The sequence below is a fragment of the Erithacus rubecula genome (assembly GCF_903797595.1).
Source record: "Erithacus rubecula genome assembly, chromosome: 3".
Taxonomy (NCBI): domain Eukaryota; kingdom Metazoa; phylum Chordata; class Aves; order Passeriformes; family Muscicapidae; genus Erithacus; species Erithacus rubecula.
In genome coordinates this window covers 44,096,592-44,157,539 of record NC_136689.1, presented here as the reverse complement: position 1 = coordinate 44,157,539, position 60,948 = coordinate 44,096,592, and the positions used below count along the sequence as shown (strand labels likewise).

Genomic DNA, 60,948 nt, shown 5'->3' with positions numbered 1-60,948 from the left:
CCAGCCAGGTGGTGGCCCCACAGCCACCGAGTGAGCAGTGGTGGCCGCTGTGGCACTGGTGCTATTTTATATCTCTCCTCATGCGGGGCACCAGGAAGGAGAAGCTGCCGCTGCCGGCCCTGCCCTTCTGCTGACAGGACATTGCCAGGAAGGCAAGGCTCGCCGCGGTGCGGTGCATCGCCGTGCGCTGTGCCAGGATAGCCCTGGTGGCAGCGCCTGACATCCCTGGAAAAAACTGCCTGTGTGCTGTTTTGATTTTGTTCTTAAATATGTCATCACAGAGGTGTTACCAACCCCTCTAATTGGGCCAGAAGCATCTTTGGAGCTATCAGATTGGCTCTGTCAGACATGGTGGAAGCTTCTAGGAGCTTCTCACAGAAGCCACTTCTGGCCCTCCCCATGACCAAAAAAACAGGCTGTGCCTAATAAACACAGCCCAAATAAAGCCAGCCTGAGGCAACCCCCTGAAATGTGATTTGCACTGCATGATTAATACCTGGGCAAGGCCACAAAGGCTGGAAGCAGTAGCTTCACGTGGAGAATGTCAAGCAAACTCAGCCCTTACTCTGGCTCTGAACATGACACTTGCAGTGGAGCACTCTGTCACAGAATGGGCATAGTTGGAATGGACCACAGTGGGTCATCTTGTCCCTCCTCCCTGCTCAAGCAGGGCTATCCTAGAGCACATGGCACAGGACTGTGTCCAGACAGTTCTTGAGTATGTCTAGCGAGGCAGACTCTACAACCTCTCTGGACAATCTCTTCCAGTGCACAGTCACCCACACAGTAAAGAAGCTCTTCCTCATGTTCAGGTGGAACTTCCTGTGCATCAGTTTCTGCTCACTGCCTCGCATCCTAGTGCTTGGCACCACTGAGAGGAACCCAGCTCCATCTCTTTGGCACACCCACACCCCCCTCCTTTTATACATTTATACACATTAATGATGTCCCCTCTCAGCAGTCTCTTCTGGAGACTGAACAGGCCCAACTCCCTCAGTCTTTCCTCCTAAGAATGATACTGTCCCCAAAACATCCTCGCTACTCTGCACTGTACGGCTCCTCCTTGTGTGCCAACAGATTTTGGTCACCTGCAAACCAAAACCACCCTGAACCTGCCTGGGGCGCTGAGGTGCCCGCTGAGGCAGAACCATCTGTGCCCGTGTCAAAACAAAAAAGTGTGGTGCTTTTCCTCAGGAAACCCGCATTGCCCCCCAGGCACCCGCACGCCCGGGCCGTTAACGCGCAGTCGGCACAGGCGGTCCGCAGCCGCACGGGCCCGGCGCGGCTGCCCGTCCGTGGGCCGGGGAGCCCTTGGCGGGGCGGGGAAGGGCAGGGCCGGGGACGCGCTGCCTCCCGCCGCCGCCGTTCACTTCCTGGTTCCTCCCGGCGGCCGCTCCACCTCCGCGCAAGGGGCGGGCGGGCGGCCGGCGGAAGGAGGGGTGCCGTGCCGTGCCGTGCCGTGCCGCTGCCGGCGCGGGGGCGGCGGGGCGCGCCGGACCCGCGGCGGCGGCGGCGGCCACTGGGGTAGGTGGGTGCGACTGACAGCGGGGGGCGGGGGGTGCTGGGGGCGGGCAGGTGTGTGCGCTGGCGGAGCGGGGCGGGAGCGGGAACTGGGAGCGAGCAGAGAGCTGGTCGGCAGCAGCGGGCCGCTGGTGGATGCCATCCCGCCTCCACCAGCTGCCCCCGGCTCCGCCGCTGTCCCGGGTGTCCCCGGCCCGCGTGGCCCCTCGGCCGTATGGGAGCCCGGGGATGGCGCGGCCGCCCAAGGGCCGCGCGGTGCTCCGCGTCCCTCGGCGGGGCCCCCGGGCCAGGGCCGGCCGGTGGGTCGTGTTTCCGCAGCGGCGTCCCCAGGAGCTGTGGGCATCGGTCGTGAAACGGGAGGAGGGCTTCCGCTCTCCCCTCGCCGCCTTCCAGCGCTGGGCTTCACATACTGGGAGGCTGAACGCGTTAAATGATATCGGGCTAAATACGTGGTTTAGATCTGCTCCGTGGCCTTTCGGAGCAGTGTCGAGTCCCCTCGGCAGGCAGTTTAAAGTCGGAGCTTCCAGCGGTTTCGTCGAGGTCCTGTTACCTGTCAGTGGATTGCAGTGGTCCTCTAAGTTGCTGGTGCGTTGCAGCGATGGGACGTGGCCACCAGCGAGCAGCTGGGCAGCGAGTGGAGCTGGCCCTGTCGCTTCCGAAGGGGCCCTGGTCACCAGGCGTGTGGCTGCGGCTGTCCGATAGCACCGTCGGCCGAGTGCGCCCTCGGCATCGGGAGCAACCCGTGGCGAAACCATGGCGCTGTACTGTGGCGGGTTTAGTTGAAATGGATGGTGAATTTTTCGTGGCAGTAGGAAGCAATCCGGACTGGTTTGGAACGGCTGCTTCTAAGTCTTACTGGAGTAGTTCTGTAAGATAGATTTTTAAGAAGAAGGTAGAGTTCACAATGGATCATTAGAAAATAGTCTTCAAGGAAACAGTTAAGAAAACAAGGGCTTGGAGAGGAAGGGGCAGCAGTCTGCTCCCTGACGGGCTTTCCACTCCCTGTGTACCATTGAGGGATGTGGGATGGGCAGCAAAGTTCGTTAGATCTCTTTCCTTTGATCCTAATTCAGAAAAGATAAACTGTGTTTTTCAGCATGAGAGAGAGTGACAGTGTGCCAGACTCCTGGCACAGCCAATATGTGTGTGGAATGTCAGATCTGTAGGAAAGGAGCCCAAATTTGGGTGGTCTGATCTGGTGGAATTACTGAGAGTGGAAAGACTGGTGAGTTATGGTGAGTGACTGCATTGGGTGTCTTGTGGTGTACACAGCAAGGCATTAGTGTTGACCGTGTTTTTCTTTGCTTATTGAAAGCAGCAAGTAAGTCTTTTGTGTAGCATTGCAGGCATTTTGGCGATACGAGTCATAATGTGCAATGTAAAGATCTGCTCCTTCAAAGACTGTGCCTCTGTCAGTGTAGCTCTTGGTGTTGCCTCACTGATGCAATAGTGTTTGTCACACCAGAGGGACCTGCTGCTGGTAGTAAGTTGTGTCTGACTGAATGTTCATTGAGATTTAGCAGGTGTGACTCAGAAACTCTTTGTGTTTATAGTTTTATGAAAGGGCAAATATCAGGTCTGCCTAAAACCCAAAATGTAGCAATAACATCTATTGGGTATTCTCATGTATGTCTCTGCTTCCTTTTAATTTTCAAGCGATGGAGTTACAGACAAGGGTGTCTATTTCAGCTGTTTTGTTGTAGACAAAAGTACACAAATGTAATTTAATCAAAATAATGGAAACAGGTTAGAAGAAGATGAATGCTTAATTCCTCAGCAGATACAGGTCTGCTGTGCCCAAGTAGTTGTGTTTTTTTTTCTGGGCAGTCTCCTTTGTGCCAGCAAAGGGGAGCAGCTCACAGTCTTCAGCAGTATATGTATATCCTGGGCAAATGGTAGCTCAGCTTTGGTGAATCTCTTTTTCTTACCTAGTATGAATTTACTTTTCTCAATGGGTGGATTGCCGTGTACCTCCAGGAGAGCAGGAGTCAGCAGTGTTGCACAGTCCATGCAGTTTAAACCTGTGTGCTGCATTGTTTCAGGAAGACTTGCTCGTGGATCCAGTTTTACTGTGCAGACATTTCCCATACATCAGCCAGTCTCTGCAGATGTTAGTTGGTTGAGCTTATGCTTTTCTCTGATTCCTCTGCAGTGTAGACATGACCTTTTTTTTAGGGCAGTATTCAGGAATACAGTTTTTCTGCCTTCCTGGCAGGAGATAATGTAAAATATCACAGAACAGAATAGCTTGTTGTCGGTTTTTATTTCCCCCATCCTGTGCTTATCTGGTTGAAGCAAACTAAATGTGACCAGTTGTACCTGCAACATCATATTTAACCTGTGTATGTAACTGATCTGAAGCTTTGGGTTGTGTTCAAAAAAATTAGAAATTAAAGCTTTCCTAATCGAAGCTGTGTGTTTCCTGGGTTGTGCAGGCAGTAAGGGAAGAAGATAGCCCATTCCTGGAGCTGCAGTGCAGCTAGTCTGCCAATAACACTTCACACGTTGTCCTTTTCAGAGGGAGTCCAAAAGAGTGAGCCAGCTTATCTGTAGGGTGTGGGTGCCAAAGACCTCCCTATACGGCAGCAGTTCCCTGCTAGTCAAGTGCAGGGTGTTAGAGGCAGGGTGCAGCTAGGTGCTGGCTCACTGCATGGGAGCACTGGTGTGTTAACTCCTGTTGCCTGCTTCTTGCTGTGCCCCCAGCTTGAGGGCTGCTTGTGGCTGTTTCTGGAGACTGGAGTGAGAGATTCGTCTAGGCTTATAGCCCAAATCTCTCTGCACCACCAGGTTACAGGGTGACCATACAGAATCACTGCTGTTACAAGAGGTAGGAATACCAGGGTAGGGGGGAAGAAAGAGAGGATAGGCATGGGAAGCTAAGGAAATGAGAGGAATGGGTACAGCAGCAGAGTTCAACTAGAAAAATGTTGGGAAATGCTATTCCAGGAGCAAGTAAAACAGCAAGTAAAAAAAGGATACAGAAGACTCACTGTTAAGATCTTTTGACAACGGAGGAATGTTGAATGAGAGGAAATGCAAGGCCCTTGTTGATGTTTCTACTCCTGGGCTGGTGGTGGATGGTGTGTTTGTCATGTTCAGCTGTGAGTTTTGCAATAATGCAGAACTGACAGGGATGACCAGGGATGACCACATTTAAATGTGGTGCAGGATGCAGAAGTTAAAACAAATGGGCTGAAGCTGAAACTGTGAGTGAGTAAAGGTAGTGTAAAGTACTCTGCTATTGAAAAAAAAAAAAAGGTTAAAAAAAAACATATACAGGCTTAGTGGGAAGGCAATAGTATCATACCATAGATACAGAGATGTCTAGCAGGTGATAAAGGTAGTAATGTGACAGGCATCTTTGTTCTTTGGAGTGGCCATTTGGAAACTGATGTCCAATATAGCACAGAATAGATAAGGAAGATATATATGGTAGCTGGTCTTTTCTTGAGCTCTCTGTATTTCAAAAGACAGGAAAATTAAGGTTTACACACAGAAACTGTATTTTTTATGGCAGCTAGGATCCCTTCTGCTTGCCAGTGCTAAAGTGAGCAAAACAAGAAATGGTTATTTTGCCAACTCAGATGTTCTTTGCTATGTTTCAAAAGCTTTAACCTACAGCAACTTTGAACCTGCAGGTTTTTCCAGTTCTCTGAAGTAGCAGCATACGTTGCTTCTAGTTGTGAATTTTACTTTGCAGGATAAAGGTGATAATTTTTTGGTTCCTATGTTGTTAATGTGCTATTTTAATGTATGCCCTGTGTACTTCCTGTAGTTGGCTTAGGGATCTGCTTAGGTGTAGCATGTAGATTTGCCTTACAGCGTTCATACCTACACCTTTACTTACCCCTATGTGGTAAGGCAGAGTGATAAACTACAGGCAGGGGAATAAAACCAGAGGGTGAGTGACTTGTTTGTGCTTCTAAAGGGGGAGCTGTAACAAAAGCAGGTGAGAACCAAATCCTGTGATAGACCATGTTGAGTGGAAACGTATGTCTTATAGTTACAGTGCTCTTTCTGCCTTGAAAGATAGTGTTCAGAATGTTTTTTAGACTAGAGTTCTGCCAGCTTCTTGTTATGATTAAAACTGTAAAACTGCAACTGCAAAACATATTATGCCATGAAAATTAGTGGTTTTTAAAATTCAAACTAAAAATAATACCAGTTTTATAGATAAACCTTCCCCCTTAATTTTTCTTTCTTTATAAAAGAAAACAAAAAAAAACTTGATAAAGGACAAACTGAGAATTTACATTCTCCTAATCCAGTGGCTTGCTATTTTAAGTCTTGAGTCAGCATGTAAATTGCAAAGCTGTCTACAAGACCAGGACATTTTCTCCTGTTTTGTCTCTCGTAAGGTTGTGCATTCAGGATAACTGCAATGCTGTAGGAAAGCATGACATCCCCATCTGTTGTTTTCTGTTTGCTGGTACAGTCTCTCCTGAAAGATTGCTCTTTCCTTCCAATGCTTTATTTTAGATAGATGGCAATGTAACAAAGATGGTATGTTCAGGATTAATATTTCTCTTTTGACATAGGTTAAGTAGCTTGTGTGTTTTTGCTCTATTGGGAAACTATGACAGAAGTCTGAAGAAGAAGGAAGAAGACAGAAGACTGAAGTGGGAGAATTTCTGTTTCCCTTGCAGCTCTGACAGTTAAAAACTTATCAGTTATTTTATAATGTTTCATTACTTAATGATAGCTTTATAAAGCACCTTCTATATTTGATGAAATACTTATTAAGAACTTTGATCAGACCAAGTCAGATCCAAGTCTGACCCATCTTGGTGCCCTTGTGATTTGTGCCCTGTTTCTACACGTTGCCCCAATTTTGTCACTCATCCATAGTGGTCCAGTGTTTTTGTACCTTGGACAGTAACTACATTGTCTTTGCTTTCCTTTGCTCAGGCTAGCAGCTGACAAGCCTTTTGGCGGGGATGCAGTCACCAGATAACTCAGCCTCTTAGGTCAGTCTTTATTGCATTATAATTTATTTATACAATACGTGTCCATTAGTTAAACAGAAATGATACAGACATTCACCAGGAAGCTGTTACCATCTGCCCTAAGAGACTGCATACAACAAGCATCAGGATAGGGAAACCCCTGTATTTGTAATTCAGAAAACATGGCCTTATTTTCCTTTCAGTTCTACTAATGGAATTCCTCTGGCACTGTTGAAGTTGCTTCTTGTCTGTGCTGATGTAAATTAGAGGAGGACTGAGGGGTTTTGCATTATGTGGCTGCATCTCTTTTGAGGCTGTCATTCTCAGCCTGATCCAAGCCCTCAGGATGGAGTTTCTAGATAAGACAGATGTCTTTGAGGTAATTTCCTCCTCCCCTTTCTCTCCTTAGGGAGAAGTTCACTCTGTGTATTTGCACTCCTATTCAAATGTATTCTTCAGGGAGGCATGACTTCAATTAAATCTTCCCCTCTAATAAGATGCTTCTAATAAAAATAACAAAAGTATGATTTTAGCATGAGCCATTTTTGCAAAGGTCTTGTTCATGTGTGACCTCTTTGAAGTAAGAAATAAAAATAGAAAATAATATCAATATAGTTGATGTTATAAGCAATTTTGTAAACAATTACTATAAAGCATTGTAGTGCAGCCACTTACTCCCTTCATATAGGGAGAAATGTTATAAGTTGGTTCCTGTCTATTCCCCGTTTCAAGGGAGGTGATTCAAGCCTGTGCATTTACCCTCAGGAAACACAAATTTGTTTTAAGCCTTGTAATTTTTAAAATATTTCTTTATGCCATTTTTCTTTTTGTGGGAACTGCAAATTGAAATTGCCTGACTTCAGGAGCCAAAGGATTCAGGAGAATTTTGAGCTGTTTGTGAGCGTTTTGCTAAAAGCAGATTCATAGTTGGTAGTGTAGTATTTAGGCAGTAACTATACTCCTTAATGTAGCTTGAATTTCCAAGAGAAAAATGAAAAAGTGTCTGTGCTAGGCACAGTCCTGTTCCCTGCTCCTGGGGTGGCTGGAGGAGGGCTGGCAGTGCCGACTTTGCCCTGTGATAATTTGATCTGAGTCATTGGGTGTCCTGTAAGCACAGCGTTCACTTCCGTGCCCGCTTCTTCCCTATTGCCTTTGCCATTGTAACCCAGGATTAGGTTTTTACCTGTTTGGGTTTTTTAGCCCGAATTGGGTTGGGGTTTGTTTGTTGTTTGGTTTTTTTAACTATTTGTGGAGTCCTGAAAGTATTTCAGTGGAAATACAGCTCTCTGTAGCAAATTTGAGCCTGCTAATAATAGGTTTGCTTTTTTTAGCTGCCTTTCACAGGCCTGTTAGAAATGTCCCATTGACCCCCCAGGGTTTTGCAAACCAGGGGTTGGGAACTGCCATGCCGATGGATATCTGAATGAGTCTGCAGGAAACTGCCAAAAATTCTCAGCGTAACTGGCCTGTTTTGTTGCAGATCAGATAAAGCTTTTTAAGACTTGCAGGAGCCATTAGGAAAATACATATAAATACTTATTATCTCTGCTTTTGCAAGTTTTCACTTGCTTGTTAGATTTTGGCTGCATGGAAGTATGTCAGGAGAAGCATAGGTAGAAACCCTTTTAGTTAGGAAACTCACCTTCCCTTGTATCTCTTGCAAAGGAAGATTAAATATGCAGTGTTTTAACCTATGCAATTTTATGTAAAGAAAAATGAAATAAACTTGAAAATTAATTCTCATGCAGTTTCATTTTATCTGTCTGGAGCTGGTTGATTTTGTATAAAAGTCATCTGTCCTGTGGGTCTAGATTGCCTACTTCACCTGTCGTGAATATAGTATGCTTCCTTTTGATTATAGAAATTTAACTTTTGTGTTGTTTGTCAGCTCTCAGGGAACTCTGTGTGTCATAAAAGCTATTCAGAAGTATTTCTTTAAAGGAAATAAAAAACAAAATGAAAACCTAAAAAAAGGCCCGTGACCTGCCTCGATCTGTCATCATTCTTTCCCCCCCAGTATTGTTTTCATGTAATTTGCAGAACTTGAAATTCACTTTATTCATATGACAGAATGAAAATGTAACCTCTTCCCAAAGTTCAGCGTTAATGGACTTGTAATAGAGGAAATGGTTGCAATGTACATAGTAATGCTGTAGCTCTGCAATGTGCTTGACTTCACTAACATGAATAATTACATGAAAATCAGTGGATTTGCAATGATAGTGGTTTTAAGCTTGCTCCAAGTTTTACATCAGAACCTCAGGTGACTTTCAGGTACTTATTGGGTGAAGGCCCACATCATTTGTTTGTACATTCTTAGCACATTCTTTGGCCGTCACAGACCATTAAAAAACATATTTTTTTACATGGCTTATGGCAGGTAAAAAGACAGTTTATATAAGGGTGTAATAGCATATTTTAAGTGTTCATTGTAGCAGGAAGTGGATTTTCATTTGCTTTGTTTACATTTCTAACTTATGCATTGCATGTTTTTTGATTGTTCCCATATTGCCAAATGCCTTCCAGATAAAAAAAGTATTTTCTCTGTCACATCATTAAGCTGAATTGATGAGTGTGTTGTCATTGTATCTCACACTTACCTACTGGCTTCTCTTGTAGCCTGACACCAAGATTAAGTCCTTAAGCCCTTTGCCTACATTGTTTACATACTGTTTGGTCCAGAGCAGGAGGAGCTGACATATTCCATCTCTATTATAAATTGACTTCATATGCAGCATGATTGAAGGGCAAACCAGTTAGGGCAAATTACTGCTTCCACCCTACTACAGTTTTTTTATTTTATTTTATTATCATTTATCTGAAAATACCAAACTGGGCTACATAAACTAAAACAGATGTTTGTGTATGTAAGAACTAGGAATTTAAAAAACCCCACTAACCGGGTCATGTAGGAGAGAAGGTGAGACTCTAAGCCCTTACAGCTTGACTCTTAAGATAATGAAAACTGTAACACCTATGTATTTCTCAAACAATGTATGGTGTTTATGTACTGATTTATTTTGTTGCCTAATGAGGCCTCTAAAGGAAGCATTAAATGGCAGAGTACATTAAATAACAAAATTGTTCGCCAGACCTAATCCAGGGGCCTGTGCTCTGTCCTCTTAACTCACTGCAAGAATGAGTTTCCAGACTTTCAGATTGAGGGGGCCTCAGGGCTCCTTCCAATTTCTCCTTAGGCAGTTACATAGCAATACTTGAGCTTAATCACTTGTGTATTTGTTCAGCTTTCAGTTAGTCTTTGTTAACACTGACCTTAAGGTGACTTGTCAACTGGTTCCTTTGTTAAATACGAGTTTGCTTTTCCTGTGGCTGTTTGATTCCTTTGCTTTGGGATACAAAACTTTAGGGGGGAAAAAAGGCTCAGAGTCTAGGCAAAAAGTCCTGAGAGTCTGTGTTCAAAACTCGCCCAGCTTCTTACTGCACCTCATGTGTCACATCTAAACTTTCAATTGAAAATTGAACACCTGAATTACAGTATTCTTTCTTTCTTTTTAATGCAATGTGATGTTCTTGTCAACTAAACACTGTTGTCAGGTGTGAGTCTTTAATTATGTCAGTTTTATTTTGGGCTGGCAAACAAGCATAGCAATTTTAATAAGATGTTAAGCAACGCAGTGAAGGTTAACCTGTTTCCTTGAGGGAGTGGAAGAATTAAGTGTTAGAAATACTCACTAAGTCTGTGTGAATGTATGAATAAATAATTATCTTTACAGAAATTGTGAAAAACAGGAGAAAAGGTATGTATGTACTAGTAGATATAGATTTATCTGAACTTAGACTGCCAGATTGTTTGGGTAATCACTGTTTATGAAAATTGCACAGCTTGTTTTCCTAAATATCAGGAATTATGAGCCTAAATTATAGCTGTGGTTAAAATACAGAGTAATTACAATGTGTTATGTGAATTTTGTGAATGAGGAGTGGGTTTTTTGTTGTGGGCTTTTTTCTTGCCAAAGTAAATGTCATCCTCACAAAGACATTTTCATCTTGATATTTCTCTTTTGTGTGATGTGCATATAAATACAAGACTTGTATACTTTAACATTAATCCATGTGACTTTCTTCAGATTCATAAACAGTCTTGAACTCGCTTGGCAGCATGCTAAATGTTCGAAGTGGAAAGATAAGAAAATACCTAATTCTCCTAGTTTATTTATGCAGGTTGTGCTAGAAAGCAAATATTGTAAATAGTCTAGTTCATCTGCTTCTGTGCACCCAGGAAGTTTGTACTCCTGGCTTTTGCTTCTCACTGTAGCTGCAGCAGTTCCAGCACCTCTCTTATTGTCACTCGCACTCAGGTGCACAAAGCTTAGCACTTCTGTGCTTGGATGCAGTTAATCATCCTGCTCATTAATAACATTTAGCCATGAAAGAATAATTGTACTTTTATGAATTTGGTCTTCTTTAAATAACAACTGTAAAGTAAACTGTCCTCTCCTTCCCTATTGACATAGGGGCAGCAATGTCTCCATTTAGGTTGGTGTTAGGTGGAGTAGAGCTTTCTTCTTGTGCTCTGCAGAACTTAGCCATAAAATTTGGAGGAAAGTTTGAAGTCCTAGGGATTTCTGCAATTCTTTCACTGTGTTTTCTGTAAAATATATAATTTATTAAACAACTGAAGACAAAAATAGCTTTAGTGTGAACTTTTTTGGCTGAAAACATAATTAGTAGTAAACTTTTTCTCTGAATTTTTATGGCATAATAAACGCTCTTTTTTGCAAAGTTATGAGAATAAGCCTTAGATTTTGAAATAGCAGGAGGCTGATGCCTTCCATTCAGGGATATGCAATTCAGTGTGTTTGGTAGTAGAATTACTGTAGTCATTTTTGTAGAAGGTGGGTCATTAGAGGGTGTAGTGTTATGAAGCATTTAGAGCACTGAGCAAATACTCTGAGTGGAAGTGTCTTTGGAAGAGGTTGTGTAAAGAGCTGCTTTCAAAGCATAGCATTCCAAGGTGTGCTCCAACATTGAGTGGTAGATGAATTGAGTGCAAATGGATTGATCCCTTGCCAAAGACTTAGGAGCACCTTCTCTGTTTTCTCAAATGCCTACATTTGGTGGGAGTTACATTGAAACTACACAAGCATGGTACACACCTGGAGTATTACTGTTCCTGGTTCCTGTTCTTACCCTCTGGGTAGACAAGGTGTCTGCAGAGCTGAAGAGGAGAGGACTCTCCAGCAATGTCAGGACAATGTCAGTGTTAGTGCTCTTGCTACAGTAGAGTGGATTTGGCTGGAAATCCTAAAGGGGAGATAAAACATCTGCCATTGAGGGATGGAGCAGAAATGGAGGGAGAGGCATGGCAAAGTAGAAAACTTCCAAGGGGTGTAAGGCCAGAGGAGGAGATGAGAGTGGGAGACTGTTGTTGTTGGGAAGCTGTATCCTCCAGCCGAGACCAGAAGTTCCTGTCAAGATATTTTCTGTGTTGTGCAATTCTAACTGTACAGCTGTTTGTTTTTGCACTTTTACACCAAAGCTGGGAATTAATGGGTAAGGAAAAAGGAAACCTCTTCCACTTGCTAAGTTTCACAGTATGTGTAGGAAAGACCCTTCTCTTCCCCAAATCCAAAGCAGCAAAAAGGGACCTTGGAGTCGTGCCAGGACTTTCTCTTCTCCCCTCCCATGACAGTGCTGAGTTGTGGGAGCTCCTGTTGGCTTCTACCTGATGACTTTTTCTTCATTGAAAAGCTTGTTGCCTTTCCACTTAGGAAGGTATAGGTGGCACACAGGTAGACCTAGTGTGTAATTAAGCACTTCTTAAAAGCACTTAGAGCCTTCTGAGTAAGGAGTGTTCCGATAAGTGCAAGAGTGTGGTTTCCCAATCCATTATTTCTTGTTTGATTTATTTACTTTTTTTGCTTTTTCATTTCAATTTCTGCAGTTTTCCCGCGTGATGACCATGCCATTGCGGAACAGAGGTCTGGATGTCTGGCAGAACAGTGAGCACTGTTTCTGACTCTCTTTCAGATGGAAGTATGGACATAATAGCCTATGATGATTACTCCACTTCACCGCTTCAGAGATATTGAAAGGACACCTGAATACCTCCAGCCGGAAAAGTGTGTTCCACCTCCTAGCCGCGCTTCCCTGGGAACAATGTGGTTTATTCGAGATGGCTGTGGTATTGCATGTGCTGTGGTTACCTGGATGCTGGTGTTCTATGCCGACTTTGTAGTCCTTCTTGTCATGCTAGTTCCATCGAGAGATTATGTTTATAGTGTCATCAATGGCACACTGTTCAACACCTTGGCTTTCCTCGCTTTGGCTTCACATTGTCGTGCTATGCTGACAGATCCAGTAAGTATACACCTCTCTCTGTGTGTCTCGGAAAGAAACAGGCGGTGTTTTTCTTGTCTGCTAGATGTTGGGTAACTCAGTTGCTGAGTGAGTGGCAGATTTAAATAACTTTTGTGTGTAAGCCTGCTGAGTGAGACTGCTGATGTGTTATGCTAATTTTTCGTCCCACTCAAGTTGGATGCAAAGTCAGGGACCCAGCATTAGATTCCTGGTGTGTGAGCAGCTCCTCTTTCTGCATTGGGAAGGAGAGTGTTTCTCTCTACTGCTATTTTCTCCCCAATGGCAGATCTCATGTTTGTGGCTTGTTGTGTCTTGACAAACAGGAAAGCTGGAAAAGCTGGTTTTGGTTGTCTGCCTTGGCAAGTACTGCTTCAGCAGAACAGAGCAGAACATATGTTGTTTTGAAAAGCTGTGTTACCATCTCTCATTCTACTGATTTTGTTGAATGTATTGGACAATGCTGAAACAAGTATGGTCTGAGCATGCTAAGAGCTGGCAGTTCTTAGGCAAGTTGGGAATCATCAGGTTTGTGAGATCCCCTTGTATGTATCCTTAGGACATTGTTTTGAGAGATCAGATCTTCTTCTTTCTCATCTTTCAGTTTGTGACAAGATAAAGTTTAGCACCATGCTAATTCTGAATGGCCTGTGATTTTATTTTGCTTAATAACCTCTGGACAGTAGCCCCAGTTCAAAACCCCATCTCCACTAGTCAGTGGAAGGAAAGACAAGCTTAAATTTCTCCTGTCTCCTTCCTCACAAGTGTTCTTGTTGCTGTTGGGAGTGGTGGTGTGCCTCTGCTATTCTGTCTCTTCCAAATGTTATTTCCCCCTTGAAACCCTTGTTAGGTGCCGTTAAGACTTCAGTATAATCTTTGTTTCTTAGATTCTAGCTCTTCCAGAAGCCACAGCACTGCAGAAATAGCTTGATTTGGGGTAATCTCACAATTTATGGTAAAGACTGTTGAATTGCATGCTACTGCTGCTGGGCAGAAGTGTAAGCAGTAGTTCAGCCTCTGAAACTTCTGATCACTGGACTTGGGAATAGAGGGTTGCAGCAGTTTGTTAGATAGTTTGTATCCTAAGGGTGGTTGTTAATTATTGTATGTTGTGTGATAGGGACCTTCAGGTCACTGGAATTATTTTGCAGAGTTAGCAGCAGCTCTTGTGAAACAAAATCTGTATTTGGAAATGGGCTAGGCAGGCAGTGTTGGAGAAGCAGATATAATCTCTGTTGAGATTAATTGGGAAAAGATATGTTAATTCCTAGTGTGATATTGGATTTATGTATGTGGATGGAGAGCCAGTGGGGTTTTATTCCAGTTTTTTAATGAGGAATATAGCTAAATAAAATGCAGGAGGGAAGATACAGAGAAGGGATGCACTAATAACTGGCAGACAGTGAGTCTGGGATTAAGGAAGCTTCCAGGATGTGGGGAACCAGGGGCATATGTAGGATCAGAATGAAACAGAAAGCACTGCTGAGGCAAACAAGCAGAATTCTTATTATAAATAGATTTAACAACTCATTTCTTCACAATTGATAGCGTGTATGCTGCATTTCAGGAAATACTTCCAATGGGTCCTTACTAAAAACATTCCTAAAGTTTTGAGCTTTGCTGAGTACTGAAGAATGAGAACATGAGTTGTAGCATGTTGTGGAAATTGGTTTTGGTAATTTTTAAATTAGTCAGGCCTGTTTGCCTGTTTTTGTGGGAAACCCCCCCCCCAAAGACTGCTTTAAAAAGTTTTATACTACTGCTTTGATGTGCAGTCCTCTCACTCGTGTATCATTCCTGTTTCTTGCTGTTAGGAGATTGTATAGATGTATTAAAAGGAGATTGTTCCATTAGAAATCTATTGAAATACTGCATCTCTGTGGTTATTTCAATTTTAAAAAGCCTTAAATTCACAGAAGTAAATTGTGCCTATGTACCAGCAGTGATTTCCTACACCAAGTTTCATGCCTTTTTTTTTTTTTTCTGAGCAGAGGGAGTTTCTTTGGTTGCTGTTTTTATTTTGTTTGTTTGTTTTTTGGGGTTTTTTTTAGCAAATTTTAGTCCATATAAAGACTGGAAACTCATGAACTTGGGCTCCTGTAGCAGCAATATGTTACCTATTTAAAGATATAATTTAAAGTGGAAATTGCACAGCTAAGAATGTTTTACCTGGTCTTATTCAGGTGTGACAATTCTTAGTGTTCACTGTTTGAATGTTAAACCCTAATTTAAATAAGAAATACACAATGGAGGCATAACTATAAGTACACGAGTTGTTTACCTACCAGCAACTCCTAGTGTACACAATGATACTTCAGAAGAAGCTGCTTCTACTGGCATAAAACATCTGTAGTTTTCAGTTTGTGACAGGAAACACTGACTTGATAAATTTGTTGATGTGAAAAAAGGGATGAGGATCCTTAATATTTTAAGGTTACTGTAGGACTACAAAAGACTAATTGCCTAAGTGGAGGTTTACTGATGTTTTAAAATAAAGAACAAAAGCCTCACCAAAATTATGTATAAGTATGTGGTTGCATATTTTAAGACCACATTTAAATTTATTTTCTGAATCTTCTTGGTCTTCTTGAAACTGTTGATCTTAAGGAAGTTTTTATTTCTCTTTTTTCCTTCCCCTCCCATAGTTTGAAGTCATCCTGCTGTTCTTAGCAGCCATAATGTCCACAAGTTAATCTCCTGGTTTGGTTTTGTTTTTTTTCCTGCAGGGTGCTGTACCCAAAGGTAATGCCACAAAAGAGTTCATCGAGAGTTTACAGCTAAAGCCAGGACAGGTGGTTTACAAGTGCCCAAAGTGTTGTAGCATCAAACCTGACAGAGCACATCACTGCAGGTAAAGTCTTTTCTGAGGATGGCTGTTTCATCAAAACCTCAAGAATTATTCACCAGTGTGCCTCGTTATTGGAATCTGAGACTGGAGTGGGTCAGTTATGGGATTGGCATACAAAATCTGTTGCCAATAGTACCAGATACATTTTGCCTTCTCAGAAAAAATCTCATGTATTTTCTGAAAATTTTTCATATATTGGAGGCTGGGGCTACTTTGTGCAAAGTGAGAAACACTTAAAATTTTTGAGTGCTGCCTTGGTTCCAGACTTGTAATTGACATTCCATAAATTTTCATGTAAATGTGACTTGAAAAGAAACATTCTATACTAAAATACATAGAGATCCATAAAACATCTCCCAAAGGGTCAGTGTCTTTTCCACTTTTATTTTTATTTACAAACCCATTTGTGTAACTGTGTATTCTATTTAGAAGTGATGTTTAAGTTAAAACTGAAGTGCAGGTAACTATATATATTTTTTAAGAGTTCAGACTTCCACATTTTCATTGAGTACTGTGACTTTGTTTTGTGCTATGTGATAGATCAGTATGCCTACTGATCTGTCATGTCCTTTCTTTTTCTGGTAGGATAAACTTCCCGGAAGAGAGTAACTGGTAGTGAGCTTTTTAGTACTAAAGGCAGTGAGCAAAAAAATAACTACTTCCTAAAATTCTCTTCTGCTTTTAAAGCAAGTGAACCTGCTTTCCAGTAAGTAGTTAATAAGTTTGCACTGGTGTCACTTCCTTATCTACTCAAAAACTAATACCTGCAGAGAGAGCTCATGCCTGGGGTAGTGCTGATTCATGCAGGGGTCTTGTGGGGAGGGAAATACATGGTAATGAGCTGAGCAAACTTGTCCTGCAGTTTGCTTTTTTTTACATATTTGTTTTCAGTGCTTCAGTTTGCAAATGTTTTACTTTTTTGTTGTTTTTTTGTTGTTTTTTGTTGTTTTTTGTTGTTTTTTGTTGTTTTTTGTTGTTTTTTTAATTTTAATGAAAATCAGGAGTTGGTTATTCAGCAGGAGCAATGTGATCATGCCTATCACTTATTAATGCTACTGTAGAATCCCCTCTGACAGCTTTTCAATTATGAATGAAACTTCACATCTAAAATGCTGCCTTGGTAGTGACTTGCAGTGTAGGTAATGAAAAAGACTGGCTAAACACAAAAGCTTGTCAGCATGGTCCTTTTTTCTGTCCTTTTAGATAAGTTTTCAGACATTAAGATCTGGGAAGATGATCACTGAGCATGGGCGCTCTTGAGAATCTTCAGTCAAACTTTTTTTTTTTGTGGCCTATGGAGATTTATTAGACTTTAACACACCAAGATTGAGCGTGTGCATCAGCAGGAGATACTGCTGCATGCCAGAGGGATCAGGGTGTTTTTGATGAATGTGCTATTTAGTGAGTCCCCTTTGCCCAGTAAACTAGTCCTGCCAACATTTGGAAGCTGGGTGGTTGAAGGGGGAAAGGTGTCTGAGTGTGGGCAATCCCTGCTCCCTGTAGTGTTTAGTTGTGGTTTCTGTGTTTCCTTTTCCACCAGCTACCTTCCTGTTCTGCCTGTCTTCCAACTGGTTTTGGTACATGTACATGGAATAAAACTCCCCTTCCAGCTTCCTATCCTGTGGCTTGGCTGCTTCAAGTTGTCCCTCTGGGGAAGTAGGAGCAGTTGGAGGGTTGCTTGGGTATTCACCTCTCCTGGAGCCCAAGGGAAGTGTGTGCACACCTGCACACAGGAAGGCATCTTCCTCCTTCACCACCTTCCTCACCTTACCCCGTCTGTTTTTTCAATCACAATGAGAGATACTTGTCCTACAGAGAACATTACCTGGTGGCTAAATTGCTTTTACTGTGCATGCTGATTTTAGACCTCATGTAGCTCCAAATAATTTTAAGCTGCTTGTTCTGCCAAAATGAGGCTTTTCTAGTTTCCCACTGCACGTGGAGCTGTCAGGTAGTAGGACCTGAGGAGAAGGTGCTCCTGATCTGGCCCCATGCTGGGAGGCCTGCCCCCTAGACTTTCATTTAGGATGAGGCCTATAGCAATTAGTTTGTTTTTCAGGCATAGCACATATCCTTGGGGATTATCCCCTCCCACCAATTAAAATGAGTGAAAGGCTGTTCTGTCAGAGAGATTTTCTGTTTATTCATACATGCTGATAGGAACATACTTGTGTTTTCATTTGAGTTTTCCTTAAGTGTTTGGGTGTTGAAGTGTATTATTTATATTAAGGTCAAAATGCTTTTTGTTATAAGAAGAAAAATAAAATTAGCAGAACACTTAGTCCTTTCTGTTTCATTGCTGCCAGAATTGTTCTGGAATGGCTGTTTCCTTTCTAGGTCTATTGTTTGTTTGCTTTGGGGTTTTGTGTTTTTTCATATTTGATTTCTGTGCTTGTCTGTACAATGTGGTATCAGGAGACTGACTGCCTTTCGTCTCCTATCATATGAGAAGGCATCAGAGAAAAATACTTCCTTTATTATGTTAGTTGAAGCAGTTACTAAGCAAGAGAATGATGTTCAGACAAAGTAATAATGTTTTAATTTTTTTATTTTCAGCCACAATTTGCACGCTGGCAAGAATTTGAATTTTGATTTTATTAATCTGGTTTTGTGAAGTGGTTTAATATCTAATTTCACCTTGAATGTATATTGTGGTACCATCTTCCTGACTGACTGCCACAGCTATTTTCTGCTAGTATGTGGCTTACCTTGACATCAAGAATCTTTTCTAATGCCTTATTTAATTTTCTTCAAGTTCCTTCTGCCAGCAAATGTTGGCAAATAAACCTTAGTCTGTTGATAGCAACTCTGAAAAGTTTATTTATTCATTAATACCTTTTATATCTTTGTGATTTCTTTTTGGTTTTAATTTATTAATATTTTTACAGGCCAAATAGACTAAAACTAAACAAAATCACAGATTTTTTCCATCTGCCCAAATGTATTGTTCAAGCCATATTTTGGAAAGTACCAGTGATGTGTGATATTAATTTTTGCAGTGGTGGTTTGTTATTGTACGGTTCATTTTGAACAGGCATAGTCAAATAAGCAAATCACAAATATAAATATGGTGGCAAGTAAATTCTTTTATGTTCAGATTTCACTTCTGATTCTTTTCCTGAATTTCTTTGTCCCCCAAACCCCTCTAAAATCTTGTGTTCCTGGAATGAAAAGTGCTGTTAATAAAGACCTGTGTTTTTTCAGTGTTTGCAAGAGGTGCATTCGGAAAATGGACCATCACTGCCCATGGGTCAATAACTGTGTAGGAGAGAATAACCAGAAGTACTTTGTACTGTTTACAGTAAGTATTTTGTAGGTAATGCTTGAGGTTGTCCAGTGGGGAGTGCTGAAATGCAGTGCATAGTCTGTGAAGCAGTTCCCACGGCTGGTGTTCTCCTCCTTCAGAACTTTAAGGGGACCTGCTGCAGGCTTCTGTTTCATTAATTAGGGAACTCACCCCCAATCCATGCACAGCAATGGGAAAATGGGAAAAGACATCACAGGAAGCATTTGTCAGGGGTTTTTGAGGTTTGTATTTTTAATTGTTTGGCATCTATTTTGTAATGCCTGTAGTGTGTGGTGCTGAGCTCTGAGGGAGGGGCCATCCTTTTACATCAAACAGCGGCTGGTGGATCCCAGGCCATATGTAGGGTTCCTTATCATTATAGTTGTCCAAGTATCTGTGTGGGATCATGTAATAAGAGCTGTTGCCACATCTCAGAGAAGGAGTGGGAAGTCTGCATCCCCTTGGATAAGAATTATCCACTTTTTAATTGCAAGTGGTTTATTTTTGTACTTGAAAACCGAGGAGGTGCTTGACTTTTTGTTCTATATCTGTAGCACCATGAATAAGAAAACAGGAGTACAAATTTGAACAGTGGATATTTCTGGAAGGTTTGAAATGTGTTTCGTCAAATTGAACTGCAAATATCCCGTGGGAGTAGTGTGAACATCACAAGGCTGAGTTTCAGTGATGCTCTGTTTTATTAATAAATCTTTTGAGACATTTGTAGGTTTGAGAAAGTATGTTCTCATGTTACCAAGCAGAAAGGAGTAGATTTTCAGTTAAATGACAGGCTTAGTGTTCTATGGTGTGGTTTGCAAGGATGTGGATTACAGAACAAAATTAATCTAATTTCTTTCCTATGAGCAAGGAGTGTGTTTTTTGATTTTTTTTTACCTTGAGAAGAGAGCTAGGTGTTCTTAGTTATCTCAAAAGGATTTAATTTTCTATTAAAACTTGACATCCACTTTCAAGCAGACTGTATTTGAGACTTAATTTGGTTGAGAGAAACAAAATAAGGCTTGCTGGTTTTGTTCTTGGATATTCTTTTTGATACAAGAGGAAATGAAAGAACAGCAGCATGCTCAACTTGCAAGGAAAACCAGAATGCTCCTCTATTGCCTTTTACTGCTTCCAGAGGTTTCTTGTTATAAAATCTTTCTCACTTCCACTGTCTACCTATCTTCCTCAAGAGTTTGTAGGTTCAGAAGAGTAACTTTCTTAGCCCTGTCTTAGTAATCTATGTGTAACATTGCACATAGCTTTTGTTCTAACTTTTGGTTACATACCGTTTTTATTACAAAGCTAAGACCTCGTTTAAACCAAGAATGATTAAGTATGAAATATTAAAGCCTGAGAGAAACTTTCCATGCCAGAGTCTGCCTTAGGAGAAAGTATTTCTTAAAAAGAAATAATTTTTCTGAATCTCATACTGCAAAACAGATAAAATGTGTTTTCTGGTTAAAACAAACTAACTGTTGTTTATCTGGGAAGCTGTAGTGCTGTCAAGAACAAGGATGTGAACTTTGACAACAGGATACCTCGATCAGTGTTAGTGTTCTCTGAAAGTCGTGTGGTGCTCAGCTGAGATAAGGACAGTAAGCTGTGTGGAATGCCACTCTGGGACACAGGAGGCTGGGTTTTGGATCCAGCTGGCATTGAATTCAGCAGTCTGCCTTGTGTTCATTCAGAGCTGTTAGTAAGGAGAGAATGAGTCTGTGTAGTTGTTGCATTTGCCAGCCTCACAGTGCTTTTTCAGGGGAGAGGGAGGGCTTGATGGGTTTTGGAGTTGTTTTGTGGTTTGGTTTTATTTTGAAATCTTAGCACTAAGCTTTTAAATAAGTGTTGGGAAGATTTAGCATTTTGGTCTTTGAACTCACTTGGTATCTGTTTTTTCATTTATTACTTTTCAGATGTATATAGCACTGATTTCCCTGCATGCTCTAATCATGGTGGGATTTCACTTCTTGTACTGCTTTGAAGAAGACTGGACAAGTGAGTATAAACAAAATACCTTATTAAAAGAACAGATTATTCTTTGAATAAGAACTTAAAATGCAGTTTGCTTGTTTCAGAAGAATGCATTCAAGGTTTTGCTATGCTATCTCCCAATTTTTTTTTTTTTTTGGTCTTTTTACCAATCAGTCCTGTAACTTCATAATTCTTTTTGACCTGCTGGAATCTCTGTCCTGAAAAGTCTTGTTTAACTTATATCTGGTAGTGCCTAGGTAAAAGCAGATATGTAAAGACTGAGGAGTATGTGTGCAATAACCTAATGTTGACATGAATACAATACTAATTTCCTGAATGCCAGCAAAAGATAAAATGAATGCTTATGCTTTTTTTTAAAAGGGTGATGTGAATCATTCTTGCAAGACTGCCAGGAAAACTTGCTAGCTCAGATCCAAAAATCCAGCCTCATGAGAACAAACAATTCCTTTCCTCAGGAAAAAAACCCCAACAAACCAAAAACAGAGCCCAAGCAGCTCAAAAAAGTGAAACCAAAAACCCCAGCATTCACTCTGAAGTAGTCAGTGAGTACATTTGCACAAAGTCAGTTATATTCCTAAAACCACAAATGGATATAGAAAATCCTCAATGTAATGCTGAGTTGAACAGCAAGGTGGTCAAAGAATGTGTGCGCACATGTATGTACTGCTTGCGAGTTTTTTTGGAAAAGGAGGAGGGTTTTTTCCTTGGAATTTCAGTAGTGTTATTCAATATAATGACTGGTTTTAGTTCACAGTACTGCAGAGGATACACATATGAATTGAATTTGACAAGGTTGTTCTGCACTTCAGAACTTTGTTAAACAGCTTTCAGCTGTCACTGAGAACATCTGACTGCAGTGGCCATGGCCATAAGGGAAGGATACATCCCTTATCTTCTTTCTCAGATCCTGTTCTGTGGGGAAAGTACTTTCCTGTCCCAGGTTTAGGGGGCAAAACAGAGCTGTTAGGAGATATGGATATGTTGTTCCAGCTGCCTTGTGTTTGTGCAGATTGTGCTAGTCCCTGATTATGGTGTATCTGTTTAAGCCTAAGGTCTCATTAGAAAAATTAGACAAATAGGCTTTTGGTGAGAGTCTTAGATTCTGGAAAAATCTGGAGACATTCTGGCATTTACTGTAACTTTGTCAACTTTGCAGCACTCAACTCTGACTTCAGCCCTATAACATTACTGCTGTAACATTCTGCTCCTCCTTTCTAATTACCTTCTTGGGTTGGTTTTTTTTTTTTCAGCTCTTGCTTGAGTTTGCACTATTGAGTATGAGGAAAAGTAGGTTTAATCTGACTTTCTTTAAGTTAGAGCTTAGAACAGTTATGAAAGGAAGCACACCCTGCTTTTATGTTGGTTCTTCATGTGGTCATGTCCTGATAGGCAGCTTGAGATTTGTAATGGACTTGTCACTTTGGAAAATCTATGACGTCTAAGACTGAAGAGAAAACCTCCAGTTGAAATGGAGGAGAATCCTAGTCAGTGTGCTGGGGAAAACACTGAAGTGAAACAGAAAGTTGCAGTCTTGAAGTGTTGCAGGGGTTTTGGTGGGTTTTTTCACTTTTTTTGAAATTTGAGAGAGTGATCATTTTATGGTTGAATGTCAGAGCTTCCCTGTGTATCTTTTTGGGAATAATTTTAATATAATTTATTTGAGAGTTTGGTTATGGGAAACTCGTGGCTTAGCAGGGGTTTTGCAGTTGGTGCATTATTTTATGTCTACCCTTCCAACTCCATTGTTTTGTCTTCACAGAATGTAGTTCCTTCTCTCCACCAACTACAGTGATTCTACTCATCCTCTTGTGTTTTGAGGCTCTCCTATTTCTCATCTTCACCTCAGTTATGTTTGGGACCCAAGTACACTCCATCTGCACTGATGAAACGGTGGGTGTCTCACACTTTCTCCTTAACCCTGTCTCACCATTTCCAGAAACAGTGTACCCTTAGAGGAGAGATCCAGTGTAATAAAGCACAGTGCTGGATGGTGCTGTCTGAGGGTTCCTGTGGAAAGTAGGGTACCCTATGTATTGGCTGGTGTTCACAGTACCTCCCATAAGGTCAGCATAGGTAGCTGGGGTTACTCTGTGGAGAGTATTTGTCCCTGTGGATTGGAGAACCTTTTCCCTTTAATGAAGTGCTTTTACATTGGTGTGTCTGAAATTCAGCTGTTTCCTCCTGGTTGTCACATTCACAGGTCTATGTGCTGGAAAGCCAAGATGAGTAGTTGAGGGAGGAATACACAAACACACAATTCTTTCAGCCTAGAAGATTTTCCAGCTTTAGCTACCTGTTCAACAGTTCAAAAACTCGTGCCAGAGGGAAAAAGGGAACAGAGTAGGCTCATGAAAGTCTGCTGGATACAATCTGCTGCAAATCCACTAAGCCATCCCTAATTTGAAGACTACATAGTAGATATTATGTAGTAGTATTACAGTTCTAAATCCATGTATTTGCCCACTTCTGTAAATACGGAGCTGGTGACTCCTGGGTGTGTTCCCACACTTGTGAATTCTTCCACTCTTCACCAAGCACGCTCAGGTAATTGAATTAACCAGGGTGGCTGGAGAGAAGTGATAGTCCTAAAAGAGTTCTTACTCTTAACTCTTCTTTCCTCCCCTCCTCCTTTAGGTTTCTTTCCCCTTGTTTGCCCGTGGCCAGTTGAAGTTAGAGTAGGTGTTTGTGCTGCTGTCAGAGAGCTTTGACTGGCATTGTATGCCATAGGGGCCCATTGTGAGCCTTTTTTTGCAGTGCTTTCTTTAATGCTTGGCTTCTGCAAGAGGCTGATGTTCCACCTGTCTGTGTTGAGAGGAAGACTTCCTTGTGCTTTCTGATGGGGAGCACCCCAGGAAGAAGTACAGTGTGGTACAGATCTGCTGAGCTTGTATTCGTCAGTAAGTGTGTAAATTAGCAAAGCTGCTTGTGAAATCATAATTTGAATTTCTCTAGCTTTGGAGCCTGTCAAGAATTTTTTGAAACTGCTTCCTACAGCTGGGCACCCAAATAAGTCTGCAGATTTTCCCTTCCTAATTCTGGGGACTCATAGATGTTAAAGGAACAATGCCACATTCTAAAATAAAGGAGTGAAATATGGTCTCCCTCTGTTGGGTTGTGGGTTTTTATTTTTGGATGTTTTTTTAATATGTATCAGTAAGGATTCTGCTCTGTCTCGTTGGTTGGCTAGCACTGAGCTAGGTGTATGCAAGCAATCTGTTCTGAGCAGAGAAGTATTTCCAGGTGAAGTGCTTCTTGGTGTGCTCTCTTGCAGTGTTCTAACTCACATTTTAGGAACAGGGCTGTGTGTTGCCCTTTTTTTTGCCTTTCTATTCCAGTCCCTGGGAGACTTCATTCCTCGAGTATACCGTCCTGCTGAGATGGTTCCTTTCTGCCTGAAGGGACCCAGATCCCTGGTATTTTGTTGTTGTCTCTGGAGGTGACATTCACCAGGGATCAGCACAACTCCTGCAACTGGCCCATGTTGTGTTCATCAGAGCTTCCAGCATCAGTAATTTGAGGCACACAGATGTATTGCAATGCACTACTGTGTAGGTCAGGAGAAACCTACCCTGCAATAGATGTAGAGTCAAAGAACTGGGTGATCTGCCAGCTGCTGCTGCCCCTGGGAGAGTGATGCTCTCCAGTGACTGCTCTTACTCATTGTTCTTCTGTGGCAGCCAGGCATAAATGGCATTTCTGAAAGACCAAATTCACTTCCTGGGCTTCAATATGGATTTTTATTTTCTTTTTAATGTTTAACTAGTGAATGTTTCAGCTGATTGCTTGATGGCTTATTTTTATTCTGCCTCTAACCTTTACTAAACAATGCCAATGATTTCTTCAAATTGGTCTTACTTAATGCTCTCTCCCTGCTGTCAGGCCATGCATGTTTTAGTAATGGTTCTAATGACATATGAAGAGGCACCAGATAGACTCAGCTACACTGTACACTGAGCCATGGGCACTTTCCTGAACTTGCTTGGTGAATCTGGGAGCATCATTACAGAGATTACCTTTGGGTTTGTGGGGTTTTTTTGTTGTTTTTGTTTTGTTTTGGTTTTTTTTTTTTTTTTTGGTCTGCAAGCTTGTAATGGTTTCTTGTAAAACTTCCATCTGGTTAGCACATAATGCATTCAGCCATTAAAACACATATTTTTTGTTTGGTTTTCCATAGTGGGTTTTTTTTAGTTGACATCAGAGGCAATTGGATGGCAGGTATTAAAACGGTCCTGAAGTTTGTAGGTCTAAAGGAAATGAAATTAATTTTATTTCCAAGGGATAATCTCTAGCTTTAGTATTTTTTAATATAAAACAGTGAGAAGAAAAGGAAAGGCAGTACAGATGCATTTGTATTTTCTTACTCTGCCCTTTGGATAAGGGTTATCTGAGAGTAGACCTTTCCCCGAATCCAGAACTACAAAACCTGAGTATTTGACTGAAAATGTGATATTTCTGTTTTCAGGGAATAGAACAGTTGAAAAAGGAAGAGAGAAGATGGGCTAAAAAAACAAAATGGATGAACATGAAAGCAGTATTTGGCCATCCGTTCTCTATAGCATGGCTTAGCCCATTCGCAACACCAGACCAAGGAAAAGCAGACCCATACCAATATGTGGTCTGAGGAATTCCTGACCAGCATTTCCACTAAAATAGAAACATATTATAGCACTACTGTTACAAATTTTCCATGAATGTTTAAAACAAGAAGCAAAATGAACTTTTTTATGTCTATTAAATGGCTGATAATTGCAGAGGAAAAAAAAAGCCCTGTATGCCACCATTTTAGATAATTCTATATCTCTGGCTGAAACTGCTACTGCTTTTTTTTCCCGTTCCTTTCATTTTTATCACATTAACTTTACTGGCATTTGTTTCTCTCTGCTTTCTGTATGGCATAACTAATGTGAAGGGGATCCTCTCTTCTCTGTTATGACCCACCTCTTCTGAGAAAATTCTCATGCTGTCTCCTGACTGTGATGAGCTCTGTGGATGCCATGTGAGTGCCAACAGCCCTACACAGACACTTTTGGACTTCCTGAAGGAGCACATTGCTCTTTCATAAGTGAACTTGAACAGGGAAGCAGATACTTCACATACCGAAAGGTTCAAGACCAGAAGGCAGCACAGCAAGTGAGCCAGTTGACCTGGTGATCACAAACATTTGAAGTACTTAAACGTTGCCAACACCAATTCCTACTCCACCCTCCTTTTTCCTTCCAGCCACAGAACTGATTCCATCTTTCTGGCATTATTTTATCTGTTCCCTCCCTTGTGTGCAGGAAATTGTTGCCCCCTTAGGATAACTGTGGCAGATTTAGAAGACTCTTTGGATTATTACATGCCTTACACTTCCAGGAAAGAAAGAAAGCTAATTTTCAAGTGTTTAGAATAGCAGAATCATGTTTTTTGGTGTGTGTTTGTCTTGGTAAATGACTTGTTAGAGCAATGCCTGCTAAACAGTGTTAATGTGAAAAACTGACATGAATGCCCAGATTACTGTAAAGACTAATATTGATGGGATGTGTAAGTGTTCCAGGGTGATCGATTCTATATTGTTAGCATTGCCCTGGTTTAGAGCTTTGTAAATCTTTTATCCTGTTTATGCACATATGTGTATGTGTGTAAGCACACACACATATATGTGTCAGGGTTTGAAATTGGGAGATATTTATGGTAAGGAGCATGCATGCTGTTATGAACTGTGTGGTGATGAGAAGTGGGAGGGACAGAAGGCATTCCTAAAACGGGTAGAGCTAAACCATTCATAATTCCAACTGTTGATTACAACATCTTGTGTTCAGGCAGGAATTTTTTATTTTTGATTCACAACTCCCATGGGCTCATCAAATGAATCACAAACAAAGGAAATACACAAATCAGCTGCATCTGTGGCTTCCAAGGAATCTTTTCTTTCCTTGGTTTTTGGAAACTGACGTATTTAGACTGCTTCAGAGCCACGGGGGAAGGGAGGGAAATCAGGGAAGGAGAAATTTAATGGATGTCTCATTTTGGACGTAATGTGAATGCTGCATCTTTTCAATCTGTCAATGCTTCCATATGGAAAACCAATGCAATAAAACTTTTCCAAAAATTTGTTTGCTGTTCTTTCTTTCTTTGCTCCAAATCTTGGTAACTTAAGTGTTCAACTTGTAAGTTGAAAAGTGAGTTAATTGGTAATATATTCATCTGTTAATTAGTGGTTTCATTCAGCAGCTGGGAGAGGCTGTAACTCTGGTTTGACTATGCGATGGTGTTTCTCAGAAAATGCTCCCAGCTTAATAGTTAAGCTGGATCTTGGGCCATGGTCAGTTCAGCCAGTGAGACACAGCAGGTGATAATTTGAACTGGCAGAGAATCTGGCCCAAAAGCTGGCTTGATGCAAAATCAGATATACTGAGGGGAGAGGCTTTAGTCACCTAGGCAATTAACTAATGAATGCATCTCTCTGTAGTTCACTGCTTCAAAAATTGTTTGGTTACAAATTCTACATTTCAGTTTGGGTTTATTTTAATTACCTTTTTAAACTATGTGTTCTGGAGAAAGATTAATTACATTGTTCTGGCCTTTTGACCATTGTGGAAGAATGTGTAGGTACTGAGTTTTTCTTGTTTCAAATAATGCAAATTGTTAAACAGCATTCTGTAGTACTGATATTTTCAGTGAAACTGTGTGTTTCATTTTTTAAATGAGGCACTATCATAGAAATGCCACTGGTACCTGTCTGTGTGGTGATAACCAGGGCCTTCAAATTTTCTTGTGCAGTAAGACTTTGTTTGATGCAATTTGAATGGTAATAAAAGTAAGTCAGTATTAATATGAGAAAGACAGACTTACTGGTTTGCTGATGGGAAGTATTTTCTTGATCAGGACTACCTGGTTGCAAGTGCTGGTTCTGTTTTAGTGTGGCCAAGAGAAATTGAAGGACAACTCAATCAGAGCATTTCTGTTTTAGAAAACTAAGTGGTGCTCCATGCAGAAATGTGTGCAAGGAACTGCTGTAAGAGAAGTTCTGCCTTAGTCATGATTTCCAATGGCAGTGCTTCCTGTGCCTGCTCCTTAACCATCAGCTTGTCTCAATGCTTGTCTTTTTTGTTTGCTCTTTCCTTTTATGTCTTAAAAGTTCATTGAAAGAAATTAATGCATTTTTTCTAACATTCAAGAGCTGTCCTGCAGATTGCTTCTGGGTCAGACCATGCAGCCCACCATCCTCCTCTGGCACTGGGCAGGAGCAGATACCAAGGGCAGCAGTTGAAGAAACAGGGTATTATCCTACAGCATCATAGTGGTCACCTTGTCTAACTCTCCCCATGTTTGCAATGTTGGGCCTCTTACTTAAAGAGGAATGTCCAGTATTTTGTGGTTTTCAGTATATGTATTTTCAGTATTGTTTCAAAATTATGTAGTTAGGAGTAGGAAAAGATGATGTTTTCTAAGCATTTTTTTTTTATTAAATGGGGTTTTTTTTAATTAAGTGCATGATGGGAAAGAGAAACAGGTGTTGGTTTAATTCAGCACACAAAACTCTCACTTTCCTAAATAATGGTGAGAGATTTATGTAAGTACATTTATTTTTAAAAAGTTTCATTAAACAGTAATGAAACGTCTTCAACAGCTGTGCATTCCTTCTATCACCCTTAGATTCTTTTTAATACATAACCTCATGCCCTACTGACTGTGTGGCCGTGGCCGAAATTAGATCAAAATGCAATTACAGAACTTCTGTTTATTTTGAATACATTCTGTGAAGGGATTAGTGAGGTCAGGTTGGGAGAGAGAAAAGTATGCCTCTGGCTGTTCTGATGAACTGCTCCCTAATTGGCATTAGCACTACCTCAGCCTGACCTTGCTCATTGCCTTGGTTAGCAGATGCTGATAGGAGCAGGTGGGCAGTGTTTTTTGGGGGGAGGGAATGAGGGGTTGATGCCTGGAAATGTTCCATATTTGTATTCCCAGTCTAGGTGGCAACAGGGATTGAAATTGATTACACAAATGCTGAGGCCAGGGTTGAAGTTTGTTCTCTCAAGGAAGGGTTTAAATGCCTGATGTCTGTCTCTTCTCTTGCTCTGTGCTACTTGTTTCCCTTCTCTCTAGATACTCACACAGTAAGTGCTCCAGCTGTGCTCCAACCAGTTTGTTACTAACACACAGGAAACCTCTGCAGTTTGCGAAGGAAGAGTGCACAACCAAAGGTGGTCCCCTGCTTTGAGCTGCCAAAGCCTCTACCTCCTGGTTGCACAGCCATTGGGTACTGGAGGAAAAGCTTGTGGTAGTGCTAGAACAATTTGCCAAGGGTCTGCTGTGCACAAACTCTGCTTCTCTCCAGCTTGCCCAGCAGGAGGTAAGGTTGGGCCCTGGCTGTTCACACCAAGTGTGGACCAGAGGCTGCAAGGGATTTTCCCTGGAGCACTTGAAATGGTACATTTGCAAGCTTGGGAGCAGGGTGAGGTGCCATAAGCGTGTGCTTAGCATTCCAAGTCCTTTAGGGTTTGAATTTTTCCCAAATTCCATGCCTCAGGAATTCTGATTTAGTATTGTGTCATTCCTTTCAGCACATTTACTGCTGGGTTTCTCTTCTGTCAGCAGGAGAAACGGGGCGTGATTGAAGAAGTGAAGTTCACAAAAGCTTTGCACGCAGTGCTTCGGTTTATGGTGTGTTTTCTCCTGGGTCTGCTCATGCTGACTCAGTGTTACTGCAAACTGAGCTGCTGCTCTGGTGTTATTTGTGAGGCTGACAGCAAGTGCAGCTGTGGTGCTGCTGAGCTGCTGCATGTGTTCCTTTTCCCTCCCTGCAAAGCTTTGAATGTTTTGTGTGTTGTCAAGAAAAATTGTAGAATTAAAACGTGGCAAGTGTACTGTTCGTCTAGCTCTTCTAAAATTGTTCTTTCTTACAGTTTTAACCCAATTTGCACAATTTTTTTGTTCCTTTCCTTGAGTTTCTCAAAACCTGAATCCAATATTCTTGCTTCTCTAAGAACAGGCTTTCTGTGTGGTCACTTGTGGATCATACACAGCTGCAGCTCTGACTTCTCTCTTACATAATACAGAAGATGGGCATAAGAATTGTGCCCTATTTCACACAGTGGTAGCCTTAAAAAATAATTAAGAAAAATAAATTTTAGTTCCCTATTTCTACATGGAGAAGACTACCAGGAAAAAAAATATTGCTGCCCAAATTGAATGGATCTGTTCTTTAAATACAATTGAAATGTTTACTTTGCTAAAAGTGACGTTCTTGGAGAATGAATCAGCATATTGACTGACCAAGGCTCTGGCCCCATTCTGAAGCCTCTGCTTTAACCTGTACAGATTTTCACACCTCCCAGCAGATTATCTTGCATTGTGATTTGTCTTTGACAATTTGGTAAATGGAAGTTGTGTTCTTAAATATTTGCTCTTAACTGGCACAGTGTGAACTTCTAGTGACTGGCTGAGGTGTGGCAGTGGTAAATTCCTGATCTCTGGAAAAAGGTGCAGTATTTTGGCTGTGTCTGAGCTATTGCAAAAAATGCTCAAACAAGGTGAAACTCAGTTTTAAGTTTTAGCTGTATTTTGTCATTCCTTGGAAGGATTCAAAACACTATGTGAGAAGAGGTCTGTGTTTCCCAAAATCCTGGCTTTTCAGAAGCCATCTCTGTACCCTAAAAATGAATAGCAACTAATGCCAAAGTACATCAGCAAGATTCAGAGCGTCCATGAGTTTGAACTTGTGTGAGGGTTTTGCTGTAAAATTTGGAGATGGAACTCTCAATAATGCAGAGTGTCTGTCTTCATTGTTAACTCAAACTGGAATAGCATCAAGCTGGCTATAGGTAGGCAGTTCTGCATGTGCTACAGTGCTTGGTGCCCAAATATCTGCTGTAAGTGTGAGATGACCATGAACCCTTTTCTTCTTGCAGGGTATTGAGAGACTTAAAAACCAGAAGCCAACCTGGGAGAAGACCAATGGCTGGGAAGGAATGAAGCTGGCGTTTGGAGGTGCCTTCTCCCTGGGTTGGTTCAACCCTTTTTCAGACCTGAGCTGCGAGAGCCCAGCGCCTACTGAAGTGGTGGCAGCATCTCCTGTGTCTGAAATAATGACCCAAGAAGAAATTGAGCAGTTTCTGGCTCAAGATGTTGCCATCCAAATGTTGCATGAATAAGCAAAGTGTCCTTCCAGAAGAAGCTTTCAGGTGTTTTGTTGGTTTTGGTTTTTTTTTAAATAATTATTGTATTGGAGATTTAAGGGTTATTTCAAAACATACTTTCTGGTGCATTAAAAAATTCAGGAATTTTGGTCTAGGACAGACACTACACCACTATCAGAAGCAAGGCAAATCTTCAGAGAGAGGTTCATAAGTGATGGGGTTCATAAGCTCCTTTTCAGACCTGTGTCAACTACTTTACTGATATTTTCTTACATGGCCTTTAGGGACAGTTTATAATTGTCAGATAGATTGGCTCCATTTCCCAGAAATGTGCCATTCTAGAGAGTTTGGTTAATCGTTTGTTCTTACAGCCTTTTGGAGGACTAAATGTATGATGGCAAGATTAGCCAGCTCTGAAGATTTTCTGGATTTTAGCCCATCCCATCCCATAGGTGCTGCTTCTGGATTATGAATTTTGCTGGTGCACTGATCTTAGCAGAGGTGGGGTACAGGGCTGTGGGTGCAGCAGATGGATAAGCCCACCCTAGGTGTGATTCCTTTGAGCTCTGAAATATCTCCAGGGGTTAATTTTTACTCTCTGTGCTTGTGAGACCACCCAGGACTGGTGGTGCTTGTCAGAGGTGGTGATGGGCTTGTGATGGTGCCAGGCTGGTGGGAGCATTCACCCATGGCCAGTGCAGCAAGTGTTGGCTGGGATGTGGAGCTACTCCTGCTGGTGGGGAAGCTTTTCCCCAGGGCTGTGGTTCATTTGCATGTGAGATGTGTGGAGTGGGAGCTCCCTGGCTGAGCTCTATGCCAGGTACCAGGACTAGTTTTGCAGTGAAAGAGAGGGCAATGTGGGCACCCTGTGATGGAGGTACTACCTCTCTCCATTTGACTGGTCTAATTTAGATGTTTCTCTTCTTTTCTTGGTAGCTAGAGTTGGTAGAGAATGAAGAGTGCCTCCTAATCTTACTGGTATTTAATACTGTCCTACTAGTACATGCCATTGTGCTGGGTTTCCTTACACTAATTTTGCAGCCAGCCCCTGGGGAATGCTGGTGAACCTGTAGAAGGAACACCTGCCACTTGAAGAGGGCATCACTGCAGGAGGCAGTAGTTGCAGCAAAGTCCTGCAGAGGTGTTGCTGCCAGCTGCTGGATTCAGATGCACTGCAAACACTTGGCATCCTCCAGATGTCAGGCAACTTTTAATTCAGACTGTTCTTCGTTTGTGTTCTTTTTTCCTTCTTCTGTCATATCCCTCAGATTAATTGTCATTAAATTTGCAGGAGACTAGAAATATTCTAATGGTTTCTCCTCACATGCTTGCTTTTATGTCCCCCTTCCCTGTAACTTGAACCAAAGATAACTGCATCCTCTCAAAAGGAAGAGAAAGGAGTTTTTGGGATGAAAGCATAGTATTGTGAAAGACCTGTATGAAAATTTTATTATTTATAGGAGTAATATCAAATGGAATTTGTGCAAGACTTTTTTTTTTCTGTTTATTCTTAATGTCTCAGAAAGCATCTTTGTGTGGATTAATTGTGCGACATTCAGGGCTGCTGTGGAGGGATGAGATTCTCTACTAGACTTGTCCTCTGCCACAGCAGTCCCTTTTTCTGGCAAATGTACTGGGAACAAATAGAATGCCTTGACTGTAAGGAGCACAGCTTCACCAAAATCCAGGAGGTGTTTCTGCATACTTGTCCCATCTCCTGTTCTCTCTAGATGTCTCTTCTCTTTTTTAGTGAAGAGTAGATCTAGAGAACATCTTTAGGAATTGTGTATTTTTAACCTTTGGGATAAAGGGTAACACCCCACATTTGAGGGAAAATGAGATATCCTGTCATGTCATTTAGACATGAGAACTTGAATGTCTTTGCCCTGTGCAGCAGGATGTTGAGGGAAGAAGGTCTCCTTCTGCACTAACCTATGTTCATCTCTGTCAGCATCCCACAGGAAAGGGACATCAGGGACATTCACGGGTCTGTAGGGACAATGGGGTTGTTCAAAGAGGAAGAGCCCTTTTTAGCTCATGTTTTCTAATTTTGGCTTGCTGCTCTACCTCTGCATCCAGTTAACACCCCTGTCTCTGGTGCTGTGTCTGCAGTGGGAATGGTGCTACAAGGAGGAACTAATCCATGGCTAAAAATCACCTTGAAGTAGGAGGAGAGGGATTGTCAGCTTGGGAGAGATCCTCATGCATTACATTCCAGGGATGCTTCTCAGGACAGGGTCACTACTCTGAGGCTTTGGGTGGGCATGGGTGGAGGCAGCCTAATTTCTCCTCCACTCTCAAACTTGGTTCATTTCATCATGAGAACAATTATCATTTGCTTCTGTTTTCAATCTCTCCTGTTGTTCCTCAGGTGCTGGCATTTCTGGGTTTGTTTTTTTTTAGTAGGAGAAACAGAAAAGCAGTGTGAAGAGGAGGGTAAGAGCCAGAACAGTCATCTCCTCTCCTTCATTTACTGTCTGAATGAGACAGTGATGTGTCTCTGGGCCTTACACAGATCATGGACAGCCAGCTCCAGCTGTGGTGCCCTCAAGATGTGGCAGGGTGACTTCCTATGCCCAGCGAATCAGATCTAGTATTTCTTGGCTGTCAGTCTCTGTTGTCCCCTTCCAAAGGCCCAGTACCCCCTGGTGTATCTCCTTTCTGTCTCATTGTAATGTGTCAACTGTCAGAAATCACAAGTCTTCTCAAGTTGGAAAAATCTGGTTTATCCACAGCTTTTGTATAAACCTCCTTCTTTAATGATTGACTTAATGATTAGCTTAAGACTAAACATGATTTTCATGGAATTGGAACTAAGCTCACTTTACCTTCCTTTCCCTCTACATACTTCTTGCCCTTTGTTAGAGCATGCCTTCACATTCAGACCATGCTGCTATGGTCCTGGTTAGCTCACCAGATCCTAAGAAAGGCATCCTGGAGAGCCTGCTTTTAATGCCCTAAATTTAGGGGGATGGGGAGGATGCTCCCCCTGCACTGCTCAGTGAGACATGGTCCTCTGAAGATCCCATCAACTGCTCTGACATGAGGTGTTAATATGTGATGGACAGAGTTGTGGTATATATGGAAAGTGTTCTCGTACTTCTCACCTGGTGTCTTCTACAGCAGGTTTTTTATGCAAATAGGGAATTTACATCACTGGAAAAAATACATTTTTTGCTGTTTGGAACTCCTTTCGTGCCTTTGGTCACTTTTGTACTTTCTAAAGAAGTAATACTTCATCTGCCAAGCACCACCCACTCCTCCCCACTCTTGGGATGTGATATACATGGACCTGCACCTGCTCTGCCTGTGGAGAGGAGCTCCCACTCCCTGCAGTGGCACCACAGGAGGTGGCATTTCAGGGACCCTGTGCTGCTGTGGAGCGACACAACACTGTGGGCGTGGGCAGCAGGGGTTGGGGCAGCTTTGACCCCCTTCTGTGGCCTGGCAGCCACCTGCGTGTTCGTCTGGGATTTCCCCAAGTCTTTGAAATACAAGAGAGTGGTTAAAACTTTTTTGCCTTTTTATGTCCTTTCTTTTTTTCCCCCTCTTCCTTTTTTATGGGCTGGCACATAACCAGATGTAGTCACCATTCCTTTTTTTCCGCTCTACTGCTTTAATACTTGAACATTCGACTTTTAAATAAACAGATAAACTATCCCCTATACTACTGTGTGACCTGATTTCCTCTTTACTTGTGGAACTGCTGGCGAGCCCAGTGTAAATCTGCTGCCTGCCACGCTGTGGCACAAAGAAATCCCTTGCTAAAGGTGGGCTCAGGAGTTGCTGGGATGTGCAGTGCAGTGGTGGGCTCCAGCTGTGCACAGCTGTTGTCTTCTCCAGTGTGACTGTGGCTGGAAGAGTGCTGATGTGCACTACCATTGAGGTTCTTCCTGTAGTCCAGCAGTATTCAGGGTGGAAGGGGAAGAATAGAGGTTGTCCATTTCTAGGGAAGCACTAGTAATGAATGCTGCTGGAGAAGGCATCTCTTCTAAAAATGCCTGAAAATTCCCAAAAGAAGTGGGATGGGAAGATCTATGAAAAATGGTGCTTGGGGAGACTGTGCTGGGTTTGCTCTTTCTGAGTTCTAAAGACAAGGACAGGCACATGCTGGTACATTCCCCAGATGATGAGCTGGGAGGAAGAAGGAATTACCCAGGAGGGATTTGCTTGTATCATTCCTTGAGCTGCACAGCAGCCCTTGGTGTAATAAGGTCCCTCTGTGTGTCCTTCCATGTAGGACCACAGCGCTGCTGACCCTTCCCAGGCTCACACCCATCTCTGTCTGAAGCTGGTACCAACACAAGTTCCAATCCCTGGTCTGAGATGGGAACATCCCCTTGTGGATTCTGAGCCATCCCAATGTGAAAGTATCATCAAACCAAATCACACTGTCATTTTTCACAATCTTTATTGAACACAATTTACTGCAATCAATGCAACTGTGCCCTTAGGCCAGTTTAATTCACTTAGCTTTATGGCATTTTTGCTCTTTACTTTAAAAAGTACTGTGCAGCAATCGAGAAGGGAAGAAGTGCCAAATGATATAATACATTTAGCAAGGCCAACATTTGCAGGCAGACAAGGCACCAATCCTACTCGGTGATGGTGATGGCCTTCTCTGTAGAGATCCCTTTGATCTGGTTTGAGATCAGCTTGGCTACGATTTTCTTGTCTCCTAGTCTTGTCGGAGTGCATATTACTTCAGACTTCGCAATCCTGCCAGGCATTATATCCCTACGGACAAAGGGAAAACCAAAATAGTTACAGCACAAATTAGGGTTATTTGCCCCTTTTGAATGATTTCACTTAAAGAAAGAGTCACTGCATGTGTTTACGGTGTGTGTTTCCCTTTCCTCATGACCAGTGTGCAGCAAATGGGACCTGGCATGGTGGCAATTCCTGGTAGTCCCAGTGATCCTGGGGACCTTCCCCAGATTTCCCTATATTGCTGAAACACCAAATTCAGCTCTGAAGAAAGCAGCTGTGTTCACACTTATTGGGCAGCACAGCAGGAGCATGGAGGGAGCCCCTGTCATGCCCGTCTGCCCTGAGCCTGTCAACTGCCGTGTGGATCTTTCTGGCCAAATGTGGTGCAGTTTCAAACACACCTGGTAAGGGTCCCTCTCACTCCAAATTCACAACCGCTTCTTCAAGGATATTCAAAAAATAATAAACAGAGCAGGGTCCTGCCATGGTCATTTCATTGGCTCATCTCCTTACCCCAGCTCAAATGTTGTCATCTTAAGTATGCCCAAGCCCTCCACCAGAAGCTTGCAGTTTTCCAGGATCACATTCAGCTTGTTCTTGAAGACGAATGCACAGGTGAAGTCATTGTACAGTTCGGCTGTTTCTGGCATCTGGCAGAAGAGGAAAGAGAGAAACAAACCAAAGACTGGTGATTAGAGGGGTAATAAAGATTCCAGAGTTGCTGCAGGTTTGCTCACCACCAGCGTGGGGTAGGGACAACCCCTTTATATCCTTTCCACCCTCCCGAAGCTCTGTGTTTTCCCAGCTGGTTTCTCAACACATTTTTCCTTCAGGAGGGAGAGCTGTGGGCTTGGAGATTGGTCTTCTCCCATCCCCTTCTCTCCAGCAGCTCCTGCCTTTCCCTTTTAGATGGGGCAATAATAAAACTTCCATTTCATGGCTGCTTTCAACATTCAAATGAATGTTGAATATCCAAATAAGATGCCAAGAACTGAACATCCCAGGAGGCAGCTGTTTGGGAGATCCCCCTGGGAATGCTAACACCACCATGGTGCTGCAGTGAGCAGAGCTTTAACCCTTGTCCCCCAGGAGCCCAGCTGGTAGCTGCCTCACCTGGATAGTGATGGGGGGATACTGAAATCTCATTGAGGTCTCCTTAGTGAGTTTGTCGTTTGTTTCCTTGACCTCGGCAATGGCAGTGACAAGGATGAGCACTTCATCTTCCACAGAGGACAGTGTCTTCATGTATGCATCAGGTGCTATTTTCATGGGGATCTGCATCTCTGCAAGAACGAAAACACAACTTGATGCTTCATCACATGCCCAGGAATTGCTGGCTGGTGTCCCAGGTGTGGCATGAGCCATACTTGCTGAGCCCATCCTGCTTTCCCTTCAGGCCTAGTCCCTGCAGGGGGAAGTCCTGGCTGGGTGGGTGGTACATGGCACATGCAGGCCATGGGAAGCGTGGCTGAGTCCCACATCTCCCTGCTCAGACAAGCATTGGCTTGGGCTCACATGCAGCACCTCTGCAGCCCTGATCCCTGGCTGCCCAGGCACTCAGGAACAGGCAGAGGAGCAGGAAGTTGAGTAAATGTAAGCCTGCACCCCCGAGGGTTTCTCTGCCTGCTATGAAATTGCTACCTTTCCTTTCAGTTCAGATTTTATCTCTAATTGCCTAGACAACCTTCCAGCAGCTCAGAAATGCTACAAAGTCAGCTGTGCTGGTGCTTGAGTATTGCTTTAGCTGCAAAGCTTCCTGGCTTCTGGGAATAAAACCAAAAATGCCTGTCCTTTTCCCTAAGTGTATATATGCATGCATATATATATGGGGCTACTTTTGTGTGTCCTGCCATGCTGCATTTTGACAGCAACACTATATGAGTGAAAACACTCAGCACTCATCAGAAGCAAAGATTTTTTTTTTTTGTGAGTCATTCACGCTTGGAGTCAGCAGGGGTTGTTAATTATTTATCACTCATTAGTCTCCTGTTTAGCAAATTTCAGTTGCATTGCTTGGAATCAAAAATGCAACCCAGGTTTTTCAAAGATGTGCAAAGCAGAGCAGCAAGAAGCTCCAGGGATCAGCCAGGTAGGTAATTGCAAACTGGGAATTTGCTTGGGCAAAGAACTGAGAAAATAACTCTCGCCATTATCACCACCACTCAAATTAGAGCGGCAAACACAAGAACAAAAAAGGCTGAAATTTCCAGCCATCTAAATCCTGTGAGGGATCTGGTCCACATGGATGCATGCAAAGCCTGTGGTGGCATCTTTGATGTTTAGACAGTGAGGACAGGGGGGAGTTGCTTCAGCACATCTCACTCATGCCATGAAAACCTCTGTCTGCCCTCACTGATGTATTTCTAACTACCTCCTTGAAGCTGCAGCAGGGCCTTCATATTTTGGTCCCTGCTACAGAGGGATCCCAGTCTGTAACTGAGACTTCCAAATGCAGTTACAAGGGAGGAAGGTTCTAGGCAGACAATTTCTGCTCTTCACAAAGTACAGAGCCATACACTTGTCTATATTGAAGCCAGTACAAACCCCAGAGTGCCACAGTAAATTAGTCTACGGAACACAGCAAGCTTCCTGTGCTTACCAGATGGGCCTTCAATATTGATGGTCTCCTTGATAGTTCCAAGATTGGCCTGAACTTTTCCAGTATAGTACTGCAGCTGGCAGGAGCCAGTAAGGTCAACGGTCCAGTTCCCAGGAGCAGAGATCTTCACTGTGATGGCCATTTCAAGGGGATTGCCAGGATGCAAAGCTTCTGTATTGTTTATCTCAAGGTGGAGCCCAGTCTTGGTGACTGGCTCCTTCATGATCAAAGGCTGGATGTTCCCACCCAGTGCCTGTATAGTCGAAGCATAGCCTGAACGAGGCATCAATCCTGAAGGGCGTAGGAAGCTGTAAGCTCTTTGCATAGACATCCTTTCCTCTTTGGTGCCTGGATGAAGAAAAATAAGAGTGTCATCTGTATCTCAATCTCCTTACCCAGAGCTATCTTCTCTCTACTTATGCTTTTGCTGATAAGCAGAGAGGATGTCAGGCCACCTCCAGCCTCTGCTCAGAATAACTTCTTGGTTTATGCTACAAATCTAGCTGTAACATTCTGTACTGGAAGAATGTTCTGGAAGAGTCAATTTAGAGAATGGATACTCTTAAATATTTAGATTGCCTGATAGCCTGATATTTTTGCCCTGCTCACTGAGAAGGGTTTAACAGTCTAGGACAACACAGCTGGATTTTAAAAACTGTGGGGAGGAAATGTGGGATTTATTTATTTTTTTTTGGTCAATATGGTTTGGGGAATGGAAAGACGAAATGGAGAAGAATGAAAAAATAAAGCAAAGGTCAGTATGATGACTAAGTTCATCACTCAGCCCATTTCTTTCACTGCCTGCAAGCTTGCTCGTGTCCCTAAGAGCAGCCTATAGGTGTCACTGCGGGCATGAGGATGCCCGGGAGCAGGGCTGCCTCCCGAGGGTCTCCAGGCCTTACACGGAGTTTGCCACTGCAGCTACTCCTGCAGTTTTCTCCTGGAAACAACACATGCTATGGGGTGACCTGCATGATGGTGTGGGAGTCCAGGGTTTTTCCCTGACTCCTTTGGGGGTGCAAAAACCCCCCTGGCAGACCCCTCAGAGACCCCTGAGTGCTGCCCAGGAGCTGCAGGGGCTGGATTTGGCTCCTTGGGAGAATCTGCCCACATTGAGAGAAGAGACACAGAAAATAATGATGAGTAGAGTGTAAATCAGAATGTTAGAACATAGATAAATAGGTTTTCTTGAATGTTTATGATAAGGGACATGTGGCCAAGATGGAGAATTTGGGGGGTGGACACCTTTTCCTCCTTCTTCTCCATGTTATCCATGTTGGGTGACACGTTGGCACTCTTGGATTGGATGGGGTCAGGGCTGGACCATTTAATAAAATTGTATTGTATTGGTAAAATTTTGTAAACATGTAATACGTACTACTAACTATATAAGATAAGCCCCGCCTTCATCAGAGAGATTCCACCATGGATGCCAGGCTGAGCAGACCACTGCTGGCCAGGCAAAAAGTCCCAGAGATAACAAAAAATAAACAATCCTTGGGAAAAGAGAAAACTGTCTCCGGCAGTCTCTCTTCGGCGGCTTTGGGGAAAACCAGGGTTTGAACCACCTTTGTGTCCCTCTGGGGTGATCTCGGGGCAAAGGAGAAACCCCAGACTGGGACACCTGGCGTCCTTGGGTGGGCTCGAACCACCAACCTTTCGGTTAACAGTCTCCTCTTTGACACTACCTTAGAGGATGGGGGCTGTTACCTTCGGGGTACTTGTACTCCTGGGTGATGTCTACCCGCCTGTTCTGCCCCACAGCTTTTGTGCTGATGTTCTTGCCGATGGCTTGGGTCTCTATGCCAACCTTGAAGAACTTGTCCTTGCCGTTCACCTTCTTGACGACCCAGTAGACTCTGTCAGCGTTCACTTCCGCGTACACAAACTTGCTGTCGTAGGGCAAGTACACGTCTCCTTCCCGGACAGCCTTCACTGGGCATGGGCCACACTGGAAACGACCTGGAAAGAGCATTCCATGATAGCTGATTTACCAAACACCAGCAGCGACTCCAGTTTTTGCTCCAGACACACTCAAGCAGGAATCTGTGGCCACGGCAGTTAACACTTAGCAGTAGACAGTCCTCCAACTCAGGAATAAACTCCAAAATCTCTCATTTATCCCACAGCTGATTGGGAATGTTTTATAGATGACCAAGTTCTGATAGGAGCTTTTGCATATTTCCCCTCAGATAGTTTTAGCATTAGAAAGCCACAGCTTGGTTTTGATAAAAGGAATGGGACATAATGATGCCTTGTACAAACAAGGGCAATGTGTTTCAAAGAAGCAGATAAAAGAATGTAAAAGTAGCCATACAGGATGCTAAACATAGCTGGAACCAGTGGATAAACAGATAATGAGGAATATAGGGCCTTTTGTGGTAATGTTATGTGACAAGAAAAAACAGCACGTGCTCTAAGAGAAGTTCAAGGCAAGGTCACCTGTAACTCTGGGGGTACTTAGTGAGTATGGCTACCAGGGACCCCTTTGGATGACCCTCCAGAACCATAGAAGGCCTCCCAGTAAGAGGCAGATGCATGAAAATTAGTTCTAGAAGTGATGTTTCTATATTAGCCCGGCAGTACACTCTAATGGATATGTACGATCATGATGGAATAAATACCTTGTTGTAAAGTTCCATGATACACCCAATTAGAGGAGATATACTCTAGGTGTCCAGCATGCTGCAATAATGAAAACCTGCTTTCTAATGCTTCAAAATTGTCTTAGGAAGTTTCTTCCTTAGCCAATTTAATTATCAGGCTATGAAGTCAGCTGTGTCCAGATACCTGTGTTTGATCTCTAGGCAATATTCCACTTTCTGCACTTTCCTGAAGATTAACCTTTTGGTTTTATTCTACCCTCAAATTCCCTGAACCTGTGCAGGGAGTGTAGTTACCAATTTTGGTGGCCACTCCTCTCATCTACCAATTAACAGACTCATGACCCCAATGACTTAGATGTGCTCTACCCCTGAAACAACACTCATACTCCCACAAGGTTGGTTTTCTGCCTGCCAAGAAATGCTATTCCTTCCATTCTGGACTGAAGTGGCAGGAGTGAGACCTGTTGCTTTAGAGTGTCACTGCCCCAGTGCATGAAGTCATGCATGGGGAGTACCTGGTTTGCTGACTGGGAAGCATGTTTTTCACACAAAATGTCCCCACCTTCCTCAAAAATTGCAGAAGAGCCTTTCTAGGCTCCTACCTTGACTTTGCTCCTGAGGGGTTGAATCAATTGCCTGCCAGCCATCAAACCCATTTGGCAGGTCTGTTCTCTTCATCCAGACATCATTCCACACGTGGAAGTTCCTGCGTGCATTTGGGTTGGAAAGAAAAAGAGTGAGTTGTTACAGCCTGAAGAGTCATGATCTCCTCCCTTAATCCTTTAGTAAGGGCAGATTTAATGGGTATTTGTGGATAACCCCTGTGAAACCGCTGGCTTTCTCCCTCTCTTTCTCTCTTTCCCCCCTGGGCAACAAACCCTAGGCAATAGTGAAATTCTCAGAGGAATTGCTGAGGCTGGGCTTGGGGCACTGTGTAGGCAGCACAGGGTGTAGGAAGTGTTAGCCCCATTTGGCAGTACCAGACAGAGTCCAAGGACAACGAGTTCAGCTTTTCTCCTTTTTCGTTCAGGTAAATGTCAACTCTCAGGTTCTCCTCCGTGTCATGGGCCGCATCAAATGTGCTCACGCAGCGGGATGGCACTCCCAGGCAACGCATGACTGCAGCACAGACAGACAAAATACAAGGTGACACAATCCCTCAGACCAGTGGGCATCCTCTCATCTGATCCCTCTGCCCACCCAGGGTCCTCTAGAGCAGGTGCTCAGGACTGTGTCCAGATGGCTCTTGAACATCTCCAAGGATGTAGATTCCTGGTCCTGTTCCAGCGTTTGGTCACCCTCACAGTGAAAAAAGCTGTTTTCCCAGGTTCAGACAGAACCTCCCATGTTTCAGGCTGTGCCTATCACCTCTGGTCTTGTCACTGAGCATCCTTGAGAAGAGCCTGTCTGTGGCCCACTCCTTCCTGTCAGGGATTTACACACAAGGATCAGACCCCCAAAGCCTCCTCTTCTGGCTGAGCAGTCCTGGCTCCCTCAGCATCTCCTTACAGACCCTGCCACCTCTGTTGCTCAGAGGCATAGTAATTTGGCTTACTAGCACAGTAATTGGGAAGTCAGAGAAGGGGAGTCACTTTTCACCTGTGTTGAGGACTCCTGCAAAGACCCAGCACTGGCCATAACGGACCGGCTTCTTGGTTTTGTAGTACTTCTGCAAAATGGTGACACTCCCAATCCAATCCATAGGGGATGTTCCATTGATGTAAGTCCCTGACCAGTTTCCCATCACAACTCCGTTGTCATCATTGGCATTAACCTGCGGCCACACACACACGCAAAGGAGAAAAATAAAGGGATGAGGCTGAGTAAGGCTTAAACTTCAGAGTCTCTGCCCCCCCCGTGGCTTCCCAGCTGCTCCACAGCCTTGTGGGACCCATCAAGGCTGCTGGTGCTAGCTGGGGGCTCCCCTGGTTAGAAAACCTCTGCCTGGATACATAAAGGGAGGTAGCACCTCTGTTCAGGGCAGTAAAAATCAACTCTGCATCTTGTGTCTTAAATCATAGGGCTCCAAAAGGGTGCCACCACAGTGAGCAGTTACCTGCCCAAAACACAACCCTTGTGCTGGCCCCACCAACAAAACTGATGAGGAAGGACAACCACAGAGTCAGCTGCAAGCTTTGGAGATGGGAACATGCTGTATTTTTGTTTGGCTCTTCCCTCCACCCAAAAATGCCTCTGTCTCTTTGCTTGCGGTTTCCTAAAGGAATCTATTTCAGATGCGTCCTGAAATGGTGTTCCTGGTCCCAGGGAAAGAAGAGCAGGTAAGGAGGAGGGAAGATATGGTGGGGTAAAGCACTTCACTGAGAGAGGCTTACCAAAGCAGACATGGCTCTGGACACATTTGCAGGATGCCTTCTATCATTCAGGCTGAGCTTGCTTTTGTCCAGCAGATACATGCAGGCATCCAAGATGAATTCCTCAAACTGTTTTGGGGAGAAAACAGAGATATTTTTATATGTCTGTCTAAAACAGAATTTGCTTGTCACTGTAAAACGTACTTGGAGGAAAATGTATGACTAGCTCTAACTTCTAAACTTCCTTTATGATACTGAATTTCCAAGGCTATGGGGCCTCCCAAAGCTGTTCTCTCAGAAGGGCTAAAATGAAACTCAGCCTTGGAAGACAAAAGCCTGTCTTGAGTGTCTTGCAAACACAGTTGGAACCCGACCCAGCAATCTTTACTCCTGTGCACAAAAGTCACCAACGTCATCTCCCTGCAACTCTGCAAATTACTCACAAGAGTAATGAAAATTTGAGAAGTCTGCTGATAAGTACTCTATTGACATAGGTACAAAATGAACCTTGGAAAAAAGAAAGGTACGTAAATGCTAATTATTACAGGAAAGATTCCTAATTAGTGATTGTTGATAAAGCTCCCTGAGGTCCGGTTCAGAAAGATGTCAAACATCTGATCCAATGAAGTTTATCAGAATATCAATATAAATTCTCACTGCTTAACAGCAGAATGAATATTAGGGTAGGCACAGCCCTAGAGATGATGCCCTTTGGCACCTTTTGTGCCTTTTGTGAAGACAACAGTGTGAACACCTTGGCTGTACATTCTGCAGGTATCCTGCAAAAATTGTAGACTTATAAAGCAAAACAAAACAAACAGAAAAAAAACCCCAGATCTGAACATTTTTTGGTCGGGATTTCTGTCTGGATAGAGTGCAGGATACTCTGCTTGGGTGCCTGTGTGCTTTCTACAGGGTGCAAACCTGCTCTGGCATCCACCCCTTATCTTAAGCCCAAGTCAGTTTGACATTCTGCTCCTCTGGAGTTATCTCAGAGGCAGTTTGCAGGAACACCCGCCCTGAGAGAGTGGCTGATTGCGTCCTGCACACAGCTGTCAATGAAGGCACCACTTAAAAGGTGATAACCTCTGCCAGTAATTTTACCCTTTTTATTCTCAACTATGATGCAAGAGGTGAGATTTTTTTTCCCTATCAGCCCTCTCCATGCCTCATTAGCTGATTATCAACACCTCCAACTGCATGTGAGCATTCCCTTATGGGAATTTTTTCAGTCAGAAATACCCTGTCTTCAGTTTCCACATCCTTTACCAGGGGCTCACATGATCTGACCATAAATGTGCCACCAAACCCTGTTCTCAACCTGTGGGTGGGGAACATATGTAGGCACGAAGATTACTTTGAGAAGGTGAGCCCTCCCAGTAAATCTGGCAGGGTCATTCCAAGACTTTGAGCTACTCATGGCCTTCATGCCAAAGGGATGAAGGGTAATAGGGCTGGCAAGACAGCTGTGCTTTACCTGCCCAAAATTCCAGGGTCTGTCGTAGATGCTGTACGCAGACCCAACATAGATGTAGCCAGTGTCGTTGAGCACATATTCCTTCTTGTCTGCCTCATTGGCCATGTAGACAACATCATCTGGAGAAAAAACCCCAAACTCTCAGACATCAGGTAGTTTGCACATTCTCTATGAAATATTCTGTGGAAAGCTAAACTGGGACTATCAAGGATCTGCAACATTCACACCAATAGATGACCATGAAGCATTCCCATTTTTTTTGCTCCTATCATTAAAGAATTTCCTATAAAACTAATCTTTAATTTCCCCCTGTAGGTCCATTGCTATGTGACCACTCTGTAATTATTGCAAAAATTTTATTTCTGAACACTGTAGAGTACTAGTAGACAGCAGAGAGAACTGGGGAACTGATGTCTAGCAACCACACAGTTTTTTTATTCGGGGTTTTTTTTTTGGTTTTTTTTTTTTTTTTTGGTTTTTTTTTTTTTTTTTGGTTTTTTTTTCGGATCTAAAGCCAGCTCAGTTCTCTCAGTTAATTTTTGGCTGGCTCAGGAAAACAGAGAGGGATGATGCAGAGGTCCAAACAGACAGGACAGATAGATGTCCCTCTATGTCCTGCCACTGGAGAATATCCAATGAGAAGCTGTCTCATTGCTATTGCCCAGCTTCCCAGTGGTTCCACGAGGATGCTGCTTACAGTGTTTTATGAGGAAAAAACAATGTATGTAAGAAAATAAGGAAAATATGAGGCAAAATTTCATCTGAGACAATCCCTGGTAGCAGTAATTATCACTCCCAAGTGCAGGACCACTCACCTTCACACCAAGGATTGAACAAAAGGTAGATGGTACCATTGTCAGGCTTGTAAGTGTTAGTTTCAGTCTTCACATGCAGGTTGTATTTTCCCACAGGGGCATTTGGTGAGCTGGTGACAGACAGCAGGCACTGAGGAGACAACAAGGACAGATGGCATGAGGGACATCCCACCATGGCCACAGGCACGGCACGAACATGGTGCCACAGATCTGGCATGAGTGGCAAGGCTGGGGGCCATGGAGGTCCCTGCAGGTAAAAGGGGAAGGCAGTGGGATAGGGCAAAGCGTGTGCATGGAGGGAGCAGTGAACCAAGCAGGACAAGGCTGCTGTCCATCTCAAACCATAGGACTAAGGGAAAGTGGGACAGGGGCATGAGGATGCTTTGCTCTGTAGCTTCTGATGGGCTTGGTGCTGGACATTGGGCTCCTTGCCCACGGGCTCTACCTCTTTGCCATTCTTCTTAACAAAAGAGATTTTCCACCCATTGAAATCCTCTCGCTCCGGCTTCAGTGACAGCAGGCTCCCCCTGTTTTTCATTGGATTTTCACCTAGAAACAAACCCAAGACAATATGTGTGAGGGTTGTACAGGTCTGCAATGCCTGTGCAGTGCCAGGAAGGGGCAGCTGGGTGCTCCTGGGGCTCTCTGGCTTTGCCTGGTGCCGCGGAGGGACTGCTGCTTACTAATGCCAAAGCGCAGGGACAGCTTGTCGGCAGGCCGCAGCTCCCTGCTGAGGCTGAGCTGCACGAGGAAGGGCTGCCCGCGCCGCACCACCAGGTTCTTGATGTTGTACCCCTCCGTGTGGTGCTGCTGGGTGTTCTGGCTCTTCAGAAAGTCAATCCCAGTGACCGTCAGACTCATCTCTGGAAAGACATCAGGAGAAAAGGAGAAAGGAAAAAAGAAGAGATTGATGGTAATTTTCTCAGTAAAGACAGTTTTCTTCTTGTTAATGCAGCCCTGTGAGACATCAAAATATCTAGAGTAACAAGTTGTCTAGAATAAAACAATATAAAATAAAATAAAATTAAAAACAAAATTAAAAATACTCAGAGGCAAACCTCAGACTCCCTTGGCAGACATGGATGGAGGAGGAGGCAAAATAATGCTGCAGCAGCTCAGGGTCGGATAGTCAGAGGGCAAGGCAGGAGCTTGTCCCTGCTCTGGATGGATTGCTGTAGAACACTCACCACAGAGCACTGCCCCCCTTCATAACAACTGCTGCTTTTCCCATTTGGCTTCAGCACAGATTTACTCCCCAGCAAGAATCCCTTGCAAGTGCCTTGCTCCCATTCATTCCCAACACAGCAGCTAATTTTTAAGACAAAGTATTAAAATGACAGGCTCGTCTCCTGCAGCTCTGGATGGGAGCAGGGCCAGGAAAAACCTCAGCATCTCTGTGCCCAGTGGCTCGTGGATCAGGGCTGTGGCATAGGAGTGGAGCTCTAAGAGGCACAGCCCAGTGAGACACTTGAGCAAAAAGAAAGTCCTCTGCTTTGAATGATGATGGGGATTTGGGGGTCACTGCACCAGGCTTTGGCAGGCTGCCCAGTTGTGACAGGAAAATCCAGAGCATGCTGGAATGTGGCTGTACTGTGGGAGCGTTTTCTGTCTTGTCTTTCTGTCTTGCCCATTAAATATGCTCAAAGGATGAACTCTGTGTGAACAGTAGGGAGTAACAATACCTCATAAGCACTATTCTCATGAGTGATTCAGATGAAGACATGGGAGAGGCAAAAACGGCTTACGGTAACTTTGAAATTAGCAAGTCAAAAGCATAATGGCTGAAGAGATTAATTCACCAAATGTCTTGACAGATTTGCATGGTACCTGGCAACCATGTTAATTTGAGTATCAACAAGAGCCATCTCTAATACTGAGGAGACTGGACTCTGCTGGTAGCTGGTATGGCATGAGAGATGCCACAAGCAGGGCTAGTCCCAGGGCAGGCTGAAATCAGCGGCACACTTCCTACTGCAACCTGTGCTGAGCAGCAACTGCAGCCTTGAGTAAACACCCATGGATTCCCACCAGACTACTACCTCTGAGTATTTCTTCTTAGTAAATATATAAAACATATTTATCTTGATTACATGAAATTCACGAGTATCTTTTGTTAACCAACTTAATCTTCGAGTGCTTTTTGTTTGCTTGCTGCATGCCAGTTGCCAGCCTTGGGTTGATGTTTTGCGCAATGGGGTGTGTATGCATTTATGTAAAAAAAATTCAGCTGGAGTTAGCTGCTTAACCCTCCTGAGGACAAAGAGGAAGTGCATCTTCCTCAGCATTAAGAAATCTCCAAAGACTACAGATGCTCAACCTTGTTCTTTATGGAAAAGCCTGGTGCTGGGCTGAGACGATAACAGAAAGCCATGGTCGTGGGAGAAGGTTGCAAAGGGATGTGAGAGTTAAAAGCATAGAATAGCTGTGGGAAAGGGCCTAGGAAATCCATCCTTCCAGCACTTCTTAACTTAAGGACTACATGTCCATCCCATTTCTGGACATTACCAGTGCTGTCAACTTCTGTTGACAGGATGCACAGGGAAGATTTACTGACAACAGCTGCCCTGGAATATGGCCTGACCGTGCTGAGCACTGTGCCAAAGACCTGTCTCCACTCAGCAGTGCTGGTCAATTGTGCTGCATTTGTTTGTGCAAACACACCTGTGATACCCTGTGATCTGACTGGCACAGTGTCCTGTGCCAAGGAATGCTTCAGAGTGAGCCAGTGGCGCACCCATCACCACATCCCAGGGGGCTTGGCCACAGCTCGTCTTCTGTGGGCAACCCTCACCTGCTGCTTTGCCTTCCTGCCTTGGGCACAGAGCTGAGCCCCCCCCACACCTGCCTGCAGGAACCTTGGTTTGCCAACATGGAAATTAATGATTTACAGAAGAGCTGAGTATACCTGGAACGTGCCCACTCACAGGACAGAGGCTTAGGCTGTGAGAGGCAGTCCTGTCTGTGCTCACTCCTGTGCCAGGCTAGAAGCAAACCCAAAAGCTCAAATGCTGTCAGATTCCTTCTCCTTTTTTAATAGAAAAAAAAAATGCAAGGCAGTATTTTGTCTCCTAGTTCCATGATTTATCCAATATAGAGCCCCTTCCTATGCTAACCCACAAGTCCCATTGCATTGCTGCCTGCTGGAGAGATGTTTAGAGCTTCTAGAGAAGGGTAATCAAAGACGGCATTTGAGGCCTTGGCACTGGTAAATATGTGGGGCTTTTTTCCCTCATGATGAGGAGGTGATGGGGTTTAAAAAATCTATATAGAACAGGGTATTTATAGTATATCTGGCTTCAGGGGGAACAAGGGCTGCTCAGAAGGACAGAAGAGAATTGGGATGGGAACTGAAGTTTTTCAAGAGAGAACCTAATCTGGATAACTTTTGCCCAGCCTCCAGGCAAGCACTCATGCACATCCCAGAGATGTGAGATCACATCCCGATGATGCTGCTGTCCAAGATTCCTGGAAAATTTCAGCTCATCCACACTCAGAGTACAAAGGTTTGAAATTGAGGGACTCAGATCAGTATCAAAAGACCCCTCCCCTCCTGCAGGCACCACCCAGTCCACACGTGCATCTGCTCAGCTACATCCCAAACTCCAGGGGTTTTGGGCATTCTGGAGCTGGACTGGGCTGGGCAGTGGTGCTCGTTCAGCAGCTGCTGCAGGATTGACCCAGGCACCTTTCTAGGTGACAACAGGGCAGGCTAGACAGCCATGGGAGAGAGCTCAAACCCCAAAAAACTCCTCCTTATTTTGAAACTTCCATCAGATGTTATCAGCCATCACTAAAGAGCAATAATCTACATGATAACATAGCCTGGGAGAAAGAAATTATTTTAATATTGATGTGGGACAAGTTTAAAAGAGCTGCATTCCCTTCCAATTATCACTGACAGAACCACATGTCTACAGGTTGAAGAACAGTGATGAAAAATGAGCTGTGTCTTGCAGTTAGTTTACCAATCTGTCAAAAGCAGAATTTGAACAGCCAGAGCAAACTGATCCCCTGTGAGCAGTGCTGGCACCAAAACTTCTTTCCTCAAGGTGTCACCCAAGGCAGTGAGAGGGGTAAGACCCTCTGGAGCCATCATCCTCCCTGCAGGAACTTGCCAAACTTCACACCTGACATACCATATTAAACATTAAAAACTCACCAGTATTGCTGAACATGGTTCTTGTCAGAGTTTCTATCTGAGATGCTTGCGATGCCAGCAGCTCCCAAGCTCCTGAGTAGCCTCTGCCACTTACTTCTGAGTGTGGAGAAGGAAGGCAGGCTGCCCTTTTTATCTGTGTCTTGCTCTGAGGTGTCAGCAGGTCCACTGCCAAGGGGTGGTGTTTCAAGAAAGGAAGTTCCCGTGGAAAAAAAAAAAAAAAAAAGACTACAACTCCCTCTGCACATAGTCAGACCCTGAAAAACAGCGAAACTTAAATCCCAGCTCACATGGAAGGTGAATTTGCACAATCAGATGACAAGTGGACAGACCCTTCACTGACAAACAGTAAAATCACAGGCTAGGTGAGTAACAGGAGTTCACCTATGCCCTAATATCCAGGTCACCAGGACTGCAACTCCATGGCTAACTTTACAAGAAAGCCCACAGACATTTAATCCTTATGAGAATAGAGTTTCCCATTAGGACCAGTCTAATACCCTTTTAAGTTAATGAGGTTTTTGTCATCACATTTGGGACAGACTTGGACCTGTGAGCTAAAATCCAGCATTTATACATGTGAGTTGAAAAGCTGAAGGATCCTAGCACTGGCCCCCTCCCCACAGGATGAGGTGGACATCAAGGGACATAGCCCAGTGGGAGCACTGAATGGGAAAGTGGAGAATCAGGCTATATCCAGGAGGAGAAAGAAATGTGGTGGAACAGGAGCTGTTTGCTCTGCCAAAGGTCTCTGCCAGGACATGGTTAAACCCCACATACCCCACTGGTGACCAAAGATGGAGAGATGAGTCTACACCACAGAGAGGAGAGCTGGTGGTATACGGGCCATCAGTGACATGGGCACAGTGTCCAGAAAGAGATACAAATGTCCCCAGGCACCCAGAAATGTGGAAGTGGCTCAGCTGTGGGAGCAGCCTCAGCCTCCTGATGCCTCCCTCAATGGCAGCAGCCCAGGGATCAGCAGAGTAGAATTCTGTTTGCAAGGCTGCCATGTCTAAGTTCTTCTAGGTTCTTCCTAAAGAGGATCTGCCTGTGGAAGCCTTCAAAGGCACCGGCTTTTCTCCATGGTTTACCTAAGTAGGTATTTCCTTTAGAAGGACTGTTTTCCTTGGTGAAGACGAGGAGCTGAGTTAGCAGATGCCACCCTCCGAACATGTCGCTGCTTGCTAGCAGGTGCACGTTGGGTGTCCTTGCTTGAGAGCATGACTAGGGCACCACAGGGCACTGAAGGTTCAGCACACATCCATAATCTTGCAGGACATCTGCAAGAACATCTGAACCACCAATGTTCTTAGCAGACGGAGCATCACCCACTATTCAGCACCAGACAATGCGCTGGCAACGACATATTTCACCACTGACAAAAACACTGCAGCCCTGGTTTACCTTTCTGTGTTGCTTTTATTCTGCATTTCCTTCCTCCTAGAGGGTGAAATACATTTTTGTTTAGAAGCAGTATGGGAAGAAGTAAAGTATACACGGAATGTCAGTACAACAACATAACCAGTAATGCATGTAACATTTATGATGTATCTTACTGTTTTCCACTTAACCACATCAGCTAAAGTCACTTAGCTGATGACAGTAGCTTCCTAATCTAGTCTCAACCTGTTTGATCCATCATTCTATGCTTGGTTGGAGGCATCTTAAATTGTGTTGACACAATAGTCCTACAGCAAAATTACAGATTTTGCAAACAGGAACAGATTTATGTTGGTAACACTCTGCTTCTGAAAAAAAAAAAAAAATTCTAGATATGTGCTGGAGGGTAAGCAAGGGAAGCAGGACATGTATTCACCAGGGACAGTCATACTTCCACCTCTGTGGAGTTTTGCAAAACCTTGATTTCAACAGTGTGCATGTCCTGACCCTCACTTTAAACCTCAGAGTTCAATGAAAGATTGCAAAAATCCCACACGTGTGGGTTCTGCCCTGCCATGAACCTACTCCATCTTGGAAGATGACTTACCTTTCCTTTGGGTGGGGAGGGAGGGGGTTTGGCCATTGGGGCATGGTTTCAGTTCTGCTTTTGCTTCATGCAGCTGCTGATCTAGCCTGTTATCTTTCTCTACACACTGGCAGTATCTATTAAACAAAACTAAACGTGGCATATGGTACCAGGACACAACCTTTCGCCCCTGGCTAGTACAAGCTTGCCCTGCCAGGAAAGGCCATTGAACTCTATAATACTCTCCAAGAGCTGTTGGCAAGGTCTGAGAAGAGGAATTCCAGCTTAAACTACAGGAATGTTTTTAAAAGACATAGTTTCAAGTGTTTTCATGTTGCCAACAGGCAATCTCTGTCTTTACAGGCATATTTCCTTCTGTCATTGCCAGTCAGAATGGCTGGCTATGGTTCAGCATCATGGCTTTTTTCTTCTTGGTGAACCAATGAAAAACACCAGCCCATTTTAATTTCTTTTCTTTACCCCTATACAGTTATAACAGCTAATCACTTCAATCTGTCCCATAAAACTATACTCCTTTAATTAACAGTAGCAGGAGATGTTTTTTCTTCTACAGGTTATCTCCCTATTCCAAATAATTTCAGCAATTTATTTCCCAGCTTGCAAAATAAGACAACAGAGGCGGTCAGTCTTATCTGCTTCTGTCTGTTGCAAGGTCACCTTATTAGCTGGAACAAGAAGGTAATAAAATGCAAACAAATAAAATAAATTCCCCAGTGGCTGCTCCCCTATTTACTAAGCTTGCCCTTTGTCTCAGGTTTTGTTTATTTTGTGTATCAAAAATGACAAAACAAGTCAAACTTCCAGAGCATGACCACAGGTATTGATGCCAAGTAGGAAAGATAAATCCTTGGCTTTACATTTTCATTCATTTGCAACCCCATGAGAAACTGCCTTTTATATCAGCAATTTACTGAGCTACATTTTTCATAAACACCCGAGGCTTCAAGTTGCATTTGTTTTGTCGGGTTTTTTTTCCCTATGTCTAGTCAGAGTAACACTCAAAATAAATAACAGCTCAAAACCAGCACAGTTTCCTTTTTGGCGCTCGGGACAGATGAACTCATCCTCTCAGCCTTCCCACGGGGCTGCTCTGAGGTGTCAGAGGTGTCCTCCACTGCCCACAGCAGGACTGCTCCCATGTGCACCACCTAGGAGGTGTTGAGTCCTGCCTGAATCACAGCCCAGGGAATGATAAGTAGTGAGAAATCTTGGGGATGTCAAAGACCAAAAAAAAGCACAGATGGAGAACAGCTGAGGATCTGATCCATTTCTTTTGAGCTGGATTTGAGGTGCTACGTCAGTCCTGCTCTCACAATTTCATTAAGCTGTACCTCAGTCTTTAGGAATGTCCTAGTATTGAGACAGATTATATCCACACAATGATTCTGACGTGCCAGTGCTGCTGTTATTCTGAAAGAAGCATTGATTTGATCCACTTCTCACTCGCATACTTTGACCATGGACCATGACAGTGGTCTGTGCCCACAGGGCATCTCGTGTATCCAGCAGGCAGATTCACTTCTAATCCAACATGAGCTGACTTGTGGCAGGCATCGGACGTCAGGGGTTGATGCAAGATGGCCAAGCCCAGATCTTAACTGATTCCGACTCATCTAGCCCCAGATACCTGGTAATGAGCTTCTCACAGGCAAATACCAGAGAAGTGATTGATGCCAGTATAATTATTATGGAAATTCCACTGTTTCATAGAATCATGAAATCATAGAACATCCTGAGTTGTAAGGGACCCACAAGGGCCCTTCCTTCTAACTGAACACTGAAAGAGGCTTTTTGGACCTAAGTTAGGGATATAAGTGACTGTCTTTGGGAATTTACCTGCCAAAGGAATGAAAACTGTATCACCCTGATCCCAACCCAGCTCTGCTCCTGAAGAAGGCAAAGACAGAGATCAAACAGCCATCATACCTCCACATATATCAAACATAGACTCAGGCAAAGCACTCTCCCTGCCCTGAAAGAGAAGTTCTGTGGGCCCAAAACCTGAGGTTTTAGGCTGTTGAAAAATGAGAGAGCTGCTTTAAGAGCAAGCCAAAATGCTATAATGTTAAAATATTTTTAAAGATCCCTTTCCTGGCTAAGGTACAAAAGGCAAAATTGAAATATCAATCTAGATATACGGAACAACAACATGTGAGGGTTGAACCTGGAATTTCAGTACTATGACTTCTTGACCCTCAGTTCTAGTTCAACTGTTGCAGCAGAAACACTGAAATACACCAGTGCTGAGATATTATGTATTAGTCTAAAACCAATCAGCATCAGGTACTTCTGCTTCTTGGGAAAATACTTCACAATTTGGTGCAATAAATTACCAAGAAAGGTCTCCATCATGTCATCTTTTCCTGACAGCAGCTTTTTAAAAAACATTTGCCCACTTTTTGAACCTGATGAGCCAGCTAGCCTCTGCCACTTCCTGCAGGAAGTCCCTCAGCCGAATGACACACTGTAAGAAGAGGAAGTTCCTTTGCATTTGATGCTTACTGATTTCCTTTGGGGCTCCCATCATCATGGCAGAGGAGAAAATTGACAGATTACTTTCTCCATTATACCAGCTTACTTTCTTCATGCAACTCAGGGTCTTCTCATCACCTTTTACAAAGCACCATGGTCTCTTTTGCAGTCTGAATGGCCCTAGCCTGCTAACTCTCTCCTCACACCTTCATCCCATCCAGACACCTGAAATGGGGAGAAGCACCCCCTCACCATGCTATGCCATAACCTACAGTGTGTATTTGGAAAGGGTCCAACAAAGTGGGTGTAGTTATTCCCGGGCTGTATCCACCCTACTACCACTGACCCATTAACTTGCTTGCATGTATGACCATGCTGACTGATTGCAGTGTGAACACATACCCACAGCCTACACCTAAAGCAAACAATATGAAAAGGTACGAGGAAAAATAAAGTGAAAGAGGGCTGCAAAAATAAATGGTAAGGGCAAGGAAATCAACAGCACAAATATTGAATCAGGGATAAAACAGTTTATTCATGTATTAAAAACAGCTCCAGTGAACAAGGAAAATACTGAAGAATACCTTCCCACCTACAGGATATGTGTTTGGTTGCAAATGTCTAAGTGAGAAAACAGAAACTTGCATGCCAGTGTATTCGAGTAACATTTCTTTCTGCAGTGGAGGTGTAACAGCTTCTCCCACCTGTCTGTGGGTGTGTGTCTATATACATCAAGATGTACATGGTCTACAGACTACGGGTCACATTGAGCCATGCCTCATTCCCGCCAGCCAGCACTGGAACTGAAATTGTCACATGGTGGGAAGGGAAAAACTTCCTACACCAAGATTTGCAATTAGGAGATGGTCCCAGCAGTGCTGGGGATCTGGATCATGTGCTGTACCGGAGCAGACCAAAATCACAGCAGATGCAAAGGCTTTGTCCCACCCCTGAATGCATCTGCCAAGTGGCAGTCTCTAGGTATGGTGGGACTGACTGAGCCCAGGGATCTGTGGCTATTTGCCCTGAAAAACAATCAAGACAGTGTACTCCCACCCACTCCTCGTCACAGCATCCAGGCTATTGTCCTTCACAGCAGCTCACTATGCTCCACTCCATGATCACCAGGATTTTCTAGGAAGCATTTTCATGCAACACTGGTTCCTGGCAGAATCATGCTTGTGATTACGTAACTCTGGAGTGTCCTGAAGGGAACAGTCCACTTAAATTACCTCCTATCTGGATAAGGAAACAGCCAACTGGCATAGGAAAATGCATTTATAATGCCTCATCCTTCCCTGGGGCACTCCTCATTTCTCCCTGAGTGTTGCCTTAATTTACTGAAAGCAATTAGGGTCAAAGCCCTGGCTGCTGTTCAGACGTTGCACAGTGCAGGTCACGGTGCCAAGCAGAGCTGTCCAACTCTCACCTCTCACTGCAAAACCAGAGATGCTCTGCTTGTGCCAGGGGATGACCCGAGCCACTCACACACTCCAGCCCCAGCCCTGATTCTCACAGGCAGCCCCAACTCTCATGGGCTCACAGTGACCTCTGAGCCAAGTGAGACTGAGCAACAGGTTCAAAATGTACAAAAAGTGGTAGCATCATCTACAGTGCCGCACCTACTAGCACTCTTTGCAGTCCTTCCCTCTTGCTTATTTCCATTGTCATGGATTTATCCCTTCAGGGAGCAGTGGAGCCTCTGTGTCGTGCAAAACTGTGCAGGGCTAAGCAGGGTGTGCATCATCACCCCCCAGCAAATAGGAGTGGGATGCCCCACCCAGGACTTCCCCAGGCTTTAACCCAGCACCAGCAATCCCTCGGGACTTCAAGGGCATGAAGGGAGCTACTTAGGAAATCTTGGCAATTAGTACAGCCACTCACAGACACCCTTCCTTAAACATTAAGGGAAAATTGAAACTACTAATAATGTTATTAAACAGTCAGAAACCAAAAAATTTCATTGGAGGAGTGAATAGCACGGCTGGCTGGTTGGCTGCTCCCAGGACAAACAGTCTCCTGTGTATGCCAAGTGCTGCTACTGGTCACGGGTCACTGTGGTGCTGCACGCAGCCATGGGACAGAGTAAAACAAGGTCCAGGCTTCCTGGTCATCCCTCCAGGCACCCCCTGCTGGGGTGCTGCAGCTGGTCAGCACTGCCCAGCCCTGTGAGCCATCACTAACATTGCCTGGCTATCCCCTCAACCAGCTAAGGCTCAAATTCACTAAGAATTTCACTATCACAGAGTCCTTCTCCTTTGATAAATTTGTTTTCAGGCTATGAATGCACACAGAAGTGTCCATTGTGGTTTCTGTGGGTAGAGTACAAGCCTCTGGCAGCCTAGGTCTGCATGGTGCCTCAAGGAGGAACCTCCTTTCTATGGCACAGCAGGATTTAATGAGAACTGCTAAACATGGGGGCAGAAGGTCAATTGCCAGTTTCCAATTATAGGTGGTGGTGACCAGGAAACTAGCCCCTAGGTCATAGGAAATCCATCTGTCTGCCCAGATGGGATGGTCACCAACACTAGATTGAGTCACTGGAGGTTTTGTCTAGCTGAGTCTTGAAAACCCTCATGGCCAAAGATTCTGCTGCCTATACAGGCAACTAACCTTCTAGTGACATTTTTTTTCCCCTGATGGCCAGCTTGAAAGTCCTAAGAGAGACTGTGCCTGTTGCCTTGTTTGGTACTGGCCATGTCTATGCTGCCTCTATAACTCCTTTCCAAGGCTTACTGCGTCAGCCTGCACCTTCCTTGTCTCCAACCAGCCTCAGCCTCTCCTCCTGGGTCCCTGCCATTCTGGAATTCTTGAGCCAGACCAGTTTCCTACACCCCTCTTGAATTTGGGGGTCCAGCACTGGAAAAAAACCACTCCAGGCAGAACCATTGACTATGTCAGGAGTCTGAGAGCACCACTGGGACTGGCTGTCCCTGCCCAACCCACAGAGCTTTTCCCCCTCCTCCCTGCCCATGGCCCAGGACCCCATTTCTGATTTTACAGGAGAGTTGCTGACCTTTGTTTTTTGGTATTAAAGTACCTAGAAAGAGACTTGCCTTGGAAAGGGTAATGAAATACCCAGCCCAACCACCATCTTCCTAAAGCTAGAAGGTGTTGCTTTACAGTCTAAAGTAGTTTATTCTATCCTCAGGCAGGACAAAATTTTCAGGAATGTTGTCTTTAATCCTTTCCATTAAAAAGTCATGTGGTATAACACCCCATACACTTGATTTTTAGGGGAAAAGCCCTGGTTCTCCTGGGAAGGATTTTATCACTGACCTGAGCTCACCCCAGATTTTTCTCCAAGTGAGCTGCAGGCACCACACCACTTGCTGTAGATAAGTTCTCATATTGTGTGACTTCCCTCTGCACCTCTCAGATCCCTAAAATGAAGGTTTGCTGCTGCTCTTCTACAGAAGAGCACCCCAAACATGTCAGGATTAGTACCTATTTATTCCTAATTTCATGTTTTTTTCTGTGCCAGACAAGGTCAGAGCCACTCTTCTGGCAAGTTGCATCACAGGACTTCCTTATTTGGAAATTCCTCACTGCTTGCAAGATCGTGTAATTATGTGTGTATGTGGGACACTCTTGCAATATGATCATTTACGGTCTCTGAAGGGTGAACAGAGGGCACTGAGTCAAATTCTTCAGAAATTTAGAATATGACAAACTTGGCAGAACAATCTACCAAACTTATTTATTGCATCTACTTAAAAAAATTATCACATGGGCAAACATACCATCCTTCAAGATGCTGTACAAACTTTCAGTGATTCCTTGTCAACAACAACAGGGATATTTAAAAGTTTTAATGTATATTTCCTTATCTAATCAGTCAAATTATGGTTTAAGGTTCAACTGAAACTATAATTTCATTTGGCTTTGTTCCTTGTAAAGGTACATGAGACATTGTTTACCTTATAATACAATACTCCTGGACCTTGTTTATACAACAGATTTTTCTAATGCTTCCCACCATTAATTCAAATATTCTTCTTTGAATCTTCCTGAGTGTCATTGTGAGCCTTCCTGTTAACCATGCACCTGCTTCTTCTACTCTTTAAAAGTATGACATGGTATAGCCATGCCTGATGATGAACAAGATGCTGAAAAACTAGGTGTTGTGTTTGAGAATGAGGTAGGTGCAGGAAAGACTCATTGCAGCCTGCACTGGGGAGGTGAGAGAATCATGGAATGGTTTGTGTTGAAAGGCACCTTAAAGATGATCTAGTTCCAAACACCCTGCCAGGAGCAGGGACACCTTTCACTAGACCAGGCTGTTCAGAGCTCCATCCAACCTGACCTTGAACAGCGCCAGGGATGGGGCATCCACAACTTCACTGGGCAACCTGCTCCAGTAAAGATTTCTTTCCATTTATCTAACCTACATTACCCTCCTTTCAGTTTGTACCCATTATTCCTCATCTTATCACTGCAGTTCCTAATGAAGAGTCTCTCTCTGGCTTCCCCGTAGGCCCCCTTCAGATACTGGAAGGTTGCCATGAGGTCTCCACACAACCTTCTCTTCTCCAGGCTGAACAGCCCCAATGCTCTCACCCTGTCCTCACAGAGCAGGTGCTCAAGTCCCCTCATCAATTTTGGGGTCTCCTGGACTTGCTCCAACAGCTGAATGTTCTTCTATGTTACGAGAACCAGAGCTGCAAGCAGCACCACAGGTGGGTCTCACAGAGCAGAGTACAGGGACAGAATCCCCTCCCTCCACTTGCTGGCCACGCTCTTTTAGGTGCAACCCAGGATTTGTTTGGCTTTCTGGGCTGCCAGCACACACTGCTGGCTCATGTTGAGTTTCTGGTCAGCCACCACCCATAAGTCCTTCTCCACAAGGCTGTCAATCATATCTCTGCCCAGCTTGTAGGTATGCCTGGGATCAAATCCATGTCTCCAGTTTAGAGACAAGGATGTCGTGCAGGATGGTGTCTAATGCTTTGCATAAACCCAGGTAGACAATGTCCATTGTCCCTATCTTCTGCTTCTGTGAGATGCGCACACAGAAGTGTATTTTGCTGGAATTTCAGTGGAAATATGTGCCCAAGATTCTTCTCTAATAATACCTCACTTCAACTGAGCAAAAACTCCACGGAAGCACACTGCTGTAATTCCCACATAAAGGTAACCCACCTTCCACGCTGGTAAACCAATGTCTTGGAGCTGGCCATGATCTTCAGCCACCTTACAAGGTCCACCACGTCTGAACCACTGACTTGTCAAACACAGCTCATTCATTAGTCTCACACTGCTTTTTCATGTGTGTGTGTGTGTGGTCTAAAACACCCATAAATAAAAAAAATCTGCCATTGAGCTTTAGAGTTTTATTTTGGAAATGCCCTCTTTTTAAAAATTATCTTCAACCACATTTTGGATGATCCCACATGAATAGTTTACCAGAAGTGCACTGCTTTGCCACACAGTGATTGCAGTTTTTCTTGTAGCCCTGGCCCCACCAGCAGACATGGGCAAACTCTGTGTACACAAGGGGTGGAATTCTGCCATAAAATGAACCCTACTTAGCAATCTTTTCTTCCCAGGGGAATTGGAGGAAAACTTACTTTTGTTCCTGCTTCAAGTATTTATGAGAGAATTTACAGCCCTGGTTTACTCATTTGTGTTAAAGTGAGCATCACCAAGTAAAGTGCTGCTCACGCCTTCTGCACATCTTCCGAAGAAACACCTAAACCTTGGCCTCCAACAATGACTGTAATAAAGAAATGTCTGTTTTGAGACAGTCCAGATTAAAAAGCTTTCCAAATGATTTATAAGGAAATGGGACAACAGCCAAATCAACCAGAGAGCCTGGTCCTTCTAGTGGTGTTTGCACGAAGGCAGTCATGGCTTACGGCTGGCTGAGTGTTAATAACAAGGGCAAATAAATGAGGATTCATTAATTTTCCATCATGTATTAAGATCTAAGGAGAACTGATGTACTCAGATGAATGATGTACACAGTTCCTGGCTGTCATGTCTGTAGACCTATGAGGGATGCTGAATCTGTGTCAGCTCCCAGCTTCCCAGGCAACTGGATATGTCCCCACACAACCACTGCTGTCACCCAGAGAGCTCGCCAGGTGCAAAGAGCCATGGTGGCAGGGAGGGAAGGCACCCAGAGCACTTTACCTGCTCCCCACCACACATGCAGCTTCCCTCTTTGATGGGAAGACTTGAGAGCACATGAGGGGAGAGGCAAAGGCTTTGCCCCTCTTGGGACATGGCTGCCAGATGCAGTGAGCTAGAATGGCAGGGAACGGAGCAAATGGCTCTCAGCCTCTTCTGTGAGACCACAGCTCTTCTGATTCAAAGAAGAAAAAGGCACAAACCCAACTCCAGTAGCATTTCCATGCACAAGTCTATTTTACACTTGACACAGTGTAGATCTGTCAGTCATGACAGACTTGACAGGTTCTGGTGTAGACGCTAACAGATATGTGTCCTTAGGTTTTCTGACACATACCACAGCTGTGACTCACCTTCTGTCATTACAACATGACACAGACAACCTGGCAAGCCCAGAGCAAACAAGCAATATCACCAGATGATGCATACATTTATAAGCATAATTTTATTTCTTAATTAGGATTCCAACGGAAGAATTTCCAGGGGAAAAAAAAAGGAGTGGGCAAGGAATGAAGCTGATACCTTACAAATGATGATTCGTGATACATTCACCAAATTGACACCTGAACACTGATGCAAAATTTAGCAGATACCTGGATACCAGTGATCTGGTTGATCACATCACATCACATGAATGAGAATAAGCA

The 60,948-nt window shown here is 43.7% G+C and overlaps 3 protein-coding genes and 1 long non-coding RNA gene across 10 annotated transcripts in view; 1 reads left to right on the top strand and 3 right to left on the bottom strand.

Moving 5' to 3' along the window:
* The first annotated feature begins 312 nt into the window (after positions 1-312).
* Positions 313-31,461, top strand: ZDHHC3 (zDHHC palmitoyltransferase 3). 7 transcript variants are annotated; one of them, XM_079302669.1, is made up of 7 exons: positions 1,374-1,524; positions 12,459-12,788; positions 15,512-15,636; positions 18,838-18,934; positions 20,830-20,911; positions 22,668-22,798; positions 30,805-31,461. In XM_079302669.1, the coding sequence occupies exons 2-7, from the start codon at positions 12,483-12,485 to the stop codon at positions 31,045-31,047; spliced, it is 984 nt and encodes a 327-aa protein (XP_079158795.1). In that variant the 5' UTR covers positions 1,374-1,524; positions 12,459-12,482; the 3' UTR covers positions 31,048-31,461. The 7 variants fall into 7 exon arrangements, with proteins under 7 accessions (XP_079158801.1, XP_079158795.1, XP_079158799.1 ...); XM_079302673.1 differs by lacking the exon at positions 30,805-31,461 and adding an exon at positions 25,371-26,830 and having other exon boundaries at positions 1,375-1,524; XM_079302670.1 differs by having other exon boundaries at positions 1,383-1,528.
* Positions 31,143-34,691, bottom strand: LOC306800500. Its single transcript, XR_013773842.1, has 2 exons — positions 31,932-34,691; positions 31,143-31,628 (listed from the first exon to the last, which is right to left on the bottom strand). It is a non-coding gene; the product is annotated as an uncharacterized lncRNA (long non-coding RNA).
* Positions 34,692-35,426: 735 nt separating this feature from the next.
* On the bottom strand, positions 35,427-49,870 carry TGM4 (transglutaminase 4). The gene is made up of 14 exons (XM_079302638.1): positions 49,711-49,870; positions 46,235-46,414; positions 45,997-46,100; positions 45,552-45,681; positions 44,737-44,855; positions 43,281-43,388; positions 42,547-42,721; positions 41,928-42,066; positions 41,550-41,653; positions 40,052-40,303; positions 38,342-38,689; positions 36,856-37,025; positions 36,256-36,392; positions 35,427-35,769 (listed from the first exon to the last, which is right to left on the bottom strand). The coding sequence occupies exons 1-14, from the start codon at positions 49,724-49,726 to the stop codon at positions 35,628-35,630; spliced, it is 2,124 nt and encodes a 707-aa protein (XP_079158764.1). The 5' UTR covers positions 49,727-49,870; the 3' UTR covers positions 35,427-35,627.
* Positions 49,871-60,727: 10,857 nt separating this feature from the next.
* The window catches only part of KIF15 (kinesin family member 15), a gene marked incomplete at its 5' end in the record, with an annotated part of 49,616 nt that continues 49,395 nt past the window's right edge, over positions 60,728-60,948 (bottom strand). The window contains one exon of the mRNA XM_079302564.1: positions 60,728-60,948. This exon is cut by the window's right edge and continues 954 nt beyond it.

Coding starts and splice junctions, on each gene's coding strand:
- ZDHHC3 (XM_079302669.1), top strand. CDS start 12,483: ATGATGATTACTCCACTTCACCGCTTCAGAGATATTGAAAGGACACCT. Junction 15,637..18,837: donor GACAGAGCACATCACTGCAG/GTAAAGTCTTTT, acceptor GTGTTTTTTCAG/TGTTTGCAAGAGGTGCATTC. Junction 20,912..22,667: donor CTTTGAAGAAGACTGGACAA/GTGAGTATAAAC, acceptor TTGTCTTCACAG/AATGTAGTTCCTTCTCTCCA.
- TGM4 (XM_079302638.1), bottom strand. Junction 43,389..44,736: donor GACCCTGGAATTTTGGGCAG/GTAAAGCACAGC, acceptor TCCCCAAAACAG/TTTGAGGAATTCATCTTGGA. Junction 38,690..40,051: donor GGAGTACAAGTACCCCGAAG/GTAACAGCCCCC, acceptor TTCTTCATCCAG/GCACCAAAGAGGAAAGGATG.